At 41.4% G+C, this 72,089-nt stretch overlaps 2 protein-coding genes, 1 long non-coding RNA gene and 1 other non-coding gene across 4 annotated transcripts in view; 3 read left to right on the top strand and 1 right to left on the bottom strand.

Moving 5' to 3' along the window:
• Positions 1-6,858, top strand: part of LOC117126544 — a 391,277-nt gene extending 384,419 nt beyond the window's left edge. The window contains exon 2 of the mRNA XM_033274880.1: positions 4,709-6,858. Within this exon, the coding sequence (XP_033130771.1) occupies positions 5,382-6,095 (714 nt within the window). The 5' untranslated portion in view covers positions 4,709-5,381 and the 3' untranslated portion in view covers positions 6,096-6,858. The remainder of the gene's footprint in view (positions 1-4,708) is intronic.
• A 33,810-nt stretch (positions 6,859-40,668) lies between these two features.
• LOC117126571 lies at positions 40,669-45,229 on the bottom strand. Its single transcript, XR_004449187.1, has 2 exons — positions 41,330-45,229; positions 40,669-40,810 (listed from the first exon to the last, which is right to left on the bottom strand). It is a non-coding gene; the product is annotated as an uncharacterized LOC117126571 (long non-coding RNA).
• A 1,489-nt stretch (positions 45,230-46,718) lies between these two features.
• Positions 46,719-55,534, top strand: LOC103848717. The gene has a single exon (XM_033274886.1). The coding sequence runs from the start codon at positions 48,485-48,487 to the stop codon at positions 49,067-49,069; it is 585 nt and encodes a 194-aa protein (XP_033130777.1). The 5' UTR covers positions 46,719-48,484; the 3' UTR covers positions 49,070-55,534.
• A 7,135-nt stretch (positions 55,535-62,669) lies between these two features.
• LOC117126969 lies at positions 62,670-62,774 on the top strand. The gene has a single exon (XR_004449730.1). It is a non-coding gene; the product is annotated as a small nucleolar RNA R71 (small nucleolar RNA).
• Positions 62,775-72,089: the final 9,315 nt, after the last annotated feature.

The following is a 72,089-nucleotide window of genomic DNA, read 5'->3' as shown; positions in this document are numbered from 1 at the left end:
AAAACCGTGGTAGAGAGAGAAATCGCACTTCCTACATATTATGACTTTTCTGTTGCCAAAAATCTTCCTCATCTTTATATGCTTCTTGTAACTTCCTAGATACTTCCAATATGTCTTTTGCGTTATATTATTATCAGTTTGAACTTCTTCCATTGTTTTTTGAAGCTCACTAATTCGCTTCTTTCCATGTGGTGGATTATTATTTCGCCATGTAGCGATCTAATGGCGGCAATTAATGATTTTCGATACAAAATCCCCTGAGTTCTCTGCTGGCGAGTCACCCCAACCTCTCCCAATTGATTCCAACAAATCATCATGTCCAATCCATCTTTTGTCAAACCGAAATTTTTCCGTCTCCTTGGTACTTTATTCTCAAAATAAGTCACTACTGGCCGATGATCAAAACCCACCATCTCTAAATATTTTGTACAAGAACATGGAAAAAGCACATACTAGTCTTCGTTTGCTAGTGCTCGCTCCAGCTGACATCTAATCATTACCTTATTTCTTCTTCTTTGCCAATACATTTGATTTCCCCATGAAGTTCCAGTAATCCAGTATTCCTAATCATATTATTGAAAGATAGAAACAATCCTGCACTCCGTAAAGTACCACCATCTTTTTCATGGTTACCAGAAATCTCATTCGAGCTAAACAAAGGGGTATAAAGAAACAATATATCTCCAGTTAACCTAAGATGCTGCCGTAATAAACTGTGTAGTAATGTAGATGAGTGTATAAGTTTTTTATCCTCATTTAACTGTATTCCTCTATTGACCGAAATGGTGATGATTAATTGTGTACCTATTTCATGAGACACTACCAGAACAACCAATGAGATATACCAGAATAATTGTTGGAGTCAAAATCGGTCACGACGGAATCAATGTCTGAAAGTCCGTAAAAATCAACATGAACGTTTTTACGAAAGGTAATATTCGTAAAGAAATCTTTACGAAGAACCTTGCGGTAAAATTTTGTTCAAATCTCAATCGAACCACTAAATACCGACTGTCCGAAGGCAACGGACATGTATCCAAATAGGCCGCGGACAAGCTCGAGTAAAGCAATCAGACCGCGGACAAGCCAAGCTCAATCGATACGCGGCGACCAAGCATGCACACAGCTCGGTCGCTACGTAGCGACCGAGCTCGAGCCAAAGCTCGGTCGCTACGTAGCGACCGAGCACGCGTACTGCTCGGTCGCTACATAGCGACCGAGCTCGAGCCAAGCTGGGTCACTACATAGCGACTGAGCACGCGTCCCGCTTGGTCGCTACGTAGCGACCGAGCATCCGTCCCGCTCAGTCGCTACGTAGCGACCGAATGTGCTTTCCATTTGGTCGCTACGTAGCGACCGAGCTCTTCCGAAACGTCGATACGACACCAGTCCATGCATTTTCGTCTATCCTTTGATGCTATCTCCCGAAGACCGTAGCGAACTCAGTTCATGTTTTCCGCCATTCTAAGTCATCAATCAAACTTTGCGGTACGAACCGCGGAAAGTTTGTTCTTTATCGAAAGAAGTCGTAATAAACATTTTGAGTCGGAAGACGGCCCAGAGGGACCTAAGACACGACTCGAGGCCCATCTTACGATTTCTTAACCAAAAGCCCGTAAACTGTAGGACGGTTTACGCTTAGCGCGCAAGGAAGGATAAATGTCAAGTTTCCGCGGATAAATACAAATTTTTGAAGATAATTACAAAGATCGAAAAAAAAAGAATATCTCCATTTTAAGCTATGACGGTTAAGGGCAGAAGAGTAAAAGCGTAAACCGACCTTGGAGCGAGTATATAAGGAGTCCTAGGCGAGAGGCATGGGGAGATGCATATTTCAGAGAAAACTTAGCACTTAGAGCAATTAGGCAACTTTCCGTTTTTGTTATTTCGCGCTGCGACTCAATTAGGTTTAGCCTTCTTAGGGTTGCTAGAACTAGGAATCTCGCCGACAGCTCTCAAGCCCACGCTTATACCTTGGTGTAAACACGCTCATACGCAAATTGGGAATAAGACTTTTATTTGCTCTCTTTTTACGATTTTTACACTTTGTCGTTGTTATCTCGTGTTCTGATTGCTTAGTGTGTGATATTAGCAGATATCTGGGACCACTGGGAAACTAGGGTTCTCCTACTTTCCTAATTTAACGGAAATCGACAGTGCGAATTTCGGTTCCCACAGTTTGGCGCTAGAAGGAGGGGGGGGGGTACGGATTAATTTACCCAGTCGCTACTTAGCGACCGAGCACGCACACTGCCCGGTCGATAGCGTCCGAGCACACACACTGCTCGGTCGTTACGTAGCTACCGAGCACGCACATTGCTCGGTCGCTACGTTGCGACCGAGCACGCATATTGCTCGGTCTCTACGTAGCGACCGAGTATGCACACTGCTCTGTCGCTACGTAGTGACCGAGCACGCACACAGCTCGGTCGCTATGTAGCGACCGAGCACGCACACGGCTCGGTCGTTACGTAGCGACCGAGCTCAAGCCAACTCTCCAATCGCTACGTAGCGACCTGTAAGGCCTAATAAAGGTCCTCCGTTAGGTTCTCTTTTGAATTCTCATCGAAACGCTTTTCGTTTCGTCTCAATCGGAGTTTCCATTGAGATTTTACGACGAAAACAAGTAGGACTCTTCTTGGCTCGCTTCCACTCGCTACGTAGCGACCTGTCTGACCTTCACTCGCTACGTAGCGACCGGTAAGGCCTCAGAAAGGTCCTCCTTTGGGTTCTCTTTTGAATCCTCATCGAAACGCTTTTCGTTTCGTCTCAATCGGAGTTTCCATTGAGATTTTACGACGAAAACAAGTAGGACTCTTCTTGGCTCGCTTCCACTCGCTACGTAGCGACCTGTCTGACCTTCACTCGCTACGTAGCGACCGGTAAGGCCTCAGAAAGGTCCTCCTTTGGGTTCTCTTTTGAATCCTCATCGAAACGCTTTTCGTTTCGTCTCAATCAGAGTTTCCGTTGAGATTTTACGACGAAAAAAGTAGGACTCTTCTTGGCTCGCTTCCACTCGCTACGTAGCGACCTGTCAGACCTTCACTTGCTACGTAGCGACCGGTAGGGCCTCAGAAATGTCCTCCTTTGGGTTCTCTTTTGAATCCTTGATACCACTCAAATTACCCTAACGAGTGTGACTGATAGACCATATATTTTACCCATTTTAAGTCATGGTCATTAAAGTGTTTTAAAATGTTTTAAGATACAATTATTATGTTTTGGAGTTTATTTAGAGTATTTACAGGTTCAGGGACGTTTAGGAGAAATATGGTGATTTTGGAGTCTTTTGGAGCCTTTGGAGGTGCAGAGTTGCACAGACGCGTCAGATGTTTAGCCATGGATGGAGACTTTCCGACCGTTAGAGTCAGCTCATATTTAGATACAAGATAGAGCTTTGAGTTAGCTTTCCAATGCCACCGGTCTCAGGTCAATCAGCATTCTGTAGCAGAAGTTATGCCTGTTTTACTGAAGAGTGGTCAGTCTGCCTCGCGAGAGGAAGCTGCCGAGAAGAGGAAGCCGCGTCGATCGATGCAGCACTCTGCACGTCGATCGATGGAGATCCCAGATAATGGGCCTTGTATATTTTATGACTGCGTGAAGCCCTAGAAGCCACAAATTACCAAAATGCCCTTGGACGACCAGAAACCCTATTTATGTCATTTCTAAGCCATTGTTGACGGCTACCACTTCTTTACACTTTTTACACGCTTTCATTTCCATTTTTTCTCTTAGGAGAGACGGAAGGAACTCCTATCAGAGTCCTCCTGGAACTCCATAGGTTTTATTGATCTGTTTCATTTCAGTTTATATCTATTCATCTATGATTTATGTTTTCATTTCTGAGTAGATCCACCTGTTAGGTTTAGGGTTCAGATAGGTTTGTGGGATTAGCCCCAAACTATAGATCTGCCTTGTTGTGATATTCATGATAGATCTATACTTATTGCTTGTTCTAGAGTAATTAACTAGAATATTGATCATAGGATTGCATACACAAGCATCCTTGTTATCCCATCCTGACATCTATCTATCATAATAGGATTGCTAGAGAGAGTTAACTGCCAATTTAATATCTTAATAGGGCATTTCATACTCGAGCATAGGCCTAGCTAGAACCCGTCGATCGATGTCCTCAACTGATTATCGGTCGACGTAGGAAAAGGTGTATCGGTCGACGTCTTAATAGACCATCGATCGACACTCTCTCGTTGTCGGCATACTAACCGTTGGGACACGAGATCTACTTTGTTAACCAGTGAAACATGTGACAGCTGATCACTGAGTTAAGTGGTTGAGCTCTAACATATCATGCATGCAACAATTATGCATCTATAGATATTATAATCTCCAACACCTGAATAGAAACCCTAAATCTAGCAACCATCATTCCATCAAACAACCCTTGCGAAGCTGAACAATTATCTTGTTCATCTTGTTTACCGCTTTCTAGTTTACTATATTTATTTTACTGCTCTAAAACCTATTAGCCTAGCTTAATCATAAAATTATTAGATCTAATCGGTTCCCTAGCTCCTTGTGGATTCGATCCCTAAGTACTATAACTCGACCTCTTTTGATGAGAGTAACACTCTTTAGGGTAATTTGAGTGATATCAAATTTGGCGCCATTAGATCTTGTTTAGTTAGATTTAGTCTAGGTTTTGTTACTGTTCAAAAAACTCATAAAATTTTTTCTTCTATTTCAGGTACATAACTCTTAGTACCAGAAAACAATGAAGAGAGGATTTCTAGATCCTTCAAGGAAGGAGCCTGCTGGTTTATGCACGATCCGTAAGCTTAATAGGAAAGTATCGATCGACACCCTCCAAGCAGCATCGATCGATAGCGTGAGCCAAGCATCGAACAACACTATTCATCATGTGTCGGAAAACACTATTCACGCGGTACTATTCATCCGGGTACTGTTCACCGCAAAACTATTCACCGATGTACTATTCATCGAGGTACTGTTCATCCAGGCACTGTTCATCAAAATACTATTCATCATAGTACTGTTCATCGCGATACTATTCATCGCGACACTATTTATCTCCCGTCGATCAACACTGTTCATCCCGTGTCGGTCGACACTATTCATATCCCGTCGATCGACACTGTTCATCCCGTGTTGGTCGACACTATTCATGTCCCATCGATCGATACTGTTTATCCCGTGTCGGTCTACACTATTCATCTTTGTCGATCGACACTGTTCATATACCGTCGCTCGACCCTGTTCACCCGAACACTGTTCATCCGAATACTGTTCATCCGGACACTGTTCATCGTGACACTGTTCACCCGAATACTGTTCATCGCGATACTGTTCACCCGAACACTGTTCATCGAAATACTATTTATCGCGGCACTGTTCCTCCAATGACGAACACCACTTACGGAGAGACAGAGAAGGTCGAAGCGCTCATACTTAAGATCGACAAGAAAGGTATTTGGCGAGACGAAGAATGTCGTCCTTGCAGCCTCACAAGACAATTAATTAATGCAGAGGGTAGTTTAATCCCTGATGTAATTGCTGTGGCTGAGACGAATACCTTTAATCTGACAAGTCAATGGTATGATTGGGGAAGTGTGGATCCATTTTACGGTCTTCCTCATGAGGATCCCAAAGATCTTATCAAAAGACTTGAGGAGTTAGCCTCAGCAAACAAGCACGATGAAATATCTGCAGACCACATTTTCTTCAAGATCTTCCCCTATTGTTTATCTGGAGATGCATTTAGCTGGTTCAGTAAGCTGCAACCAAGATCTTTAACCTGCTGGGAAGACATCAAAGAGGCTTTCATAAGCAAATTTTTCAGCGAGGCTGTAGAAACTCGAAGTAAAAGGCTTGATTACATGATTAAAGAACGGGAGAAAGGAATAATGATTAGTATGAGTCAGATTTTTGACTTCGTCTACAGCGAGGAGAATGGAGATATTGGAACACCGACAACTCATGTCACGCAGCCAGACATTCAGGTTCACCATGCAGATGAGAGTAAGCAGAAGGACGAACTGAACAGAGAAAGCTTGTCAACCATGATACAGTTGAGGATGATGAATATCATGTATCAGGAGAGCAGAGCAAAGTAGAAGAAGCTGATACAAAAGATCCGACTTCAGCATCGATCGACAGTAGTAACTCAGAATCGATCGATATCCGCACTTCAAAAACGATCGATACAAATATTTGTCATCGATCGATACCTTCTACAATCCCTGATGCTACCAATGTGTATGTTAGGACTGGACGATCGAAGGCAATTAGAGACTATAACAGTCCTGAGGATGCATATGCTAAAAGGACTGCATTGCGTCGTTCAACACTTCAGAATACTGTCCCTGAGCTACACCCTGCATATATCTCTCTTGTGGGTCAGCATTCTTTCCATGGTTTCCCTCATGACGATCCCACTAGCCACCTGGAGACATTTGTAGATCTGGCATCGACCATTAAATGCAATGGAGTCTCTGAAGACTACTACTTTTGCAAACTATTTCCATAATCTCTTGCTAGGGATGCAGCTCATTGGTTGAAGAAGCTACCACCAGAATCTCTCACTACTTGGAATAATATCAGATACGCCTTCCTCAACAATTTCTCTATGATGCTGCAGCAAATCTAGAGATTGAGGTAAGGTCTACGCTGGAATATATGGTGGGGGATGATGAGCAACATGAGTCTGGAAAGCTGAGCACAGTAGAAGTAGCTGATATTAGTGCCACGAGCTTGTGGGAACCGAAATTCGCACTGTCGATTTCCGTTTAAATAAGGAAACTAGGAAAACCCTAATTTCCCAGAGGACCCGGATATCTGCTAATTACCACACGTCAAGCAATCAGAACACGAGAATAACAACGATAAAGTATAAGAAATCGAAAAAGACAGCAAAGAAGATCTTATTCCGAATTTGCGTATGAGCGTTTACAACAAGGTATAAGCCTGGGCTCGAGAGCTGTCAGCGAGATTCCTAGTTCTAGCAACCCTAAGACGGCTAAACCTAATTGAGTCGCAACTCGAAATAACAAAAACGGAAAGTTGCCTAAATTGCTCTAAGTGCTAAGTTTGCTCTCAAAAGTTCCCTCTCCTCATGCTCCTCGCCTAGGACTCCTTATATACTAGCTCCAAGGTCGGTTTACGCGTTTACTCTTCTGCCCTAAAGCCGTCATAGCATAAAAATGGAGATATTCCATTATTCCCGATCTTCACAATTATCTTCAAAATTTCCGTATTTATCCGCGGAAACTTGACATTTATCTTTCCTTGTGGACCAAGCGTAAACCGTGCTGTGGTTTACGGGCTTTTGGTTAAGAAATCGTAGGATGGACCTCGAGTCGTGTTTTAGGTCCCTTTGGGCCGTCTTCCGACTCGACACGTTTACTACGAATTCTTTCGATAAAGAACGAACTTTCCGCGGTTTTTAATTCGCAAAGTTTGATCGATGATTTAGAATAGCAGAAACATAGACTGAGCTTGCTACGGTCTTCGGGAGATAGCATTTGATGGTTTGACGAGAATGCATGGATTGATGTCTATCGATGTTCGGAAGGGTTCAATCACTACACAGCGACCGAGCTTGGCCGAGCCCGGTCGCTACGTAGTGACCGAGCTTTGGCTCGAGCTCGGTCGCTACGTAGCGACCGAGCTTTGGCTCGAGCTCGGTCGCTACGTAGCGACCGTGTGGGTCGGACGTTCGGTCGCTATGTAGCGGCCGAAATCGGCCCGGACTTAGTTGCTACGTAGCGACCGGACGGCGTGTATGCGCGGAAATACGATCTTGGTTTGTTTGGTTTGAATCTTCAAGGGTACTTCTTCGTAAAAACATAGTATTGGTTATATTTTACGAAAGTTGTATCCTTCTTTTTACTATCTCTTTCGGAAATACGATCTCCGAGGATTTTCGGGTGGTAATTCCGTCGTAACCGTTTTTTGTTGAAATGAGGTGATGCAACTAGGTGATATGAAGCTAGAGAAGGTTAGAGGCTTGAGGATGAAGTTAGGGATGTGAGTGTACGGACAGGCCGTACAAGGTGGCCGTACAAGGTAAAGAAGAAGTTACCATGACCGTTTAACCAAGAGTGGAGTAAACGGATCATTCTTACCTTCTACCATGCTCTACTTGGATCAGACCGTTGAGAGAGCTTGAGGAGCGCATCTGACAGGCTGTGCCAGGCTGTGACAGACTGTCAGCATCCTAGTCAAAGATCCAAGATGCTTCACACGCGGGAAGAAGCTCATTGGATGCTTTATGATATGCGCTCCTCTCCTGGTTGACTTCACATGCTTTAGCTTATCTTTAAACCTTGTAAACCCTAAGCTCTCATACTATATAAGTTGTAACCTCATCAGATTAATAATTAACGAGATTGAATCACTCTCTCTCTACTCTCTCTCTAGTTTAAATCTCAAAGTCTCTTAATCACTCTCAAACCATGATACTTGTTTAAATCTTTCTCTAAACTTCTCTTTAATCTTTCTTAATCTCTCAATACCTTCTTAAATCTCTAAAATCTCATGGTATCAGAGCCAGGTTGGCTTTGGTATTGAGAGATCTTAGTTCCTTTGTGTGATTCTTACTCATTCCTTCTTTGTGTTCTTGCGTTTGTTCTTGATACTTCCGGGAAGTCTTGTCAGTGTGTTGAAGTGTCTTACCCTTGGTTCTTTGGTCCCGTGTGTTCTTGAAGATCTGGTGTGGTAGAAGCTCAACTGAAGTACAAGATTGAAGACTAGAAGTAACTAGAGGCAAAGAGAAGATGGAAGGAAACTACAGTAAGCTTGTTACGGTTCCGGTTGCCTTAAAAGGTGTAGGAAACTACTTGTTGTGGTCTCGGCTGGTGAAGACTGCTATTGGGAGGCTAGGGTTGTGGAACCACATCACGGATGATGGTCCAGAGCCAGTGGCCAAAGGGAATGAGGAAGCTGAGGGTGGAAAAGTACTCACTGAAGCTGAGGTGAAGAAGAAATGGGTTCAAGAAGATCTGATGGTGCTGTCCGTGCTACACAGTTCTATTGAAGTCCCTTTGCTTGAAGCCTACATCTTCTGTGAGACACCTAAGCACCTATGGGAGACGCTCCAGAAGACATTTGGAGATGTCTCAAACCTTAACCGTGTGTTTGAGTTGAAGAAAGCCATCACCTCCTTGATGCAAGGTGGTGTGGAGCTTACTACACACATTGGGAAGTTCAGAGCTCTTTGGTCTGAGCTGGATAACCTGCGCCCAAGCACCAGTGATCAAGAGATCATCATGGAGAGGAGAGAGCAGGATCAAGTGTTTGGGTTGTTGATGACCTTAGACGTGTGCTACCAGGATGTCATAAAGCACATGCTGAGATCGCCAAGCCTACCAACAATGGAGGAGGTGTGCTCTCAACTGCAGAAGGAGGAAGGCTCTCTAGGCTTGTTTGGAGGAAAGGGGGAGCTACCTATGGCTCATCAGGCTGAGGATGTGCAAGCAAACAAGGCGGGTTACAAGAATGATGGAAGGAAGTATGGTGACCGCTTTGAAGGGAATTGTGATCATTGCAAGAAGCCAGGCCATAAGAAGAGCCAATGCTGGATACTTCACCCTCACCTCAAGCCAAGCAAATTCAACAAGGAGAGAGAAGCCAGAGCTCACATGTCCACCGAGACAAGCAGTGGCAGTGCATCCGGGCTGGTACATCCTCACAAGTGAATGAGAGTGAAGGGCGAGCTCTCTCTTCTCACCACTCAGGAGGAAAGAACCTAGAGCATGAGGTGATCAGGAAGTCAGACATAGATGCACTCATCAAAGCTCTTAAAGAGTCTGGTAACAAACTAAGACCCAATACTCTTGGTTATTCTTTTGCTGCTCATACTATGTCTAGTAGAACTGATAGGTTGCTAGACATACTAGAGAGTCCCTTGATTGGTAAAACTGAACATAGCATTGCTAATAAACTCTTAGGAGTACTTGAGAACTTAAAAATTAACAATGATCATCCTAGAAGTCATCTAGCTAAGGATATACATAAACCTTTGATCATTGATTCTGGTGCATCTCATCACATGATTAGTGATAACAGGTTGATTACGGATATAGAACCTACCCAAGGTCATGTCATGATTGCTAATGGAGATAGAATTCCTATTAGAGGCATTGGTAGGTTGAAACTGTTTAATAAAGAGTCTAATGCATTCTACATGCCTGAATTTACTTCAAACTTGTTATCTGTCAAGAGATGCACTACTGATCTTGATTGCAATGTTATTTTTAGTCCTAATGATGTGAAGTTTCAGGATATTAAGAGCAGTAAGTTGATCGGCCAAGGAGCAACTAAGGGAGACCTTTACATGCTTGAAGATCTCTCCCCTATCTCTAGTTCTTGTTTTTCGTTTAGCTCGGTTTCTTTAAGTAAGGATGCTTTGTGGCATGCTAGGCTAGGACATCCACATGTTAGGGCCTTAAGCATAATGTTACCAGGTGTCATGTTTAAAAATAATGATTGTGAAGCTTGTATTTTGGGAAAACATTGTAAGAGTGTGTTTCAAAGATCAGTTACAGTTTATGAGAAGTGTTTTGACTTAATCCACTCTGATGTTTGGACTGCACCTTGTTTATCTAGGGATAATTACAAGTATTATGTCACCTTCATTGATGAAAAATCTAAATACACCTGGTTAACACTCATTAAAACAAAGGATAGAGTTCTTGATGCATTTAAAAACTTTCAAAACAATGTTACTAACCACTATAATGCCAAGATTAAGATTTTCAGGTCAGATAATGGTGGGGAGTATACAAGTCATGCATTCAAAGAACATCTAGCTAGCCATGGAATACTTCATCAGACAAGCTGTCCTTATACACCATGGAGTGGCTGAAAGGAAGAATAGACACCTCATGGAGGTGGCGAGATCAATGATGTTCTATACAAGTGTGCCTAAGAGGCATTGGAGTGATGCAGTGATGACCGCAAGCTACCTAATCAACAGGACACCAACCAAGATTCTCAATGATCAGTCCCCCTTTGAGGTTCTTAACAAGAGTAAGCCAGTGCTGGAACACTTGAGGATCTTTGGGTGTGTGTGCTATGTGCTAGTACCCGGGGAAATGCGGAACAAGCTAGAAGAGAAGAGTACCAAGGCTATGATGATTGGATACTCTACGTCCCAAAAGGGATACAAATGCTTTGATCCAAATACCAGAAGAGTATTGGTATCAAGGGAGGTGAAGTTCTTTGAAGAAAAGGGATATTATGATGGGAAGAATTGGGAAGAACTTGAAGATCTATCCCAACCATCAGACAGGGCTGCAAGCTTGAGAAACATTTTGCAAGGACTTGGTATTGGAGTGTCATCAGATCAGCACAAACGCCAAGCAACACCACCTGTTAGAGTTGAAGAATCATCTCACTTAGAACATGAAGGGGGAAGTGAATCTGCTGATACTGAAGTTCAAGGAACAAGTGAAGCCGAAAATCAACAACAAAGCGCAGACTCTCATGTTCAAAGTGAAGATGACTCAAGGGGAAGTGATCAACATGGAGGTCAGGAAGCTAGTGAAGAAAGCCAGATACCAGAAGAAGCCGTGGAAGAGAATATAGTAGTTCCATTGAGGAGAAGCACGCGGTTAAAGAGAGATGCTTCCAACTGAGTAAACACAAGAGTGTACTACAATGCCCAAGCTGTGGAGCATCCCTCTCAAGCTGTGTGCTCCTTTGCGTGCTATCCAGAAGAGCAGTGCGCATTTATGATCAGCTTAGATGGAAGCTATGTGCCTAGATCATATGAAGATGCAATGCTACATGAAGACTGGAAGGAATCAGTAGGTGATGAAGCTAATGCTATGATAAAGAATGATACTTGGTTTGAAAGTGAACTGCCAACAGGAAAGAAGGCAGTAACTAGCAAGTGGATATTCACTATCAAGTACAAGCCTGATGGGACTATTGAGAGAAAGAAGACAAGACTGGTGGCTAAAGGATACACTCAATCATATGGGGAAGACTACATTGACACCTTTGCTCCTGTTGCTAAGCTCCATACAATAAGAATTGTATTATCTCTGGCTGTGAATCTTGAGTGGGAGCTTTGGCAGATGGATGTGAAGAATGCCTTTCTTCAAGGAGAACTAGAAGATGAAGTGTATATGCATCCACCACCAGGCCTAGGGCATCTTGTGAAACCTGGAAATGTGTTGAGACTCAAGAAGGCTATCTATGGGTTGAAACAATCTCCTAGAGCATGGTACAACAAGCTGAGCACTACTTTAAATGGGCGTGGATTCAAGAAATCAGAATTGGATCATACTCTCTTCACACTTACTTCACCCTCAGGTATCATTTGTCTACTTGTGTATGTTGATGATATCATTATAACAGGTAGTGATAAGGCTGGGATAAAAGCCACCAAGGAGTTTTTAAAATCTGTATTTGAAATTAAAGACTTAGGAGAAATGAAATACTTCCTTGGAATTGAGTTGTGTAGATCTAAGGAAGGATTGTTCATTTCCCAAAGGAAGTATACACTTGATCTTTTGAAAGATGCAGGTATACAAGGAGATAAGACAGCAAGGATGCCTCTTGAAGATGGATACAAGGTTCCACGTGAGGGGGAGATTGAAGATAGCAAGGTCTTTCATGATCCAAAGCTATACAGGAAGCTAGTAGGGAAGCTCATCTACCTTACCATCACACGTCCGGATATATGCTTTGCTGTGAATCAAGTGAGCCAGCATATGCAAGTCCCAAAGGAGCATCACTGGCGAATGGTGGAGAGACTCCTCTTGTATCTGAACGGTACATCAGGCCTTGGAGTTTGGATGGGATGCAACAAGAGTACTGAAGTGGTGGGCTATTGTGATGCTGATTGGGCAGGAGATAGAGCAGACAGAAGATCAACTACCGGCTATTGTACATTCATTGGAGGTAATCTTGTGACATGGAAGAGCAAGAAGCAGAAAGTAGTATCTTGTTCAAGTGCTGAAGCTGAGTATAGGGCAATGCTGAAGCTAACCAATGAGTTGGTGTGGATCAAAGGGATCTTGAAACACTTGGAGATAGAGCAAGCTACACCAATGACTATGCATTGCGACAACCAAGCAGCTATACACATTGCATCCAACTCAGTGTTCCATGAGAGAACCAAGCACATTGAAGTAGACTGCCACAAGGTGAGGCAGATGATCGTTTTGGGAGTAATCTTGCCATGCTATACAAGGAGTGAGGATCAGTTAGCGGATGTATTCACCAAGGCAGCAAGACAAAAGACAATGGAGTCCATACACATCAGGTTAGGACTCATTGATCTTACACCCATAGAATAGTCCCCGGATCATGAGGTCTTTACTCTTTTTCCCTTATCAAAGTTTTGTCCCAAATGGGTTTTCTTTGGTAAGGTTTTTAATGAGGAAGATCTCATGGTCCTTCCAAGCTTAACTTGTTCCACATGGTTAAGCTTGAGGGGGAGTGTTGAAATGAGGTGATGCAACTAGGTGATATGAAGCTAGAGAAGGTTAGAGGCTTGAGGATGAAGTTAGGGATGTGAGTGTACGGACAGGCCGTACAAGGTGGCCGTACAAGGTAAAGAAGAAGTTACCATGACCGTTTAACCAAGAGGGGAGTAAACGGATCATTCTTACCTTCTACCATGCTCTACTTGGATCAGACCGTTGAGAGAGCTTGAGGAGCGCATCTGACAGGCTGTGCCAGGCTGTGACAGACTGTCAGCATCCTAGTCAAAGATCCAAGATGCTTCACACGCGGGAAGAAGCTCATTCGATGCTTTATGATATGCGCTCATCTCCTGGTTGACTTCACATGCTTTAGCTTATCTTTAAACCTTGTAAACCCTAAGCTCTCATACTATATAAGTTGTAACCTCATCAGATTAATAATTAACGAGATTGAATCACTCTCTCTCTACTCTCTCTCTAGTTTAAATCTCAAAGTCTCTTAATCACTCTCAAACCATGATACTTGTTTAAATCTTTCTGTAAACTTCTCTTTAATCTTTCTTAATCTCTCAATACCTTCTTAAATCTCTAAAATCTCATTTTTGACCCCAACAGTTAGCCCCCCAGCCCGTTAGGATCATGCTTCGTAGGATCCTAGCGTGCGGTTAGGCATGTTTGGCAAGTTAGGCGTGATGGATGGAATTAATATCCGAAAGTCCGAGCTTGAATAGTAAATTCTCATGCCTATAAGAAGGGAGGTAACTTGTTTCACAATTTTTTCACTTTCTTGTCTTTCTCTAAGATCTTTCTTAAGAAAAACTTTCTTTGTTTCTCTCCACCCTTTTCCTCTATTTTCTCAAGAGAAGTGTAAAGATGTCGAGCAAGAAAAAAGTTGCGAAAACAGGGTCTTCGTCCGCGAGTGCTTATGAAGAGCTCATTGTTCCGAAGATGGAGTTTGTGCCTCACTCGGTACATCCCGCCGAGAACGAGGCATGGTGGGTTGCTCATTATGGTTCGATGACTCCTCCCAAAGAGAAGTCGTTCCCGGTTCTGATCCATCGTGGGGTCGAGAAAGAGGATCCGAGCAGGAGTACCGACGAGTTTCTCGCAATCATGCGATCGTTCTACCATATCCCGGATGCCGTAGAGTTCCGAGTTCCCTATCCCGGAGAGTGTGCTAACAGCCCCCCAGAGGGTTACTTCACTTGCTACGAGGCGTTCGTAGTGCGTTGTCGCTTATGGTTCCCAATCCCCAAAATTCTCGTCCGAGTATTGGACCGTTTCGAGGTTGCGATAATCCAGTTGACTACCCTCGCCATTCAGCATTTTATTGGGATCTTGATCCTGAGCTATGAGCATGGCCTTTCCCTTTCCGTCGATCATTTTGAAGCGCTTCTGAGGCTTCAACTCGTCAAAGTTACGGACAAGCATAGGCTGGTCCCTCGGAAGTTTATGTCTGTGGTTAAGAAGTTCATTTTGAACTTCAACTCGTGGAAGAAGTTTTTCTTCTTTGTTCGTTTAGACGCTGCGTCTGTCGAAGAGAGTTGCATTCCACTGTTCTGGAGGTTTCCGAATGATCGTCCTTTCATCAATCCTCTTGCTCCGTTTCCTGAGGACATTATTGAGGTGAGGGATCTTCTTAGGAATGGTCCCTTCTTTTGGACTTCCTTTACGCCGAAGAGGGTTCGGAGGGCTCTGAGGTTCGTGCACCCTGGTCCTGCCTCGGTTGCGGACACGGGTAGCGACTCTGAACCTGATGACCAGAGTCCCGCTGTATCCCCAACAGCCGTGCCGGAGTCGAGCTCTTGGAAGGGAAAAGATATCGACCTTGGCGACATAGAATTTTCGATGGATGAGTCTATGCTTCCAGGATGGGATCCGAACCTAGCTTATGGCGATGGGAGTGGCTCGAGCGAGGCCCCTATCCCGGACTTTGATGATTTCTTAGCCGGTCTGCCACCGGGTTTTGATCCTCCTCCGCCTGCGAAAGAGTCCGCGAGGCCGAAGGTCGTCGCGGAAGGGTCCCGAATCATCAACGGGGTATGGTTTTTTCGAAAATATTCGTGATTGCCTAGGTTTTTCCTTTTATGCTTACAATGCGTTAATTGATTTCGCAGGGCCTTAACTTGCTTGGCTCGGCCATTGAAGCGAGTCATAGGGAGGCTATGGTCTATCGCTTCAAAGCAGAGAAAGCGGAACGAGATCTCGCTCGCGTGCAAGGCGAGATTTTGGAGCGAGAAGCGCAACTTTCTCGTGATCATGCGCGGGCTGCCCATAAGGCAGAAAGGAAAGGCAAAAGAGAAATCGTTGAGGTGATGAAGACTCGTGCCTCTCAATTCCAGGTTGAGTATGGGAACCTCAAGAACGCCTTTACCTCGGTGGGTGATTTTCGTGAATGCCGCAGTTCGGTCGGAAGTCTTTGGAGGACGCGAGCCGATGACTACGTGTTCGAGGAGGAAATGAGCTTGATGAAGAGTGGGATGAATGAACGTGCCCACGCTGAGGCGCTCATCCCTTCGATCGACGAGCGGATTCAAAGGTTCTGGGATTCCATCCCGGTTTCCCCTGATACCGAGGAGGTTTCAACCGGGTTTCCTGACGGCGGCGAGGAAGTGGATCGTCCCGCGGATGCGTTCGGTGCTTCGTTGTCCGGGGACTTTGACTTTGGATTATGAGCGGTGGAGTAGTTATCGAAAGAAAGATGTTCGTCTTTCTGTTTTACGTTTATGGCCGAGTGTGGCCGGGAGATTTATATGGGCTTGTTTTGGCCGTTTTTATTGCTTATCGGGACTGGCCGTTGGTGGCTTTGAATCCCCTTACCGCTTTACGCGGTTATTTATGTGATAAATGTTTTGTTTTTTCGAATTTTCCTGAGTAGGTCCGAAGTAAATATGAGTTGTCGTCTCATATTTAATTTCGATAAGACGTCCAATCTGTTGGTTCGTTCGTGATTTTTGTAAGAATTACCTATCTATACGATTTTCGAGAACGTTGAGATACGAACGGAGAGACATGGTTTAGGATCTCGTATCTTTTAGATATCATGCCTTGAGATGTTTGAGACCAGAGCGTTGGGTTTAGTGCAAGACCTAGGTTTACTTTCGGTTAAGGTTTGTGATGTGACTAGCCGGCTATCGTTTTTCCTGTTGCGATTTCTTCCTGACTCGCACCGGTTTAAAGTCCGCGATAAGTTCTCGGCTTATATGACTTGTATGGTACGAATCGAGCATCTTCTCAGAGTCAACTAGAAGTGCTGAACCAAAATTTCGGATTTTTGTTGTAGCGCGCTTTTGTCCTTGTGCTGGACATTTTGAAGATCAAAAGAGTGATCGAATTGCGTTTGTTTAAGACGGCTGGCGTGTTCGTCGGGGCCAATCGACGAACGGGGTGTAAGGTTTTTGGTGGTCGCGTTCTGACAATTTGTTAGTATTATCCTCGAATTTTAACTTTTGCGACGTCTCGCAGTTATTTCGGGGATTATACGTGTATATTTGTGTGTTTGAAAGATGATAATTTTTACGATTTTGGGCCTGATGAGGCCGCAAACAAGAGTCTTAATGTTTTCCAAGCGTGTCCTGAAAGTTTCTTTTATGTTTTACTGAAGCGTAAGCGTTTTCGATAAAAGGGACAACATATATTGTAGTAAAAGTTTTTGAAGTTTCTAAAAACTTGATTACAATAATGAATATTTTTCTAAGTGGGAGTATACGAGTATACGCACCCACTCCCTCCCCCCCCCTTTTTAGAGAGGGGGATAGCTGAACTCGTCTTTTGACGAACTGCCTACGTACCCCTTTCGAAGATCAAGCCATCTCGTAGTTCTGTTTCATGCCGCGAGTGTTCTTACTCGGCGGTAGATGTCGCGATGTCCGCCTTGACCATGTTGATCGTGGCTAGGTCAACACTATTTTCCGGATGTTCCGGTTGAGTTGTAGTGTGGGCTTCGGACTTGTGTCGAGCTTCGACGTTCGATGCGTTTGCGTCGGTAGACGATTTTAACTCGTCTTTTCCCGGGGCGCTTTTGGCCGAAGATCGGTCTATCTTCGTACGCTTGCCGTTTACAGCTGCAGAAGTCGCGATTTGCCTTAACTTGTGCTCTGCGAGGAAGCATAGCCGCGACTGTTTTTGGCATCCCCAGATGGCCGCGACTCCGCTTGGGGTTGGGAATTTGAGACCCAGGTGGTAAGTTGACGGAACTGCCTGCATGGCGTTGAGCCATGCGGTTCCCATGATCACGTTGTAGATAGCAGGATGATCGACTACCGCGAACTCGACGATTTTCGTGATCTCCTTGGCCATGACTGGCAATTGGATCGATCCAAGAGTCATCGATACTTCGCCTGAAAAACCCGTGAGTGGTTTCGGCGTCGGAATTACTTCTCCGAGTTCAATGCTCATCCGCTTGAGAGTGTCGCGGAAGATTACGTTGACCGTGCTTCCCATGTCGACGAGTTCCCTTCCGACTTCTAAATCTCGTATGACGAGATCTATGACGAGCGGGTCGCAGTGAGGTTGGTCGATACCGCCAGCTTCTTCCTTTGTGAAGGTAATCGAGCAATTTTGGCCATCTCGAGTAGGAGACCATGTAGGCCTATTTGCACTCGACTCTGCCTTCCATTGGTAAGCCTTGATGGCCGACACAGTATCGCCGCAGTATTGTGATCCTCCGATGATCATATTGACTCTGCGAAGATTGTTATCGTATCCCTTGTCGTCTGGCCTCCTACCGCGTTTATCCCCAGGCTGGTTTCGTTGAGGTGATTTTTCGGCGGGCGGATTTCTGTCCGTATTTGGAGGGCGATCAGAATCGCGGACGAGATCCTTGACGCTAGTTACTTCCGAGAGCTCTCCAGCGAGTAGCTTCGCGGCCAGTCTTGTTCCCAAGACTTTGCAGTTGGTCGTGGAGTGTCCTCGGGATTGGTGGAACTCGCAGAAGGTGTTTTCGTCATACCCTTGATTGCGAGTCCATGTGTTGCCCGTGGTCCGGCCTTGATCCGAATTGATCGCGTAGTTATGCGCCCCTTGGAAATCTTCCCCCTCGTGATGGACGTACTTGTCGTTACGAGAATTCTTCTTTTTCCCTTTCGGATCCACGTCTTTCGAGGATGGCCTTGCCGCCTTATGTTTTTGCGATAAGACTTTAGTTTCTTCCTCGACTATGATGTAGTCCGTTGCTTTGTGGAGGGCGTCCTGGATCGTTCGCGGTTTGTCGAGTGTTATCCACTTTCTGAATTTCGACTTGTACCAGAGCGTCTTTCTCAGCGCGTCGATGGCCACTTTGTCGCTTATCCCGCTGACTCTGGACATTATTAGCTTGAACCGACTGATAAACTCGCGGAGGGGTTCGTCTTCCCTCTGGGAGAGACTCAAGAGATCAACATCGGAAGTTTCTCTGTCTATGAATACAGAGTATTGTTTGAGAAATTCCGATGCGAGCTGTCGGAAACTCCCGATGGTGTTGCGACGAAGGCGCGCGAACCATTCGAGCGCTGCTCCTTCAAGATTTTCGACGAACAGGCGGCAATAGCCGGCATCCTTTTCGCCGTCCTTCAGTCTTGCTCTTCCAATCGCGATGTGGAATGCCTGAAGGTGCGCTTTTGGATCGGCCGTACCATCGTACTTCAGTACTTTGATTTTTCCCGGATCGGACACCCTCATGTCCGAAATGCGACTGGTAAAGGGGGTCTTTCGAGCTCCTTCCAGCAGTCGATCGATCTCGGGGGCAGCACTAGTAGCATGATGGATTTGAGATTTTACGGCTCTCACTTCTGCCGCAGTCTTGGTGATGTAGTCGCGAAGATCGCGGATATCCGATGTCTCGTCAGTGGATTTCCGAGCTTGTCAGCGTTTACTGCGAGTGAGCTCGGTTGGCTTTTCAGCCACCTCCTCTTGTTCGTTCCAATAGGCGACTTCCTCTTCTTCCGTCATTGATTTTTCGAACGGGGAGCCTTCCCGAGCGGATCGGCTTCTGGTCCTTCTTGGATGTCTGTCGACGTCCTCGTCGGTGTCGTTGGAGACATCACTAGGATCCAGGTCAATGTGTTCGGCTTCGTTATCCTCCGAGTCCTTCTCAGGGGGCGGAAGACTTTCAGGTTTCCCCTTTTCGATGGGAGATTTCTCGCTAGGGTTTTGACCGGAAGGTCGTTCCCGCGCGACTCCTGATCTGTCGAGTGGGGTAGCGAAGTCGAGCCTCTTTCCGCGGATTTTGATGGTTCCGCGGGGACGGATTGTTTGGGTCCTTGCCGTTAAAGTTTCAACTTGTTTGGTCAAGGTATTCACGAGCTTATCCTGTTCTTCCGACCTTTTCTCATAGGTGGCGAACATCTTCTTAAACTCCTCGAGCGTCGCGGCGTTGGCTTGTGTGTTGGCCGCGGATACGTCCGCTACTGGAGTGTGGAGATCGGTGCCGCTGCCTCCGTTAAGAGGAGTTTGCCTGTTATCCGCGTCGTTAGTTGACATGTCTGATTGAGATTGATGTGGCTTTTGCGGGTTAGATTGATCTGTATCCCCCCTCCTTCTAGCGCCAAACTGTGGGAACCGAAATTCGTACTGTCGATTTCCGTTTAAATAAGGAAACTAGGAAAACCCTAATTTCTCAGAGGACCCGGATATCTGCTAATTACCACATGTCAAGCAATCAGAACACGAGAATAACAACGATAAAGTATAAGAAATCGAAAAAGAGAGCAAAGAAGATCTTATTCCGGATTTGCGTATGAGCGTTTACAACAAGGTATAAGCCTGGGCTCGAGAGCTGTCGGCGAAATTCCTAGTTCTAGCAACCCTAAGACGGCTAAACCTAATTGAGTCGCAGCTCGAAATAACAAAAACGGAAAGTTGGCTAAATTGCTCTAAGTGCTAAGTTTGCTCTCAAAAGTTTTCTCTCCTCATGCTCCTCGCCTAGGACTCCTTATATACTAGCTCCAAGGTCGGTCTATGCGTTTACTCTTCTGCCCTTAAGTCGTCATAGCATAAAATGGAGATATTCCATTTTTCCCGATCTTCATAATTATCTTCAAAATTCCGTATTTATCCGCAGAAACTTGACATTTATCCTTTCTTGTGGACCAAGCGTAAACTGTGCTGTGGTTTACGGGCTTTTGGTTAAGAAATCGTAGGATGGACCTCGAGTCGTGTTTTAGGTCTCTTTGGGCCGTCTTCCGACTCGACACGTTTACTACGAATTCTTTCGATAAAGAACGAACTTTCCGTGGTTTTTAATTCGCAAAGTTTGATCGGTGATTTAGAATAGCGGAAACATAGACTAAGCTTGCTACGGTCTTCGGGAGATAGCATTTGATGGTTTGACGAGAATGCATGGATTGATGTCTGTCGATGTTCGGAAGGGTTCAATCGCTACACAGCGACCGAACTTTGGCTCGAGCCCGGTTGCTACGTAGCGACCGAGCTCGCGACCGAGCTTGGCCGAGCTCAGTCACTACTTAGCGACCGAGCGGGACGAGCGCTTGGTCGCTACGTAGCGACCGAGCTTTGGCTCGAGCTCGGTCGCTACGTAGCGACCGATTGGGTCGGACGTTCGGTCGCTATGTAGCGGCCGATATCGGCCTGGACTTAGTTGCTACGTAGCGACCGGACGGCGTGTATGCGCGGTAATTACGCAACGACCGAGCTTGATTTGTTTGGTTTGAATCTTCAAGGATACTTCTTCGTAAAAACTTCGTATTGGTTATATTTTACGAAAGTTGTATCCTTCTTTTTACTATCTCTTTCGGAAATACGATCTCCGAGGATTTTCGGGTGGTAATTTCGTCGTAACCGTTTTTGACCCCAACAGAGCTCATCATCGATTGACACCCTTACCATAACATCATCGTCACCCCCACCTCATCGTCGATCGACCCCAGTACCTCAGAAATGATCGACACAGACTTTTGTCATCGATCGATTCCACTTGAAAACCCTGAAAGATCGAGTTGTCCTCAGGACATTGCAAACTCGACACAGGAGAGCATCGATGAATCAAGCTGTGATCTTACCTCAGATGTCGACAAAGTCACTCTGAAAGACTTTCTGGAGTTGGAAGAATGGCTTCGGCAGAAACTTGATGATCAGCTCGCTTCGGGAAAAGGTCTGGACAATTCCTTAAAGGCTGACGACATCGACCAACATAAACCTGATGAGATCGATCGATACACTCCCTGCATAATCGATCAACACCCACCCTACGCCATAGATCGACAGTCGCCACACATCATGAATCTACATACACCCGCCTGTATCGCTCGATACCCACCCGATTGCATCGATCGGCACCCATGTTTGGATGGACTATCTGGATACCCAATTGAACCAAGACCGATTGAGGAGATAATGCACATGTCTAAGACATCACACATTGATGTCCCCGAACATCTAAGACCACCTATATGCGCAGAAGAAGCTGTTGGGATTTGCAAAAGAGTGAAGACGATACATGATCCTGTGAAGATTATGGTTCCATGTGCAGTGTTTGAAGTTGAATCTCCTATCCCACCGGATAAAGGTGTGTATCTGAGTTCTTACATTGAGGTATTGAATGATCAACATCATGTAGAAGCTTCTCAAAGAGGGCTGCGATTTACAAATGAAGTAGATGAAGTCCCAGCAGAAGCACCATCGAGCGACATCAGCAAATCGAAATTGATCGACACTAACACTTCATCATCGATCGATACCGATCAGATACTATCGATCGACACCAGACGCGAATCAGAGCAGAATGAGTATGAATTGTGTGGAAATATTTTTTATGGAGATACCACCACGCATTCAGACAAGTCTGGGGGAAAGAAGTGGAGGAACTGGAAGAAGAAAAAAAGAATCGATGAAGGTTCTCAGTTATCATTGATTCCTCACTTCTCAGATGATGCCATGAAGTCCAAAGTGAGATTACACAAGTCTGTGGGAAAGAAGGGAAGAAATTGGAAGAAGCGGAAACGAACCAAAGGAGGCTCTCAATTACCATTGACTCCTTACTTCTCAGATAGTTTCAGAAAATCAAGAGTGCGCAGCAAATGCTTCTCACATCCATATGCAAAACTTATAGCACTCCTTATTGTTGAGATAATAGACAAAGGAGAAGGGTCTATGGAGGAGGCTTTCACACAAGAATGATAAAGCTTCAAAGAGTAGACATTGAGACTTGGTTTGGAGCAAGTTCTCATTCTCATCTGGACTGAATCAGATCTCCAGAAGTCAAGCTAATGACTAAAAATAAGCGCTGAGTGGGAGGTAACCCACTGTTAGGTAATTTTAAATATGATTTATCTTTCATTTATTACTGATTCTTTGTTTTCTAAAAATTTCAGGTAAAAAAAAAAAGAACAGTAACGACGTACTGTAGCAGAGACACTGTAGCAGCAACATCGAGCGACACTGTAGCAAAGCACTGTTCATCGGAAAAAATATATTATTATTATTATTTTTATTGATTATTGGTTTTATTATTTATTTATTAATTGTATTAAATGTTTTGTTTATGTTAGTAAAAGGATAAGATCCGAGAATGACGAGATTGCAGGAGAATCGATGATGACTACGTAGCATCGATCGACAGAGCATCAAGAGTATCGATCGCCACTTAACTATGTTGCTCGACACTCACATCCAAGCAGACGATTGCTCAGCACACCGACCGATGACACCAGCTCGATATCGATCGACAGCGCTTCATATCCAACAATCGATTGTCTCTTCATTGTGTCGAATGATTTCTCTAGCCATCGACCGATTAGACCATGTCACTATCAATCGACATCACTTCATCAACAACGATCGATTGTGACTTCATTGTATCGATCGATACTGAGCAGGTTATCGTTCTTACTTGTTAAATTCTGTACTTCTGCTTTATGATTTTCACCTTACCACCGACTGTGTTACACTAGGGACAGTGTAATTTAAGTCTGGGGGGGATTACTAACGTTTATCTACCTTTATGAGTCCTATTTAAAATATTTTCAAAATCTGTTTTTATTGAGTCAAGAAGGGGATAATGAACTTATTAGATTCATGCTTTTATCTAACCACTCTTTAGCACCATTCTCGACTTACTGATTGCATATAGTACTAAAGATACTAAAGTGGATCAACCTGTCAACTATGTTCACACTTGCTGAGATTGTTTGAAGGAACCGAAGCTGACCTCCAACCTAATTTGACTTAACTGCTTGTCTTGGGGCTTGGTATACACTGGATCGGATTCCTCCTTCAGGTCTGAAAGGTAAAAGTCTGAGTGATTTTGGTTTCCTTATCTCCTCCCTTTGGCATTCTAATAAAATAAAATAAAAGATTGAGATGATTTCTTGCAGTTTAGAGGGGTAGGTACATTACCGATGACCCCATTATTCTACTCTAATAGAATGATCACACATTGTTGGAAGCGAGGGGTAGGTACATTACCGATGACCCCACTATTCGCCTACACTTTGTCAAGAAAAGAAAAAGAAAAAAAAACAATAAAAAAATTAAAAAAATCGAAAAGAAGGTGAATAAGATGGACTACATCAGCACCTTTGTTCATTGGAATTTAGATAAAAAAGATTCAGAGAAGGGAGATATTGAGTAAAAGAAACCAGAACAAGACTACCTGTTTACTCAGATACCTGTTGGGTTAAGAGTCCATGTGTCTTGTGATCGATACTCCCAAGGTAAGGCATACACATTTATTTAAGTTAAGAAATGAGGTTGGTAGAGGGGAATGTCATACATGATTTGTTAAGATGCTGGCTGGGTGAATTTGGTTGCTAAGCTAGGATATTGTATAATGTGCTTCTGTGATTAGGAATTCTTAGATGTGGATTGCAATATTGTAGAGGTGATGATTCTAAGTTTTAAATCATGTGAGTCCCTGCTGTTTTCAAAACTTCTTTCAGAGAGACTGCCCGTCTGTTTTGCTTGAGGATAAGCAAAAGGGTAAGTCTGGGGTAGTTGATAGACCATATATTTTACCCATTTTTAATCATGGTCTATAAGTGTTTTAAAGTGTTTTAAGATACAATTATTATGTTTTGGAGTCTATTTAGAGTATTTACAGGTTCAAGGACGTTTAGGAGAAATATGGTTATTTTGGAGTCTTTTGGAGCCTTTGGAGGTGCAGAGTTGCACAGACACGTCAGATGTTTAGCTATAAATCGAGACCTTCCGACCGTTAGATTGAGCTCATATTTAGACACAAGATATAGATTTGAGTTAGCTTTCCAATGCCACCGGTCTCAGGTCAATCAGCATCCTGTAGCAGACGTTATGCCCGTTTTACTGAAGAGTGGTCAGTCTGCCTCGCGAAAGGAAGCTGCCGAGAAGAGGAAGCCGCGTCGATCGATGCAGAACTATGCACATCGATCGATGGAGATCCATGGGCCTTGTATATTTTATGACTGCGTGAAGCCCTAGAAGCCAAAAATTACTAAAATTCCCTTGGACGACCAGAAACCCTATTTATGTTATTTCTAAGCCATTGTTGACGGCTACCACTTCTTTACACTTTCTACACGCTTTCATTTCCATTGTTTCTCTTAGGACAGAAGGGAGGAACTCCTATCAGAGTCCTCCTGGAACTCCATTGGTTTTATTGATCTGTTTCATTTCAGTTTATATCTATTCATCTATGATTTCTGTTTTCATTTCTGAGTAGATCCACCTGTTAGGTTTAGGGTTCAGATAGGTTTGTGAGATTAGCCCCAAACTATAGATCTGCCTTGTTGTGATATTCATGATAGATCTATACTTATTGCTTGTTCTAGAGTAATTAACTAGAATATTGATCATAGGATTGCATACACAAGCATCCTTGTTATCCCATCCTAACATCTATCAATCTATCATATTAAGATTGCTAGAGAGGGCTAACCACCAATTTAGTATCTTAATAGGGCATTTCATACTCGCGCATAGGCCTAGCTAGAACCCGTCGATCGATGTCCTCAACTGATTATCGGTCGACGTAGGCAAAGGTGTATCGGTCGACGTCTTAATAGACCATCGATCGACACTCTCTCGTTGTCGGTATACTAACCGTTGGGACACGAGATCTAGCTTGTTAACCAGTGAAACATACGACAGCTGATCACTGAGTTAAGCGGTTGAGATCTAACATATCATGCATGCAACAATTAGGCATCTATAGATATTATAATCTCCAACACCTGAATAGAAACCCTAGATCTAGCAACCATCCTTCCATCAAACAACCCTTGCCAAGCTGAACAATTATCTTGTTCATCTTGTTTACCGCTTTCTAGTTTACTATATTTATTTTACTGCTTTAAAACCTATTAGCCTAGCTTAATCATAAAACTATTAGATCTAATCGGTTCCCTAGCTCCTTGTGGATTCGATCCCTAAGTACTATAACTCGACCTCTTTTGATGAGAGTAACACTCTTTAGGGTAATTTGAGTGATATCAGTTACTCTCATCAAAAGAGGTTCAGATGTAGTACTTATTGATCGAATCCACAAGGAGCTAGGGAATAATTAAATCTAGTGTTTATTAATTCTAAAGTTTGTAAATGTCTAAATGAAATAGCAATAGTAACAAGCGAGTAATAATAAATGTAACTTGGTTGGAAATGATATTAGATGCAGGGCCACTATTCAGGTGTTGGAGATTATAATACCTATAGATGCCTAACTGTTGCATGCATGATATATTAGAGCTCATTCGCTTAACTCAGTGATCAGCTGTCGCATGTACCACTGGTTAACAGACTAGATCTCGTGTCTCAACGGTTAGTATGCAGACAACGAGAGAGTGTCGATCGATAGTCTAGTAAGACGTCGAATGATACACCTTTGCCAACATCGATCGATTGTCAGTTGAGGACATCGATGGACGGGTTCTAGCCAAGCCTATGCGCGAGTATGAAATGCTCTACTAAGATTCTGAATTGGCGGTTAGCCCTCTCTAGCAATCCTAACATGATAGATAGATGTCAGGATGGGATAACAAGGGTGCTTGAATATGCAATCCTATGATCACGTTCTAGTTAGCAAGGCTAAAACAAGCAATGAATACAAATCTATCATGAATATCACAACAAAGCAGATCTATAGTTTGGGGCTAATCCAACAAACCTATCTGAACCCTGGATCTAACAGTTGAACTACTCAGACATAGCAAAGCAATTCATCACAATAAAAGAATAAAAACTCATAGTATAGATGAAAAGAAATAGAAACAAAGAGTTCCAATCACAACTGATCTTCTCTCCCAAATGAAACTTGTAACAAAACTAGGTCTAGAAAAAGCTCTGTTCTTCTGCCGTCAAAACACTTAGGCAGTATATATTCTACTAGGTTAAAAACTCGTCAGGGCATTTTGGTAATTTGGCTTGGCCTTGGTTTTTAAGTCTGCTGAATCCAAAATGTCGCGTCTGGTGTCTCAACGTCGATCGATGGTACTTGTGTACATCAATCGATATTAATCTTCATCTGTCGAGGCATTTCCTGATATCGATCGTCAGCACTGATCCGCATCGATCGATTGTTCTTCCTCTCGTCGACCTCTAAGTGGTCAGCTCGGGTGAAATGTCCTTTAAGCTCCAAAATGCTCCAAAGTCATAGCTTTACTCTGAAATGCACATGAACGTGAAAACATACCTAGAAGAGTAGAAAACATAGATATATATATATAGTAAAACACCTATATACCATGGATAAAAATGGGTCAAATCCAAGGTATATCAACTCCCCCAGACTTACCCTTTTGCTTGTCCTCAAGCAAAACATACAGGCAGTCTCTCTGAAAGAGGTTTGAAAATATTTGGGGATTTAATATTTTAAAACATAGAAATCTTTCCTCAACAATTTTGCAACCACATTTAAAAAGTCCTAATCACAAAAGCACACTATGCAATATCTTAGCTTAGCAACCATTTCTAACATAACACAACTCATCAATTCACGCCTGACATCCCCTCTACTGATTTCATTTCTTAGCATAAATATAAAGTGAATGCTTTACCTTGGGAGTATCGATCCCAGGATGCAAGGATTTCAGACAGGTATCTGGAGCTGCAGGTAAAAGTTAGTTCCTAGTTTCTCTCTCTCTAATTTTCTCTCTTGAGTCAAAGTCTACTTCCATTGCAGGATCAGTGACCAAGATTGGACAGGCTTCCATGAATCAAAACTTAATGGTGGTTGCCACCAAGCTCTGTTCACTTCTTTTTGACCTATATCCAAGAGTTCTTTGTGAAAGCGAGCCTTGAAGATTGCCGCCTCCAAGTCCCGTTTCGAACTCTTTTATTGGAGTCTTTATGAATCAAGCCTTAATGGTTTTAGCCACCAAGTCATGTTCAGACTCATCCTAAGTAAACAATAGATCTTATTATTTTTTTTTTTTTTAAATGACATGTAAATCACTAACTATTCTAGGGTCAAAATTTAGAGAGAGAAAATGTGATAAATAATCTACACAAGGCGTTACCTTCCAGACATGTCTGAAGAATCCGATCCCATGTATACCAAGCCCCAAGACAAGCGGTTATGTCAGGTTTAGTGTTTGAAATCAGCTTTGGTTACTTCATACGGTCAAGGCAAGTGTGTAGTTGATTGGTTGATCTGCTTTAGCATCTATAGTGCTATCTGCAATCAGTAAATCTAAAATGGTGCTAAAGATTGGTTGGATATTCAAGTTTAAACCAATATAAGATTATAGTCTCTATTTTCAATAGCTAAGTATAATTTATTAAAATTTCTTTTATATAAGAATAAAATAAATTATATAAGTAAATCTCCCCCCAGACTTAAATTACACTGTCACAATGTAACTCAGCCGGAGTTATGATGAAATAATTCATAGGTACGAAATGTAACAAGTGAGGAAGATACATCTGACTGGATTAGATATCGATCGATGGGAAAATGTTACATCGATTGTCATGTGGTTGTCTATGTCGAGCGATGTCGACGTCTCGTCGGCGGTCGATATTAATGACCTCCTACTTGGGTCTCCTAAATCTGAAAGAAATAAAACGAAAGTAAATAAATGCTAGCTAATAAAACCAAAATAAAATACCTAATAGTGGGTTGCCTCCCACTCAGCGCTTGGTTATAGTCATTTAGCTTGATTGTGGTAGTGATTGGCTATTTGGTGGAGAAACAGCTTCTTGTTGGAAAACAAGCATCCACTGTTGGAAAACAAGCATCTACGTCATCTCTGCACATTCTGGACCAAGATGCAATGAAACTTCTTGTGGCCTCATCATTTCGTGTCCATTTGTCATCCATCTTCTCAAGTACATTGGAGATGTTCTGTAGCCGATCTTGAACGTTGTCAATGCTGACCTGGTGCCAGCCTATGTTGTTATAGGCGTATGCTGAAAGTTATGTCAGTTCCTCGTGCATTGACTTTATCGTTTTGTGTATCAGCGTTGCTGGTGTAGACTCGGCGTCGATCGATGCGATTATGTGTTCGCCGGTCGATCTTGGCGATTTACCATCGAGCGATTTCGCTCGCTTCCTGTTGATCGATGCTGATATCTGGTGTTGGGCTGCGAGTTGCCTCTGAATGGCGTTGACTTCTTTCTGTAGCCATTCTGCGTGGCTATCTACTCCACTGATTCTGTTGTCGAATGGAAAGTAGATGTCATCGCAGCGTTTGTCAAGTCGTTCCTCAATGGTGTCTATAGCAGTGTAGATCTTGGATGTGATCTTGTCAACCTCTTGCCATCGATCCAAGGCCCTCGTAGCCTGTCGATCGAAGATGAGTTTGCCTGAAAAAAATTTTGATTAGTAATTTTATCAATATCCCTTTGGGCATGAAGTATTTGACTAGACAATTTGTTTAAATCTAGCATGACTAGTGATACGAAGTGGTCATGCATTTCCTCGTAAGTCTGCAGCCTATCATCCATGGCTGAGAACTTAGCGTCGAGCGATGTGATGGCACACACATCGGTCGATGTGGCTGGTTGTTGGTCCTTCTTGCGAATGGTGTCTAGATCTTGCTGTAGTAGCTCGATTTTAGTGCTCAGCCAGTCCACGTTTTTGTTGAGAGGGTAGTACACGTCGTTTATCCTCTTGTCGATGTATGAGACTTCCCATTCATCCTTGTGTTCTGCTGAACATTGCGGTTCTGCAGGGATCTGGGCTGTTGAAAGACTGACGTCGATCGATGGTGCATGTGGTGCGTCGATCGATGCTGAGGTCGTGGCTTCCTTCTCAATTTGCTGACGTAAACTCTCAATTTCTGTCCTCATTTCTACCATACTTCTGAAAAGCTCATTGTAGCCTCTATCCAAAGGTTGATGTGTATCTTCTACCAATGATTTGAGCTCCTCTCCTAGTTTTTCCTGAGCTCCACAAATACCAGTCACCATCTCGTTGATTTCATCTTTGGTGTAGAGTTCTGATATACCATGATTTTCACCCGTTTTTATACATGGAATATAAAGGTTTTAAGATGTATTAATCATGTTTTAGAGTCTTTTCAAGGCATTTACAGGTTTATTCACCTGATGGAAGGAAATGATACTTTTGGGACATTTTGGAATGATTTTACGCAAGGAAAATCGATCGACGCTTGAAGAGCAACATCGGTCGATCATAATTACTTACCATCGATCGACAAACATACATGTGCATCGATCGATGGCCAGTCACACGAATGAGATCACGAATTAAAAGATTTTATTTCCCAGAAGATCTATTATTTGCAACTTAAGTCCCTAGCCGCCTGTTAGGCTATATGTACTAGGGTTTTGTATCATTTTAGGAGACACTTGCAAAAAGACCTAGTTTGGAGAAGGGGCATTTTGGCTACCATTAGAAGAGCTTAGGATTGGAGAGATAGATCTGAGACTACAAAATAGAAAAGATCTTGAACTCCTTTATTTCTAATACTCTATCTATTTGTGTTCTATGTTTCATTTGAGTTTATTTCATGCCATCATGACTTTGTCTCTCATGAATATGTTTGAGTAAACCAATTGTTTGATTTAGGTTTCTCACCATGGTTGAAATTATGTAATGCTAATATGACTTTTAAAAAGGTGTTTTGATTGTTCTTTCATTGCTTGTGAACTTAATGCTAAAATTGAGATTGATCACCTTCATTTTAGATCTTAGGATTAATTAAGTCCAACTAACCGTTTCCCCTCAATACCTGAACCCACTTGCGTGATCTAACTAACTCAGGTGCAACGACAGTTGGTCTGAGAACATTAGAGAACAAGTTAAACCCGTTCGCAAAGCTCGCTAGAATAACCATCGATCGACGCAACTATCGTTCTGTCAGTCGATCGTTACAAAGGTGTATCGGTCGATGTACATCAAGTCACATCGATCGACACTCTCTCGAGATTAAAATACGACAGTTGAGATCCGAGATCTAGCGAAGATAACCTATCCGGTTAAATCATTGTTTAGTTCAAAAACCATCAAACCCTTTAGTCTAAATAAGTGCATGCATTTCATACCTGAGATTTACCTGAATCTAGCTGCTTTCCCATTCTTGAAATCACTTCAATTCAATCTATCGTTTCACTATTGTTTTCAATTTATCATTTACTGCTTTTAAAACTATTAAAACCTTTTAGTCTATCTTCATTTCTAATGAACCTCTTTTGATGAGAGTAACACTCTTTAGGGTACTTTGAGTGATATCAAATTTGGCGCCGTTACCGAGGACTCTTTCTTATTACCATTAGATTTAATTTAGAATTTAGTATAAACTTGTTACGAAAAACTTGCTAAAGTTTTCTTTCTTAATCTGTTACGCAGACACAAAGAATGGAGAACACAGAGCGCGACCAACCATCGATCAACGGAAGCACGTTTCCATCGAGCGACGTTGAGTAAGAAGAATCGACCGATACGGAGCTGCCAACATAGATCGATACCGCCCAGCCGGAAGCAGGTAAGTTTTCTCTTACCAAGCCCGCTAATGAGAAAGTAGTCCAAACTGAACTAAATGGTCAAACGAGCAATGAAGCTAGCCAAACTGAACAAGGGACTGAAATCCCTGTTAAGGAAAATTCCACCTTAACTAAAGGTGAAGATATAAAATTGTCCATACAAGACTACCTTGATCCTGGTAAGACCTGTTCCAATAGGTCCGCTATCAAAATACCAGGACACGATACTAAGAAATCTAAGTTTAACACAGATTACTACAGTATGGTTCGTCAAAACCCATTCTGTGGATCTCTCCCAGAGCACCCACAAGATCACATTGAAACTTTGGAAGAATTAATACCAGATGAATATGATCGTTGCAAACTATTCTCATTCTCCCTAGAAGGAGAAGCCCTCAGGTGGTTAAACTGTTTAGCAGCAGGATCCCTCACTTGTTGGGACGAGATTAGAAGTGCCTTCCTTAGAGAATTTTTCACTGATGAACGCTACTGGGAAGTAAGAAAGCAAATTTCTACATTTCGCCAAGGTCCACGCGAATCGTTTAAAAACGCCTGGGGAAGATTCAGAGGCTATGAACTTGAATGTCCCCAAGGTGTTAACTTGAGCTATAAAACCACACTCGATACAGCGAGTGATGGAAATTTCATCACTAGGAATCCCGAAGAAGCTAGACTTCTTATCAAGAATATGACAACGGGAAGATCCTATGAAAAGATGGATGAAGAGATAGAAAAAGCCACAAGTCCAAAAGACAATTCTGATTTGATAGAAATTAAGAATTCCCTTAAATCTCTTCATTCTTTTCTTCAAAACAAACACCGATCTGATATAGCCCAGATCGACGACAACTCTTTGTCTGACACCGATGATTATTTGGATGAAGGAACAAACTGTTCCAATCCATACTATGTGCTTCATGTCGATAACTTTACCCAAGCTTATGACACTGCTGTAAAATCACGTACCGGAAGAGAGAGGTTCAATATCAGACAAGCTCTTACTGGCAACCGTAAGACAAAATCGGAGTTTGACGGAAAAATAAATATGGTTTACGGAGAATTAATGGAGAAAGCAGATTCTTTGGGAGAACTAATCCGAAAATTAGAATGTCAAGTAGCTGAGATTGCAACTGCCATAAAAAGAGATGCTGGATGTCTTCCCGGAAGAACTGATTTAAACCCGTGACGTCAAGTCAGTGCTCTCATGCTGCGCAGCGGGAAAAACTTCGCAGCAGATACGAGGAATAACACAGATGTTGGAAAACCTGACGACACTGACAAGACTGGAAAAAGCAACTCTCATCCTATTCTTCTTAACGATCTTGACCCAAATCCATCTCAAGAGAACCGGAAAACCACCGCTGAAAAGGCTAAGGAAAAGGCAATAGACTTAGAACTAGAAGAAGATACGGAGATTAAGGACGAAATCGATCGACAGTACGGAACTGACGTCGATCGACCTGAAAGACCTACCATCGATCGACAACTTGAAAAACCCGTCGATCGACGGTCTACTCAACCCGAACCCATAATTGAAAGAGTCTATAGGACTTTACCCCATTTTCCTCATAAAACGCAAACTAAGAAATCATTATAGAATGCGATCTGCAAGAAAGCCTTAGACAAGATTTCTGTTGAGATGTCCCTTAGTGATGCTATAAAAATAGCATCTTCGATTAAGAAGTATATAATGGACATGACATCTCCAAACTACCCAATTGCATAACATAGTGTGATGATGATTTCAGAAGAAGAAAGTGCTATGATTAAAGGAGAAACTCCAACAAAGAGACCAGATTCTGGTAGTTTCGTCCTAGATTGTAAAATAGAAAACACGCGTTTTCCTAGATCATTATGTGACCTCGGCTCTAGCGTGAATCTTATGCCTTACTCTGTTGCAGTAACGTTAGGATATAAAGAGTTTATGCCAACTCCGATCACCCTGGTTTTAGCTGATAGATCTATTAGGGTACCCGAAAGAATTCTCGAAGATGTTCCCATAAAGATTAACGATTGCATCGTGCCTACGGATTTTGCTGTGTTGAAATACAGACAAGAACTCATTCTAGGTCGGCCATTCCTAGCTACAGCTGGATTAATCATTGACGTCAAAGAAGGACAAATTAATTTGAACATATGCGATATCTTGATGACTTTTGATATGGAAAAACTGATTAAGCGACCCCTAATAGATGACCAGGCCTTCTATGTTGAAAAATTTTCTGAGGATGAAAAAGACTCTTTCCTAAACATGTGTTCAGACAACCCCTTAGAAGACACCCTTAACCACGTGGGACATGAAATTTTCAGCATATCAGATAGGACAGAAGATTACATGTGACTAATGGACGCTAGCATTGAAGTTGCAAACGTAGAAGAAAATGACGACTCAGAAGTTGTCATCGATCGATACCTACAAGATACCGTCGATCGACAACCTCCCTCGCAATCAAATTGGTTTAAAGATAAAGCACCAAAGGTAGAATTAAAACCTCTACCCAGCGGTCTTAAGTACGCTTACCTTTATGACCAGTCTTACCCTGTTATCGTCAACGCCAATCTCACTAGTGGAGAACTTGCTTTATTGCTAAATAAATTGCGCAAGTACAGGAACACGATCGGATATTCTCTCGATGACATCCCTGGAATCTCTCCCGATCTTTGCATGCATCGAATCATCTTGGAAGATGACGCTAAAACGTCAATAGAGCAGCAAAGGAGATTAAATCCGAATCTAAAGGAAGTAGTAAAAAAGGAAATTATAAAACTCCTTGATGTTGGAGTTATTTACCCTATTTCGGATAGCAAATGGGTAAGCCCCGTACATGTTGTACCCAAAAAGGGAGGTATCACTGTAGTGAAGAATGAAAAAGACGAACTCATTCCGACTCGTACCGTTACTGGTCATCGGACGTGTATTGATTATAGGAAATTGAATGCCGCTACTAGGCAAGACCATTTTCCCCTTCCCTTTATTGATCAGATGCTGGAGAGATTAGCTAATCACCAGTATTACTGTTTTCTTGATGGATATTCCAGATTTTTTCAAATTCCTATACACACGGATGATCAAGAAAAGACAATGTTTACATGCCCCTATGGAACTTTCTCATATCGCAGAATGCCATTTGGTCTATGTAACGCCCCGCCACTTTCCAACGTTGCATGATGTCAATCTTTACGGATATGATCGAGGACTTCATGGAAGTATTCATGGATGACTTTTCAGTCTACGGATCAGATTTTAAGAGTTGCCTCGACAATTTATGCAAAGTATTGGAAAGATGCGAAGAAAAGAACCTTGTCCTAAACTGGGAAAATGCCATTTCATGGTTAATGATGGAATAGTGTTAGGACATAAGGTTTCCGCCGCTAGTATAGAGGTAGATAGAGCTAAGATTGAAGTAATGACCAGTTTACCTCCACCCAAAACTGTTAAAGACATGCAAAGTTTTCTCGGACACGCCGGATTTTACAGGAGATTTATACTGGACTTCAACAAAATCGCTAGACCTCTAAATAACCTGTTATGCAAGGATATTAAATTCGATTTTACCCCTGAACGCATGAAAGCTTTTGAAGATTTAAAGAAATCCCTTATCACTGCCCCCGTCGTACAAGCCCCCGACTGGAATCTTCCTTTCGAAATCATGTGCGATGCGAGCGATTTCGCAATTGGAGCAGTTTTAGGCCAAAGGAAAGACAAAAAGCTACACGCCATTTACTACGCCAGCCGCACGCTTGATGAAGCGCAACGGAATTACGCAACAACAGAAAAAGAACTATTAGCTGTATTTTACGCTTTTGAAAAATTATGTCAATACTTGATTGGCTCACGAGTGATAGTTCACACTGATCACGATGCCATCAAATATTTAATGCAAAAGAAAGATGCTAAACCTCGACTCATACGCTGGATTCTACTACTCCAAGAGTTTGACATTGAGATTAAGGATAAGAGAGGAGTAGATAATGGAGTCGCTGACCATCTTTCCTGGATAAGAATAGAGGATGATGTCCCTATAGACGATTTCTTCCCCACAGAGAATGTTGCACACATAGATACATCTTTCGTCGGTCAAATATCTCTCACATCTGAAGATCTATCGATCGATGAGAGAGATGGCATATCGGTCGATTCACGTAGTGATACATCAATCGATGACGAGACTGATGTAACTTCTCAACTCTCCAATAACCAAGATCACGAACCCCCATTTATTAAAATCAACTTCGATTTACATGTTAATGTTTCCGGTGATGAGATTAATCTTACACCTGAGGAATTATCACAACGGGAGGTAGACGCGATTGGTAGAAACTCGAATAACCGACCCTGGTATGCCGACATAGTTAACTATTTGGCAGCTGAGGCTGAGCCAGACGAACTCAAGGGATATATGAGAAAAAAAAATTTAGAGAAGTAAGACGCTATCATTGGGATGAACCTTACCTCTATAAGCATTGTTCTGATGGCATATACAGACGATGTGTATCCGAAGCTGAAATTCCGGATATTATTTACTAATGTCACGGAGCTGATAATGCAGGACATTTCGCTACCTTTAAAACGGTTTCGAAAATTCTCCAAGCAGGATTTTGGTGGCCGGCCACTTTTCGCGATGTCCACGCATTTATAACCCAATGTGACAGATGCCAAAGACGTGGAAAAATCAGCAAAAGACACGAAATGGAACAGAAGTTCATTCTTGAAGTTGAAGTCTTTGATTGCTGGGGTATCGATTTTATGGGACCCTTCCCATCTTCATATGAAAACAAATATATACTAGTCGCTGTAGACTACATATCCAAATGGATCGAAGCAGTAGCTTCTCCTAACAATGACGCATATGTGGTTATTAAACTCTTCAAGAGTATAATCTTTCCAAGATTTGGAGTTCCAAGAGTAGTCATTAGTGACGGTGGAACTCATTTCATTAACAAAATCTTTGATAGATTGCTTAAAAAGAATGGTGTTCATCATAGAGTAGCCACACCTTACCACCCACAAACCAGTGGACAAGTAGAAGTCTCTAACCGGCAAATTAAGGAAATCTTAGAGAAAACCGTAGGAACCTCCAGAAAAGATTGGTCTAGGAAACTAGATAATGCACTTTGGGCCTACAGGACCGCCTACAAAATGCCGTTAGGAACAACACCATTCCACCTCCTTTATGGCAAATCATGTCATTTACCAGTCGAACTGGAACACAAAGCAGCTTAGGCTACCAAACTTTTGAACTTTGATATCAAACCAGCTGCAGAAAGGAGACTCATCCAGCTTAACGAGCTTGATGAAATCAGACATTTAGCTTTCGAAAATTCGAAAATTTATAAAGAAAGGACTAAAGCTTATCACGATAAAAAGATCATATCCCGGCACTTCGAACCGGATGATCAAGTCCTCCTTTATAACTCTAGATTAACTTTATTTCCTGGAAAGCTAAAATCCCGTTGGTCTGGACCCTTCACAGTAATAAACGTTCAACCCTCCGGAGCTATCACCTTACAAAATGATAAAGGCCAGGAATTTACAGTGAACGGCCAACAACTTAATCATTATTGGGCAAAACCACCAGCAAAAGCGCCCATGGTGTTGTATGAACCTGATAATTAGTTTAATCAGGAAGTCGAGCTAAAGACATAATTAAGCGCTGAATGGGAGGCATCACTGCCATCGATCGATGCGGGCATATCGACGGTTAAAACATTTATTTCACTCGATATCAGTCTATTCCTCTTCCTCATTCGCAACCGAAACCGAAAACAAAAACACCCCTTTTCTCTCTCGTTTCTTGACGGATTTCGTCTGTTCTTCGCCTTAATCTACTCGATTTTTCACTCTGTAACTGTTAAATACACTCTCGAAACCAACATTCAAGGTATGCACTCGAAATTTTTAATTTTTCGAAAAATTAGGGTTTTCGTTTTGAGTTGGACTAGAATGCTTGATTTGGTGTGATTTAGAGATGTTTTTGTAGTTCATATTGCTTATCTAGAGTTCGGTTTGTGATTTCTTTGCCTTGTACCGCCTATAAACGCGATTTGGAGTTGAGTGATGTTGCAGGTTTCGCGATTCGACATCGGTCAATATAAACTCGTTCGCATCAACCGATGCGCTCTCTCGTCCGATTGTTCCGACACGACAATATCGATCGATGTTCAGTATAACCCATCGATCGAAACTATCTTTTATCGACAATGCTAACTTTCTTTTCTTCTTGGTTTCAGATGAGCAGTTCAGAAACAAACGCATGAAACAGAGAAATCAGGTCAAAAAAGAGGTTCGACGAGACTAGCAGCTCCACCAACCCACAGCGCCCTCCATGGCCTCACACCAAAAACACACCCTTCGATGTCTCGGGCTATGATGATCCTAAAGCAGCGATCAACAGCAACGAGTGCCGTCACCGTCCCCTGTCTGACAACTGGGATGACTACGACAGCCTCTTCTACAATGCTTGGCTGGGAGTCTCTATCGAGCCCACCAAATTCCTCGAACGACGCATCCTGAAGAAGCTCGGGATCGAGAGAGATATTCAGGACATGATCACACAGCTCGGACTCGGCACCATGCCCTCTCGCGCTTACGACCTCTACCCAGATCTCGTCCGCCAGTTCATGGCCACTGTCGAGGTCACCTACAGGACTTCATCAGCGAGGGTAACGGAAGATGTTACTTTGACCTTCTTCGCCAGAGGGACACGCTACAGGATCACTATCACCGAGCTCTGCCGCATCTACGGTTTCAATGAGAGCGTCGCCTCCTACACGGTCCCACCTTTCCCACACCTTGAGAGATTCTGGGACATCGTCGGCACAGGAGTTTGGGACACAAACAGGGCCGTGCTATCAGACATCCGCCATCCTGCACTTCGCTACTTCCTACGGCTCCTTGCAAACACACTGGTCTGCAAGATGGAGACCAACAAGGTCAGGATAAAGGAGCTCACACTACTTTTCTGTGCAGTGAATGGCGTGGTGGATTTGGTTGAGTTGGACGAGGACGGCGAAGTAAGCCGCCGAACCTCGGAGCTGTCTTTGCCGCGCACTTGGTGGAGTTGAAGAAGAAGCCTTTCAACAGCAAGGGTAAGAAGAAGGCGACAATTGGGAATCTTCTGACCCCGATTTTCCAGTACCTCGGCATCCGCCTCGACCCTCACTCTGCCGACCGCGACCACGCCTTCCTCGACGAACAGCACCTGGTGCACTCGCTATGGCTCGAGGAAGGGAAACTCTGGCGTTTCAGAAGCTCGAGCCAAGCTCAGTCGCTACGTAGCGACCGAGCGCGCGTCCCGCTCAGTCGCTACGTATCGACTAAGCAAGCATCCCACTCGGTCGCTACGTAGTGACCGAGCATCCGTCCCGCTCGGTCGCTACGTAGCGACCGAGCGTGTTTTCCGTTTGGTCGCTACGTAGCGACCAAGCTCTTCCGAAACGTTGATACGACACCAGTCCATGCACTCTCGTCTATCCTTCGATGCTATCTCCCGAAGACCGTAGCGAACTCAGTTTATGTTTTCCGCCATTCTATGTCATCAATCAAACTTTGCGGTAAAAACCGCGGAAAGTTTGTTCTTTATCTAAAGAAGTCGTAATAAACATTTCGAGTCGGAAGACGGCCCAAAGGGACCTAAGACACGACTCGAGGTCCATCTTACGATTTCTTAACCAAAAGCCCGTAAACCGTAGGACGGTTTACGCTTGGCGCGCAAGGAAGGATAAATGTCAAGTTTCCGCGGATAAATACAAAATTTTGAAGATAATTACAAAGATCGGAAAAAATGGAATATCTCCATTTTAAGCTACGACGGCTTAAGGGCAGAAGACTAAAAGCGTAAACCGTCCTTGGAGTGAGTATATAAGGAGTCCTAGGCGAGAGGCATGGGGAGAGGCACTTTTCAGAGCAAACTTAGCACTTAGAGCAATTAGGCAACTTTCCGTTTTTGTTATTTCGAGTTGCGACTCAATTAGGTTTAGCCGTCTTAGGGTTGCTAGAACTAGGAATCTCGCCGACAGCTCCCGAGCCCAGGCTTATACCTTGTTGTAAACACGCTCATACGCAAATTCGGAATAAGACTTTTCTTTGCTATCTTTTTACGATTTTTACACTTTGTCGTTGTTATCTCGTGTTCTGATTGCTTAGCGTGTGGTATTAGCAGATATCCGGGACCTCTGAGAAACTAGAGTTCTTCTACTTTCCTAATTTAACGGAAATCGACAGTGCGAATTTTGGTTCCCACAACAATGAGAACCAAAAATAAACCATCCCTGTCTTTTGTGATTGCCTTGCTCAAATGTAGCCAAGCCCATACACAATACATAACCTTTTAAGCTAATATACTGATTCAAGTTTCGGTCAAGATTGTTGTGATTTTTAGTAACAAAAAAACAGCATGTCCCACGCGATAGTCTTGTTTACCATTATCATGAACCAAATTATGTCCAACATATAACCATGTAGCTTCCTAGCTCCGAAAATGATGCAAAAAGATGACCAAAATGCAAGAAAAATAATAGATGAATCAATATTCATGAAGCCAAATGGGACCACAAGGCTTGTTTCTCTACACTGTTTTAAAGGAAGTTACTTCACTCTTCCTCCATTGTCTTCATACCCTAGACAAAGGGGCCATTGTGTGCTTGTCTGCATTTGGTTTAATGAGACCAAACACAGTACCTTTCCAAGAGCTGATACCAGGAACAAAATTAAATGACTTCCACCGAGTAAAGACCATGATACCATTGCAGAACTAATCACCTCAAACCGCCAAAAAAATAAAATCCAAACATCTGACCACTTTGATATGAAGTCGTGAAACTAAAAAATACCAACACCATAAACCCAAACCTCAAATTTTATTCCAATTCATGATCTTATAATAAGATCTTACCAAACACCAAAGCAAAAATAATAAAACTGTTCCAATAAACTTAAACAGAAAGATAAAAATAAATGTTCATAGAGCTTATTAAACCTCTGAAATAATTGCCATAAGCCTTAGCATGCTCGGACGTCTGCTTCAAACTGATATCCCCTGAGAATTTACAAAACGTCTCCTCAGCAAAGCCATCATACCCCAAAATTTTAACCTTAGTAAGCTCTACTCCGAACCTCCTTTAACATGTAACCCCACTGGTTCCACATTATGCTAAATAAAACACCATAATGATGGTGTTCATATCCCATAGCTTACATCGAGACGTTGGTTGGCTTGATGAGGCCAAACCAATAACCTGATCTACTGACATCGTTAGATCCAATTGAAGCCAAATCCAACAGTAAATGTAACTCAACCGATTTTCTCCACCAGTCCAAAAAATGTATCATTCAAGTCATGACTGATTAAGTCCTTCCAAATATATTAAATTCTTATGACAACTAATAATGATCTGATCCAGAACCCAAAAAGAGCCAATTTTATTCCATAGCTTATAAGAAGATTGAAAAAAAATCAAAAGCTTGCTAATAAGCCAAGAAAAATCCGAAATAATGTAATTTCTTCAATAAACCCCAAACAGAGAAGAATTATTTGATTCTCAACTGTTGGGTATGGGCCTAGCCCTTCCAAAAGGTCCACAAGACAATTATCCAGGCACATGATCACAACAAAGAAAGTCGGCTCGTCGACTTGCGAGCCGGCGATCGGCTCGGCTTTAGACTACTTTTGGTCGCCGAGACGATTAACTGAACGGCATCGGCTCGACGACTTGACTTAGCGGCCCGACACCTCGGCCCAACTACTCGAAGAGGCCCATCGAGACAGAGTGCATTAGGTCAACGAGCATTTGTCTATAAAAGGAAGAGGAAAGGCAACAAGGAGGAGATCCGCAAATCACTACACTTACTTTCGACTAGACTTAGGGTTTTATATCTTACATCTCGCCGACTTGTATGGTCCGATGAACTAGCCTTCGCCGGACTATTTCCTCTACTTTCTTCCCCTTTTGTAACATTATTTCGACTCATTGATCTAATAAAACACGTCTTTGTCTTGCCCCACCGACGAGAACTCGTACTTTCTCTTTACTAGTTTATCGACAGTTTCGGTTCAAACATCAACCCTCCCCATAACATAACTAAATCAATATTGCAATCCATGTGTATCATACATGACAAAACATTATCCAGCACAATATAAATTGTAAAAATAGGACCATGATCAGCTTGCCTTACATGTGGATTCTAGAAATTGTCATTCATTTGTCTAATCTTTACCGCAGAGAATCATTGGTCTCTCATTCACAATGCAAGTCCTACCCTGTAACAAAACTTTTTTGCCACAATAGATCTTCCAATCTTTGAATGGGCCACGAATCCTGTCCTCTCCTCTCAAAATACTCCTTTCCTCTAATCCTTTCCACAGTTTTACCTTAAGAAAATATATGGACTCCTCTATCGAAATCGCTATCCGCAAAACACCGCTTATCCCTCGTATCCAAATCACAAAGTTCTTCGAGTTATTGCGATCCCATAAAACCTCAGCAGTTTCTTCCGCTTTCATTCTCAACCTCTCTACCAACCCAGATTCCGTATATCCCGTAGATTGTTTCCATAGGAGTAGGACCCTCCAAGCACTGGAAGATCTTACGTTACTGCAAATCCTTCACTATTTCCTAAAACAGAGCCTCAAAATCTCGAGCCAAACCATCCGAAAACCACAAATACTGGATCCCCTCTTCTCATATTTCTCAAGTCGAACCCAACTCACTCTGATCTCAGCCGTAACCGGAGATCTCATGTCGATCTTCATCGATAGTTTCGCCCTTTTCTTCGCCAGAGACATTTTTGTTCCATAACATGATATATTTTGTGACACACATCTCATTTACAACAAAATCAATATATAAATATAAAATTGAATCAATATATAATAATTTATGAAATTATTCTTTTTATTTTATTAAAATATTTCATTTCGTTGCCACGTGTAAAATATTTTTTTTCGTAGCCACGTGTCATTACGAAAATAATTTTTAAAATTGTTAGAAAAATAAGTTGGTCCTTATAAACATATATTGTGCGGACGTTAACATTAATATTAAATTGATAATTATATAATTACAATTATATAATACTTATGTTATATGTATGTGGTTAATATGAAAGATTCAATGTTACATATTGATATTTATACTATGTTCATATGAACAAAGAATACATTAGAACGTTTAGATTAAAAAATTTAGTGTCTCGTATAAACAATATGAATTTTGAAAAATACAAAGTACCTTAAATCCATTAAGTAGAGAAACCAGACTTTAAGATCAATGCTTCGAGTTCTGTCTAGATTAAGGTAAAACCAACACATCATATCCCTTATATACTAAAGCACAAGTCACTCAAGCAATAAAATTTTGACATGTGTAATTGTTTTACAAAATTCAAATAAATCAAAATCATGCCACGTTCTATTGACTTCAAATATTAGGTTAACTGCAAAAATTCATATTTTTCTCTCACACGTACAAAAATGAATTTAGTAACTCTTTCAATATGTAACTGCTTCATCTCTCCATTTTTTTTTAAAACTATATTTGCATTCTCTTTTTTTGGTGTAAAAAGAATACTGAGAAGAAATGATAATCTTTCTTTCTCTTGCCTTCCTCGGCAGTCATCTTTTTATGGTTTTATTTTAGTTTTGAATGTGGCAAAAATTAATTATTTAAATCGTTTATTCTCTTTTATTGAACACATTTATATTACCCCTATATTTTTCTTCATGATTCAAAGTTGAAGATTTTATTCTTCTATTTTCTAGCTTAAACTTTCACAAATGATGAAAAATCGGAAAGCTTTCTTATGGACAAAGATAAACACATCTACATTTTTAGTTATGATATCTAAAAATATGTTTAAATAAACAAAACTTAGATATCTTTAAGTATGTTTAATAGTTTTCTTCAATATAATATATTTTTCAAAACTAACATCATAGAAGTTGGTTCAGTATTTCTAAATTTATGTATTAATATGTTATATAGGTTAAGAAAATAGATAAATAAAACAATAATTTATTTTGATAATCATTACAATTTTATGATCAGATAGTTTAGAAAACATTAAAATTGTAGGTGCGTAGCACCGGGGATAATACTAGTAAGATAATATTTTCCATGTCTTGAGCGCCAGATCATCATGAAGAATACTCTCGATTTTCTTAGTACCAACATCTTTCCAGTCTATTGAAAGCACTGTCCCAATAGATTTCACCTGTTGATTGTGCAAAACTGCAAAAAAGTCAATCAAAATGTCAAAAACGTTGTAATCTCCATGAAAAAAGAAAGACTAAATAGGAATAACTTACAAATGATTTGCTCTAGCACTCCTCATATCCTCATCAGAATTTAAATATATCTCACGGAAGAACTTGTTCAAAGCAGCGTCTTCTTCAGACTTATCATCCTTTTATTCTTCTTCACTTCAGCTTCAAGCTTATCATAGTCTTTTACTTTCTTGGAAGAACGATAAGCCGATCTCATTGAAACCTCTGCACCATTACACAAACAAATAATATAAATTTTAAAATGTCAAGTCTGTAATTCAAACTTCTTATCAGGTGAAACTAAAAAAAAAAAAGTAAAAAACTTGTTTAAAAAAGTCAATACAATGTATACAACTCATAACATGGCATTGTTTGAGTTTAAAAGGACTGCTTGGTACAATCTAATAAAACGTATCATTTATATCTGAAAAAGCGTATCCTTTAGACACATAACTCTTTGAAATGCTTATAGGTTAAGCATGATTATTCTGTTAGTTCAAAAAGTTAGAGTTCAAAAAGTTTAAAAAGACTGTTTGGTACTATCTAAAAAAATGTATCCTTTAGATGTCAATTATCCAATTACATCTATAAACCAATTATCTTTCCCAACAATCTCGGTTTGAGATGATACGCTTTCTCTCTTGGAACATCAGTCACAATTCTCAGATGCAAAATCACTAACATAATTGACACAATTTACATAGAAGTGTTTATCATGGAGGTGTGTTCTCAGAATGCATTATGCTTCAAACGATCACATTTAACACTAATCTTAAAACATCAGAAAAATATAATTGAGAAAAAACAAATATTTCACGCATAACCCCAATAAAAAAATCAGCCATGAAATATAAAAGAGAGATTTGAATTACCTGAAATTTATTATCATTGGTTTCATTGTAACAGTAGAGATGATTTACGGTTTCCTTCTCTAAGCCTTGAGTCAGAAAAGAGGTAATTCTAACAAAAATATTTAAAGATGTAAACAATCCCCAAAAGATAAAAAAATTATATAATTGATAGGACAACGTCAATGAGTTTCAAAGTTTTTAAAAAGCTTTGAGATTACCTACGTCAGACGTACCTGAAGAGGATCACGCACAATAAATAAATTGTACTTGATTAGCATACACATCTTATATTATATTCTTGCTAAGTGATTGAACTTTATAAAAAAAAGAATTACCTTTTTCGAAAGGGATGATCAGTTCTTGGATAAACAGAGTCGTCTCTTTTTTTGTTAGTTGAATCACTACTGATTCAAAAATATAGATAGAGATACAACATGGAGAGGAAGAGAACAAAAATAAACGAAGAAGAAGAATCCCCAATAAAATTACCAGTAATGGTGTTCCCGTCTATGAGTTACATATTGATTATCATACACCTGCACAAGATCACAAAAGTAGAATTTAAATTAGAACGATCAAAAACATATGAAAACTTAAAAGATAGACGCGTGAAACTAATGGGGGTGGCGTGATATTATATAATAAATTAGTTTAATTTTCTAAATGACCTAGATTTCAAGAGAAGCTATGAGATAGAATATCTTCTAATAAATTTTTAAGATATTCTCGTTATAATATATACATACTTTTGGTAACTCAAATCTTGCTATATATATATTTAAATATTAAATGCATGATATTATGAAAGAAGATATCTCGTCAGTTGATTGCAACTGGTTTTTGATAAAACAAATCCCACTATAAGGATTTAAATAATAGATAATAAGGAAAGAATAAGAAATTTTAACGTTAAAACCCCTCAACTAAGTTTATTTTGGGTAAAAACCCTCAAACTAAGTATTTAACGAAAAACCCCCTACACTAACTTTGTTTAATGAATTAAACTCTAACATGTCATAATTACTATTACTACCAGTAAATCCTTAGTTTAGGGGTTTCTACACTAAGTAAACATAGTTGAGGAATTTTACCATTAAAAATAAAAAATTAAAAATATTGTAAGAGGAGGATAAATTTTCAAAATACATTTTATAAATTAATATATAAGCTTCTATAAATGACTTAGAACCTCTTATAATAATTTAAAACATCTGATAAGCCAATATAAATAATTTTATAAATGTATTTATAATTTTATAAATGTATTTATAATTTTATAAATAATTTATAAAGCAGGCATTGAATTATTAGACATTAATAGGTATTATGATACATTATATACAAATATAATTCTTTCTATACGAATATAAAATCACTATATAATTTTTCTTTATTATTTTATGTAATTTATAAATATATAAAAAAATTGATCGCAACAATTAGTTACCATAAATAATTATTTTTAATATTATGTAGATTATTTGGAAAGTGGTAATTGAATTATCCTTTCTTTTTAGATATAATTATAATAAATAAAATTAAAAATCATCGGCCAATCAAATCATAACAATTTGAAGAGTTCATTTATGATCAACACGTAATAAAAAATCACTTATGTGACTTCTCAATCAATATATAGTAGGATTTATATTTTTTATAAATAATTTATAACATTATATAAATAATTTTAAAATTCTTATAAATTTATTCTGCAAACAACGATAATTAATTTAAAAATCATATTAATAGACATGTTTGGATTTTGTAATATTTAAAATAGTTATTATATAATTATATTCGAATACGATTCATCAAGTAGAGTATAACACTATTATAACTATCTTATATAAAAATTCGTTCATTATATTTTATAGTTTATAAATATTAAAAGTAATAAATAAAACATTATTAATCTTTCTATAATTTCGAGAATTAGTTGCCATAAATTGTTATTTGTAATATTCTTTAGATTATATGGCAAATGATATTAAATGCTTTTAGACTTACCTTAAATTTTTAGATCTAATTTAAATAAATCAAAATTAAAAACAATCGACCAATCAAATTATAACAATTTTTTGAAACTTCACCTATGAGGAACACGTCACCGAAAATCACTAAAGTGACTTCTCTTTTAATATATAGGGGGATTATGTTTTTTATTAAACTAACTATCAAATTAATTAGTAGTGTACAAAAGAATATTTGTTCTTTCCTTAAATAAAAGCTACGGAACTACCTAATATGGTTAACATATATATGACAATTAATGATTATAAATAATACATATTTGATAACAATTTTTCTAACATCTCTCTTTTTTATTTAATTTTATATTATTAAAAGAAATCAAACAATCACATTAAGCATATAATAAAAAATTTAGATTTTTTTTATATGTTGTATTTTGAATTTTTAAAAACGACTATAAAATACTAAAATGTAAAAGTCTCACATTGAAAATTTTGTGATTAATGGTTTAACTTTTTTTTTTGTTCAAGCAAGATACAAATGATCATATATCGTAAAGGTGGGCGTTCGGATACACGTTCGGGTTCATATCAGATTTTTCAGTAGAAAAGTGTAGAACACGTTCGGGTATTTCTACATTTCGAGTTGGGTTAGGAATATTTTTGGTCGGGTTTGGATATTTAAATTTTGAAGAAAAAATAAATAAATTATTCATTTTTTAATTTTTTGTATATAAAATATATTTAACTTAACCGGTTTTTTAATTTTTAAAAGATTAAACTATTAAAAGATTTGGAGGTAAAACTTTAAAAACAGAAACACACTAATTTAGTTGTTGTTTTGAAATTTTAAATGCAACTTTTATTAATGCAAAAAATAATAGCTTGATATGTATTTTAAGTGAGTAGCAAATGATTTTATCCATAATTATATGTATATTATCTAATTTTGAGCAATAAGCATCCTTAATATAAATATTTGGAGTAAAATGAGGGAAGTAAACTAAAAATATAGGGTTAAGTATACTTATGTTAACCATCTTCGAATATCCATTCGGATTCGGATATTACCCGTTCGGATTCAGATATTATCCGAACTGGTGAAATAAGTAATTTGTTTTGTTCTTCTAAAATTAGATGATTTTTAGACCGAGCTGGTGAATATATACTAGACAGACGTTTATATTTCGAGTATGCACGTATATTCTATAACAATTTGATATATTAGATTTAAACACAATTTGCCAATGATTTTTTTTTTTCAAAATTTTGATTCTTAGATTCATATCTGGAATGAAACTAATTTTTACATGTGTCCAATTTTAAAACTGACACTTATTTAATTCACCAAATTCATAGAATAAATTAAAAAAAAAAAGAAACTTAACGTATATCAATGAAACAAAGACCATAACGAAAGTCCAATTTTATAGAGGTATAAAATGAAATCACTTATGGAGAGTCAATAGTAAGCAAATTGGGAGAAGAAAACCTAATCCTCTTTCGTCATTATACAATCGATGTTGCCTATTTTGTTTCGGTGATTTCTGTCAGCCACAAAACTTAATTTCTTTTTGTGCGTATGAAGTCTTAAAATAATTAAAATGAGATGTAATATGTTCACTCTTCAACAACGATGATATATTTAAGAGACCAACATTTGTATTGGTCATTTTATAATCAATAAAGATTATAGTGTTACAAAATGTTAAAACCATTTAATAAATAAATATTATTAAAAAAAATCATACCGCGCATGCGCTATGTTAAAAGAGAATTTTTAGGTAAACTAATAACATTCTAAATTAATAATATGTCTTAGTCATACTATTATTGGTTTATAGTTTTCAATCTACATGTACATGTAATCTTATTATTCTTTTTTTTTTCCACAAAATATTTTTTTTTAATTGGTGTACGCAGTTTTTATCCTAGATCATTCAATCCAATGCCACAAATAGCATTTCTTTCTTAAATGTGTGAAAATGGACAGTGGAATATTCACGGCTAATTGTTAACGGAAACATAGGAAACTCTGGTTACATCAAAAGTCAATATATTTAGATTCTCTAAGCTAGTATTCTTATTAAACCTTTAACAACACAGAAAAGCATTGTTAACATACGATGGTTTGTTTTTACTCCTCTTATGCATACATAACGATCAATATTGTAGCCTTTCTTCTCCTGTCGCGATGGTCATCTGCAACCGCAAAATCCATGATTTCTAGCCAGATACTAATGAAAGGAACGACATGCCCATTTCCGTCCTTGTTGATATCGAAGGCTTGCAAAGGTACTGCATCTATCTCGTCCCAAGAACAAGAATGTATAGAATCCCTAACCTTTAATCGGCACACAGCCTCCGCATCAACTGTCTTTGAGTTGGCTAAGGTGTCTCTGTCTTTGGCAATGGAGAAGGCAGAGCGCACAATGATTCTAATCGGTTCTCCAAAGAAACCATGTTTCAAGAGTTGTGCGGAAAACTATAAAGATTCTGTCGCCGAAGGGCTAAAGAAGGCAGAGTGGTCGATGGAGAAAGGAGATCTGGATGAGACCGATGATGAGCTTAGCCTCGCACGTGACGCAGCTGATTATTGTCATATGGTTTTGTCTGTTGATCCAGACGATGCAAGATCTCCGATTTTCTCCGCCAACAGAGATGTGTATAATCATATTACATATGCTATGAGTGTGGCAGACTTGTTGTAGAGTCCAAATCTCCAACTTTGATTCAAATATATAATTTTGTGTAAAAGATAGTTTCTTTTGTTGTTGTTAAAAATGTATATATCAATAAATTTGAAAGACATTGCACTGCGGTTAATAAACGTTTTTTTAAACAGAGGGTCTAAATGATAAAAGGCAGAACAACTGCAAAACAATTACGGCAAAACAATTATGGTGCGGGTATAAATACATAAATATATGTAGATATTTTTATTACTATTTTGGCAGTGCGGAGCGGCGTGGTCTGTCACCATTCGAAGCCAGAATGCAGTTAAATCTCCATTGTAGTACAATCTTTATCATTCTTGTCCATATATTCTTTGCAAACTCATCTAACATATGATTTCAATTAATAAAACAAGGTTTTGGCTTTAAAAAAACATTTTAAAAGTCTCTGTTCTAATATATATGTTCTCGTAAATGTTCCAAATTGCTCATAAAAATCGTTCTATTCATCAAGAAGGTCGGCCATAACAGTCCACTATAGTCCCTGTTGTTAAAATTTGCGGATCATAGTGAAGAAGAATGGAGAACATAGGTGAAGGAAGAAACCTGTCAAGAGAGAAGAGAGAGTAGACATGTGAGAGACTAAGAGAAATATTAGAAGAGAGGATAATATTTCCTTAATTCAAATAGATTTCTGGTTACATGCTATTTAAAGGACAAATGGGTTTGAGTGGCATGTCCTAATTGTCTTCCCTAGAATTTAAATCATTAGGGAGATATGTGACTCTTGTTGTCTTAGTCACGAACAGCTCTTTCTTCTTTTCAACAGCTAGGAGTCCTTTTAGAAGACTAGGACACTTATAGTCAACACATAGAAACTGGCGAAACATTTTTGTGGACCAAAACATACTCGTGTATGGACATGAACGGTTAATCTTCGTTTCTTCAAGGTTTTTTTTTGTTTTGTTAATAGGTCTAAACCTCCCGCTCAAACTTAACCATAGAGACATAAAGGTTAAACATGGATCCATGAAGATTCAGCTCATTAAAAACTGACGTACAGAAAATCTCATAGGACAAAACTATACTAAAGGAAAAAGAGTATATGCTCTATGGCTTAAAAGATACGGGATGAGATAGATCTATTTCTCACATACCTTTGAACTTGTTTCCTCGGTAAAGATGTCAGCTAGCTGATATGAACTTCTTGTATAACAAAATCCACTTTTTGTTGAACCATATCTGCCTCTTATAATTTTTCACTTCAATGTGTTTTTCTTCTCATAGAACACCAAATTAGATGCATTGTGGATGGTTGCTTATTATAACAATCCAATGTGATTAGGTTTGCTGACTCAATGCCTAAGTTCTTGAGAAGATCCTTGAGCCAAGTGAACTAATTTGTGAGCTTCCTCACGGTCTTATATTCAGCTTTAACACTTGAACATGAGACCCCCTTGATAAACCATGGATTTTACCATTTTTTAGCCATGGTATATAGATGTTTTAGGAGTTATTTATTATGTTTTGGAGTTTTTTTAGAGTATTTACAGGTCCAAAATGTTTTGGAGATATGTGGTAATTTTCCGGCATTTTGGGATAAAGTTAGAAGAAACTTGTAGCTGTCCATCGAACTAGTCTAAAATCGACATTCAGAGTCAAATATCGATCGACGAAGCATGCAAGGCCCGACTTGGTTTCCAGCCGACTTATGGTCCAAGTTCCACATCAATTACAGAAACACCATTGGCTGACTTTACCTAATATTTATGTGCTCTGCCATTGTTCTTGGCAACACACGCTTTCATACTTAATTTTTTTTCACATCTCAACATATTTAGGGTTTTTAGTAGTTTCGAGAGAAGATCCAAGACTCCCTCAGAGCTTTGTATTGGAACTTCAGTTTTTCTTCCTTATTGTATTTATGCATTCTATTCAAAATTTTGCTATGTTCTGCTTTGCTGTGTATGAGTAGTTACCTTTGTTAGATTTAGGGTTTAGAGTAAGGTTATGAGGGATTAGTCCAAAATATAGATACACTAAGGTGATAAAGATTTCTTTCAAGGAATTGCTTGTAATGCTTGTGTTTGAGAGTAACTAACTAGAACCGTGAACTTAGGATAATAAGGCGCACTCGACGGCATGGTCTTTTACGTGAATTAATTTTCCTTGAGCTAGGATTTCTAGAAACAAGCGACGACTGATTTAGTTAATACTAGTGAACCTATCGAACAGCTCGCTAAAGCTTGCCTAGGTAAACATCGATTGACCCTAATCTCATAGAATCAATCGACGTTGGAACCATATCAACAAGCGACAACTAAGATACTGGACTTAGTCAATAGGATTTATTCGCAAGAGGAAGCTGGAATACTTTGCAAATAGAATTCGAGTTCTAGGATTGAAAACCTTAGTATCTATATCACTATAATCATGATTTCCTGAAACCCTAAATTTAGATATTTCTCATAACTGTTTACAACCTCAACCAATCAATGAATCAACTGTACAACTACCTTGTTCACCTTTGCTCTTTATTAATTACTCTGTTTGCCTAACTTAATCATAAACAGATGAGGATCTATTGTTTGGCTTAGCTCCTTGTGGATTCGGTCCCTAAGTGCTACGATTGAACCTCTTATTTGAGAGAGTACAGGTCACTCTTTGGGGTAATTCGAGTAATGTCAAATTTGGTGTCGTTGCCGGGGAGCTTCGATCGCCATTAGATCTTATTAGTTAGATTTAGTCTAGGTTTTATTGTTACTGGTTTTTCTCATAATTGTTTTTCTTGATTTCTTTCAGGTGCATGCCCAACAGTACCAGAAGCAACAAGGAAAAATCGCTGCTATTCTCAGATCCCGCACACTTAGAACGCACGATCCGAAAAGAGAGACGCACCATATCGATCAACAACAACTCAGATCTGTCGACCGACACTTGTGAGCCACCGACGATCGACATCTGTCCGCGAGACAAGGTTGCGACTTTTGTTCTGATGCAAGACGAGAATGGAGACATGACCAGGAGGGTCATCTGCGTAATGCAGCATGTCAGAGGTTAGATGATCATGGGGCTGTAATCCATGATCTTGATGTTGATACCATTACAGTCGATGCTCAGGTTGTGGGTGATGATAATGTGCAAGTTGCTCGACCCAAAATGTTGGGTGGCTACAACCCTCCAGATCAATACTACGCCAACATGAACATCCTATGGACCATATACAGCGGTTTGAGGATTTGGTTTCTATCATTAAAGGCAATAGAGTCCCTGAGGACTATCTTCTTTTCAAGCTCTTCAAGTACTCACAAGTTGGCTCAAGCAGTTACCACAAGGATATCTTTACATGCTGGATTGAAGTAAAGAACACATTCTGATACAACTCAAATTACCCTAAGGAGTGATTTATACTCTTTCAAATAAGAGGCCGAGTTGTAGTACTTAGGGATCGAATTCACAAGAAGCTAGGGAACCTAAGAAATCTAATATGATTTGTTAAGCATGATGTTTAATGGTGTAAATGTAAATTGCAGTTTTTATCAAGCAAGTGTTTGCGCAATTGATTGGTTAAGGTTTTGGTGCTTAAAAGGAAATAGCTAGACTTAGGGTTTTTATTCAGGAAATTTGGGATTATAATCCTATCAGATGCCTAATGAGTTGCATCCATGATAATATAAAGCTCAACTACTTAGTCAACAAGTCTATCAGCTTTCGCATGTTTGGACTTGTCTATTAACTAGATCTAATGATCTCAACTATCGTATGTCGATCAATTAGAAAGTGTCGATCGATGATCCTATAGGGATATCGATCGATCCTTTCACTCCGTCGATCGATTATTCAATAATGATATCGATCGACGCGCTTCTTGTTAAGCTTTATGCGCGGGTTGAATAATAGCTTACTAAGCTCACTAGATCAGCTGTCGCCTTACTCATAGCAAGAAACTTAGCTCAGTTAGAATGTTTTCAGGATGAGAATGAAGCTCTCGCTTTTATCTATCAATCCTAGGGCAAGTTATAGGTAGCTAATCTAGAGACATGCATTAATGAACAATCCTAATGACAATTACCACAACTCAACAATCTATAGTTGGGGCTAATCACTCCTAACCTAGTTAAACCCTAAAATCTAACAATTGAACTACTCAGACATCGCTAAGCAATTCATAAAATCAGTTAGGTAAGAAAACTTCATTAGAATAGTAAATAGATATTAATGGAGTTCCAATCACAAATTATAAATTTGGATATTCTCTCCAATCTATCAAGATCCTAAAAACCTTGCTGGGAAAATAATAAAACAAGAAAGCACAATTTGCCTCTAACTTGGTGGCAAAGCTTATATAATTAAGTTTAAACTCGTCAGGGGTAATCTTGTAAACTGGTGAAGACTTGGGCTTCAAGTCGGCTGTGACCAAACGAGCTTTATGCGCGCTTCGCTGTCGGTCGATGTCAAGATATGAACATCGATCGATTATTCATCTTCAATATCAACCGATGGTCGAGCTCGATGGTCATCTCAGGTGCTTGCTCCAAATATCTCCAAAATGCTCCAAAAGCATCACTTATCTCCAAATTACTCCTGATCTTATAAATATAATAAATTGACTCTATAATATAATAATTATTAGTAAAAACACCTATAAACTATGGAGGAAAATGGGTCAAATCCATAGTCTATCAACTCCCCCAGACTTACCCTTTTGCTTGTCCTCAAGCAAAAGAAATAGGCAGTCCCTCTAAAAGAGATTTAAAACAGCAGAGACTCACATGATTTAAAACTTAGAATCATCACGTCTACAATATTGCAATCCACATCTAAGAAGTCCTAATCACAAAAGCACATTATACCATATCCTACCTTAGCAACCAAATTCATCTAGCCAACAACTTAGCAAATCTTGTCTGACATTCCCATCTACCAACCTCATTTCTTAGCATAAATAAAAGTGTAGGTTTTACTTTGGGGGTATCGATCACACAATGCAAAGACTTTCAAACAAGTATCTGGACCTTCAGGTAAACACTAGTTCCTATCCTGTCTCTCTACTAATTTTCTCTCTTAGTCAAAATCTGCTTATATTAGCAAGATCATTGACTAAGATTGGACAGGCTTCCATGAATCAAGTCTTAATGTTGGTTTCCACCAAGTTCTGTTCACTTCTTTTTGACCTATATCCTAGGATTATTTGTGAAGCAAACCTTAATGGTTGTAGCCACCAAGTCCTGTTCTAATCCTTTACTTATAGAATTCTTATGAAGCAAGCCTTAATGGTTGTAGTCACCAAGTCATGTTCGAATTCTTTCCTAATAAATCTCTAATAGATATATATAATAATAATATTTTTAATCTATATTTCAAAAATAGAGAGAGAAAGGGTGATTAATCTATCTACACAAGGCTTTACCTTCCAGACTTGTTTGAAGAATCCGATCCCATGCATACCAAGCTCCAAGACAAGCAGTTGTTCAAGTTTAGTGTTGGAGGTCAGCTTTGGTTCCTTCAAACAATCTCAGCAAGTGTGAATAGTTGACAGGTTGATCTACTTTAGTATCTTTAGTACTATCTGCAATCAGTAAGTCTAGAATGGTGCTAAAGAGTGGTAAGATAACAAGCAAAAATCTATTATTTCATTATCCCCTTCTTGACTCAATAAAAGTGTTTGAAAAATGTTTTAGTAAGACTCATAAATAAATTACTATCAGTAAACTTCCCCCCATACTTAAATTACACTATCCCAATGTAAATTCAGTCGAAGTTATTGTGATTACTAAATCATAAGGACTCAATGTAAAAAGTTAGAACGATGTACCAGACCGGAATGGATGTCGACCAATGTAAGGATGTTGATATTGGCCGCGGCAGGTTAGGCAATGTCGATCGATGTCGACAGCTTCTCGTCGGTCGATACTCACGGCAAATCGTCTAGTTGGATCTCTTTTTTTTTTTGTTTTTTATGACCTACAGTAATTAAAAACCATCATAAATAGTATATCAATAAAAACTAAATAAATATTACCTAATTGTGGGTTGCCACCCACTCAGCGCTTTGTTATAGTCATTTAGCTTCACTTTAGAGGTGATTGGGCTAGTAATTTTGAGCACTGGGACTTGTTGGAAAACAAGTATCCATCTCTTCTTTGCGCTTGTTGAACCATGTACCAGTGAAGTCTCTCATTGCTTCATCCCCTCTACGCCATTTTTCTTTCATTGTTGCAGTTGTGTTTTCCATTCTCTGCAATCTTTCACCAAGACTCTCAAGGTTGAACTGATGTCTTCTAAGTGTGTCGTAAGCGTCGAGCGATGTGGAATGTTGACCTCTACGGATGGTGCGTTCCAAATGAGCAGGATCGTCTGAGAACAGAAAGTCTTTCTCCTTGTTGCTTCTGGTACCGCTGGGCATGCACCTGAAAAGACAAGAAAAAGATTATTAGAAAGGAGGTAAAGAAAAGAAAAAGAATTAATAAAACTAAATCTAATGGCGATCAAAGCTCCTCGGCAACGGCGCCAAATTTGATACCACTCAAATTACCCTAAGGAGTGTTACTCTCATTAAAAGAGGTTCAGATGTAGTACTTAGGGATCGAATCCACAAGGAGCTAGGGAACAATTAAATCTAGTGTTTATTAATTTTAAAAGTTGTAAATGTTTAAATGGAATAGCAATAGTAACAAGCGAGTAAATATAAATGTAACTTGGTTGAAAATGATATTAGATGCAGGGCCACTATTCAGGTGTTGGAGATTATAATAGCTATAGATGCCTAACTGTTGCATGCATGATATATTAGAGCTCATTCGCTTAACTCAGTGATCAGCTGTCGCATGTACCACTGGTTAACAGACTAGATATCGTGTCTCACCGTTTAGTATGCAGACACAAGAGAGTGTCGATCGATAGTCTATTAAGACGTCGACCGATACACCTTTGCCAACATCGATCGATTGTCAGTTGAGGACATCGATCGACGGGTTCTAGCCAGGCCTATGCGCGAGTATGAAATGCCCTACTAAGATTCTAAATTGGCGGTTAGCCCTCTCTAGCAATCCTAATATAATAGATAGATGTCAGGATGCGATAACAAGGGTTCTTGAATATGCAATCCTATGATCAAGTTCTAGTTAGCAAGGCTAAAACAAGCAATGAATACAAATCTATCATGAATATCACAACAAGGCAGATCTATAGTTTGGGGCTAATCCCACAAACCTATCTGAACCCTGGATCTAACGGTTGAACTACTCAGACATAGCAAAGCAAATCATATCAATAGATAAATAGAAACTCATAGAATAGATGAAAAGAAATAGAAACAAGGAGTTCCAATCACAAGTGATCTTCTCTCCCAAATGAAACTTGTAACAAAACTAGGTCTAGAAAAAGCTTTGTTTTCCTGCCGTAAAAAACACTAGGGAGTATATATTCTACTAGGTTAAAAACTCGTCAGGGCATTTTGGTAATTTGGCTTGGCCTTGGTTTTTAAGTCTGCTGAATCCAAAATGTCGCGTCTGGTGTCTCAACATCGATCGATGGTACTTGTGTACATCGATCGATATTAATCTTCATCTGTAGAGGTATTTCCTGATATCGATCGTCAGCACTGATGCGCATCGATCGATTATTCTTCCTCTCGTCGACCTCTAAGTGGTCAGCTCGGGTGAAATGTCTTTTAAGCTCCAAAATGCTCCAAAGTCATAGCTTTACTCCGAAATGCACCTGAACCTGAAAACATACCTAGAAGAGTAGAAAACATAGATATATATATATATATATATATATATATAGTAAAATACTTATATACCATGGATAAAAATGGGTCAAATCCAAGGTATATCAACTCCCCAGACTTACCCTTTTGCTTGTCCTCAAGCAAAATATACAGGCAGTCTCTCTGAAAGAGGTTTGAAAATATTTGGGGATTTAAATTTTAAAACATAGAAATCTTTCCTCAACAATTTTGCAACCACATTTAAAAAGTCCTAATCACAAAAGCACACTATTGAATATCCTAGCTTAGCAACCATTTCTAGCATAACACAACTCATCAATTCACGTCTGACATACCCTCTACTGGTTTCATTTCTTAGCATAAATATAAAGTGAATGCTTTACCTTGGGAGTATCGATCACAGGATGCAAGGATTTCAGACAGGTGTCTGGAGGTGCAGGTAAAAGTTAGTTCCTAGTTTCTCTCTCTCTAAATTTCTCTCTTGAGTCAAAGTCTGCTTCCATTGCAGGATCAGTGACCAAGATTGGACAGGCTTCCATGAATCAAAACTTAATGGTGGTTGCCACCAAGTTATGTTCACTTCTTTTTGACCTATATCCAAGAGTTCTTTGCGAAAGCGAGCCTTGAAGATTGCCGCCTCCAAGTCCCGTTTCGAACTCTTTTATTTGAGTCTTTATGAATCAAGCCTTAATGGTTTTAGCCACCAAGTCCTGTTCATACTCATCCTAATTAAACAAAAGATCTTATATATATATATATATATATATATATATATTTATATACTCACTAACTAATCTAGGGTCGAAATTTAGAGAGAGAAAATGTGATAAATAATCTAAACCAGACGTTACCTTCCAGACCTGTCTGAAGAATCCGATCCCATGTATACCAAGCCCCAAGACAAGCGGTTATGTCAGGTTTAGTGTTGGAAATCAGGTTTGGTTACTTCATACGGTTCAAGGTAAGTGTGTAGTTGATAGGTTGATCCGCTTTAGCATCTTTAGTGCTATCTGCAATCAGTAAATCTAAAATGGTGCTAAAGATTGGTTAGATATTCATGTTTAAATAAATATAGGATTATAGTCCTTATTTTCAATAGCTAAGCATAATTTATTTAAAATTCCTTTTTACATAAGAATAAAATAAATTATATCAGTAAATCTCCCCCCAGACTTAAATTACACTGTCCCAGTGTAACTCAGCCGGAGTTATGATGAATAGTTTATGATGTACGAAATGTAACAAGTAGGGAATATACATCTGACCGGATTAGATATCGATCGATGTGTAAGTATTACATCGATCGTCGTGTGGTTGCCTGTGTCAAACGATGTCGACGTCTCGTCGTCGGTCGATATTCAGGTCCTCCCACTTGGGTCTCCTAAATCTGAAAGAAATAAAACGAAAGAAATTAAATGCTAGCTAATAAAACCAAAGTAAAATACCTAATAGTGGGTTGCCTCCCACTCAGCGCTTGGTTATAGTCATTTAGCTTGACTGTGGTAGTGATTGGCTATTGGGTGGAGAAGCAGCTGCTTGTTGGAAACCAAGCATCCACGTCATCTCTGCGCATTCTGGACCAAGATGCAATGAAATTCTTGTGGCCTCATCATTTCTTATCCATTTGTCATCCATCTTCTCAAGTACTTTGGAGATGTTCTGTAGCCTTTCTTGAATGTTGTCAATGCTGACCTGGTGCCAGCCTATGTTGTCATAGGCGTATGCTGAAAGATCTATCAGTTCCTTTTGCATTGACTCTACCGTCGATCGATGCGATTATGTGTTCGTTGGTCGATCTCAGCGAGTTGCCATCGATCGATTTCGCTAGCGTCCTGTCGATCGATGCTGATATCTGATGTTGAGCTGCGAGTTGCCTCTGAATGGCTTTGACTTCTTTCTGTAGCCATTCTGCGTGGTTGTTGAGAGGCTGAGACTTTGATTAGTAATGTTCGCAATATCCTTTTGGGCATGAAGTAATTGACTAGACAATTTGTTTAAATCTATCATGACTGGTGATATAAAGCGGTCATGCATATCCTCGTAAGTCCTCAGCCTCTCATTCATGGCTGAGACTTTGGCGTCGAGCGATGTGAAGGTACACATGTCGATCGATGTGGCTGGTTGTTGGTCCTTCTTGCGAATGGTGTCCAGATCTTCCTGTAGTAGCTCGATTTTAGTGCTTAGCCAGTCCACGTTGTTGTTGAGAGGGCAGTAAACGTCGTTTATCCTTGTGTTGATGTATGAGACTTCCCATTCATCCCTGTGTTGTGTTGAACATTGCGGTTCTGCAGGGATCTGAGCTGTAGGAAGACTGACGTCGATCAATGTTGCACGGGGTGCGTCGATCGATGCTGAAGTCATAGCTTCCTTCTCAAGTTGCTGACGTAAACTCTCAATTTCTGTCCTCATTTCTGCCATACATCTGAAAAGCTCATTGTAGCCTCTATCCAAAGGCTAATGTGTGTCTTCTACCAATGTTTTGAGCTCCTCTCCCAGTTTCTCCTGAGCTCCACAAATACCAAACACCATCTCATCGATTTCTTCTTTGGTGTAGAGTTCTGGTGCCAGTCTTGTGAGTGTGAAGGAAGTGGCATGTTCTGGAAGACAGATGTGGCTCTCCTCAAAAATAGATGCACTTTCTAGTATTTTCCTGATGTTTTCCTTTGTGACAGGTATCATCTCACCAGCTACACCTCGTGCGTGTCCATGCTCATCTCTGTAGACTCCATACTCGTCCCTTTGTTCCCAAGTGAACTTTCTGGCTCCGTACATGTCGAAAGCGCGGTTCCCACATTCATACCGTCTGTCGATCGACGTCGGTTCATCCCTATCGATCGACGTTGGTGTTACCCTGTCGATCGATGTGTCCGTTGTACTGTCGATCGATGCTTGCCCTTTTGGTTAGCGTGATAGATCTGGGTTGATCTCTGTTGTGGCAACTCCTGCATGGTTGTTAGGATCTGTTTGAATGACGTCTGGAGTGCCACGTTGCTGTGGGAATAGGTTGTCAGGTCCATTGGCTACTTGAAGGATGTCTGCTATGTCCTCTCTGGACACTTGTAAAATCCTTCCATCCATTGCACGTGCGTTGCCATCTGGGTCCCTGAAAATACCAAATTCATCAGGTGTTAGAAAACCGTAATCAATGTTTGCATAATCATTCAATTTAGAAATAGAAAGATTAGGGTTTAGAGTAGTATCGATCGATGTAGATACAGTTACATCGATCGATGGCAGTGTAATTTCTGCAGAACTTGTGTTCTTGAGATGATTGCTCTTCATGGATTTTTCTGTTGATGTAGAAGGAAGAGTGTTCATCTTTTTTGCTTGTGTGTTTGCTTTGATGTGTGTAGGTGGTTTCGGAGGTGCAAAACGATTTATATAGGTATCTATAAACCTAGTTGGGGAGGAAATATTCTCCTGCTCCAGAATTTTCGCTGCGGCGCGAATATCGATCGATGTACCTTTACGGGTGTCGATCGATGTGAGCGGTTGTTTTGCTGGACGAGGGTGGATATCGACCGATGTGGAGTTCACAGCGTCGAACGATGTTGGAAACGTGTTGGTGAACTTATGTGTTTCAAGTCTTTCATCCTGCAAAGACATTTCTATTGCACGTTCTTTCCAGTAATCCTCATCGTATTCCTCGGTATGTTCCTCATTAGGTGAAGTAATTACAGTGTCAACTGCAAAACTTTCATGGAAGCCACTGTCTGCCCAACTGCCTATGGAATAATCATCATGTCCTCTCTTGCTTGGAGGTTGGAAGGCAAAATGTTGGTAATAATGATTTGGTGAAGCGAAATGATCAACTGGGTGCATTACGTCGAGTGACGTGTTGTTGTGGTCATCGGTCACCATTGACACATTATAATCGATCGATGGAAAGGTTTGGGTGTCGATCGATTCCGAGTACTCTGTTTCGTACTCCGATTCATACTCTGCTCCACAATGGCATGCGCCAATGAAGCCGAGTTCTTTCCCATAATCCACAGAATTAATGACCTTTCTCTTAGGTCGGATGGGGTCGTAGTGGATGTTTGGGTCTATGAGCGTTACACAATTTTTTCTTGTTCATGTCACATATGGCTCCAACTGTAGCTAGGAATGATCTTCCAAGCTGAAGTGAAGAGTTCCAGATAAGCTCGATGTCTAGGACCTACAGGGACAAGGGCATTACCAATCTGTACCTCCAGATCTCTTATGATACCTCCTGATCGTTTCTCTGAAAAATCCACGAAGGTGAAGGATTACGTTGAGGGTTCGATGGTCAAACCAAGCTGGTCTGCCATGATCCTAGGGAGGATACTAACTGATGCTTCTGTGACACACATTGAATCAGGAAATTCAACACCCTTGACTACGCATGGTATTGCAAACTTCCCAGGATCACTCTTCTTCGTCAATGTGATCCTGTGTTTCATCTTCTCTCTGACTTGATGAAACATTCTCCTAATGTCCTCCTCGGTTACCTTTGTTTCTCTGAAGAACATCCACAACCGGTGTGTGAAGTAAGCTTCATCAAAAGGTTTTTCGATTGAGATTCTGAGGACTCGTTTAGTGAAACCATCCATCTCCTTATCGTTAGCTTCCCTCTTAAGGTTTTTAGGAATCTTCTCCTTTCTCTTCCTTAACCTTCTCCCTTCAGATTCTTGTTCTTCTTGAACAGATTCTGGTGAACTATTTAAAGGGTTGGGTTTTGGTTCGGGTGGGTTTGCTAATGGTTTAGGTGGTGGTCTGAGTGCGTTGATGTAATCATTATCGATTGAGGGTAACCGCACTCGGTATGTCAGAGGTGCCTGTCGATCGATGGGAGGTGTGTTGTGACGATCGACGTCGGACTCATTCTGTCGATCGATGGTTGGCTCAACCGATCGATCGATGGTTGGCTCAACCGATCGATCGATTTTATCATAGAAAGGAGAGGGTGGGTGAGGAAGCTTAGCTGCGAATTCTTCATGAGTTTGAATTCGAACCGCATTGCATTCAGTCGATTTGGCAGACGACGTCGATTGATGACTGGAGTAATCCGTCCATCGATCTTCATCATGGTCTGTCGATCGATGCGAGTTCATCGACATCGGTTGACACCATTGGGATCTGCCGAGACTCATGGAGCTTTCGATTTCAAAATCTCCTTCCTCGAGCTTTTCATTTCTCACCACTTGCCAGAAATCATCATCTATGATGGCATTTACGTGGTGTTTTCCTTTGTCGGCTCCTGCCTCTCTAGCGAAAGCTTCTTGCCTCTTTTTAGTCTCGCCCGTCTGAATTACTTGGGTTTCAAGTTTTCTCACCTGAGTCCCTAAGGTCTCGATTTTGTTGTTCAGATTGTTGTAGGCAGAGTCTATCTTACTGTTGAAATCCACGGTGATTTGTTGTTGTCCCAACAGTACTCGATCAAGCATCTCTTCGATCTTGCTTTCCTGAGTCTAGGGTGGTGGATTTTGGTAGTAAGAGTTCGAGTAGCTCTTGCTGTTGTTGAAGGGTTTTTGGAATTGTGAATTTTGGTTATTTCTTTGGCCATTTCCATAGAAGTTTCTGTTTCCGCCCTGGTTTCCAAATCTCTGGAATCCGGTACCTCCGATGTAATTCACGTTTTCTTCTCCTTCCGTATCTGCTACTTCTCCTTCAGCTGAACAGACTTGCTTCCTAAGAAGCTCGTGCACCACATCTAACTTAGCTCTTACTTCGTCCATCTGTTCATTCCCGATAGAGGCTACAGACTTCTTCCGTTCAGAGTCAATGTTTTTGGTGCTGCTGCTGTTAGCAAGGTTTTCGATAAGTCTCACAGCTTCCAACGGATTCCGAGTAGTGAAGTTTCCTTCGCTCGCCGTATCAAGGGCCATTTGATACTGTAAGGCGAGACCTCGGAAGAAAGTGCTTAGCAGCTGCACTTCGTTAAATTCGTGGTGTGTACAGTCTCGCTGGAAAAACCTAAATCTATCCACGCATCTTTGAAGGACTCTCCAGCCTTCTGCGAGAATGTGGAAATTTTGTTCCGAAGTTCTTCAGCGCGCGCCTCTTCGAAGAAGTTTCGTAAGAAAGCATTCTTGATGTCGCTCCAGGATGTTAAAGATCCAGTGGGTTGCTGCCTAAGCCAGTGCATCGCTTCTCCATTCAGCGTGTATCTGAAGAGCTTGCACAGCAGGTAATCTTCGGGGACTCCTTCCATCCGAATAGCAGCGATTAGATCCTCGAACCGTTCCAAATGGTCCATACGATGCTCGTGCGGTAACCCAGAGTAGGGTATCTTCGACACGAGAGTGTAGTATTGAGGCTTCAGCTTGAAATTCTGCTTCTGGATCTCCAGAAGTCGAATAGCTGATCCGTTGGAATAGTACTCATCTGGGCGATTGTAGTCGGCCAGTGGTTCGATCGAGCGTCCTCATCTACAGGTTGAGCAGCTCCTGTAGAATCAGCATCAGGGATTACAGTTTCCTGAGCATCTATTTTCTGACATGTTGCATTACGCAGATGATCGGCCTGGTCATACAGGTTTCCATTCTCGTCCTGAGTTAGAATAATAATGTTTACCATTTTTGACGATACGGTATCGATCGACGAACGCGGTGTAGTATCGATCGTTGTCGAATGATTGGGATCGATCGACGATGATGGCCTGGTGTCGGTCCACGGTTGGTTGTGCGTATCGATCGACGACGAAGTGGGTGCGTCGAGCGATGTGGAAAGTTGACCTCTACGGATGGTGCGTTCCAAATGAGCAGGATCGTCTGAGAACAGCAAGTCTTTCTCCTTGTTGCTTCTGGTACCGCTGGGCATGCACCTGAAAAGACAAGAAAAAGATTATTAGAAAGGGGGTAAAGAAACGAAAAAGAATTAATAAAACTAAATCTAATGGCGATCAAAGCTCCCCGGCAACGGCGCCAAATTTGATACCACTCAAATTACCCTAAGGAGTGTTACTCTCATCAAAAGAGGTTCAGATGTAGTATTTAGGGATCGAATCCACAAGGAGCTAGGGAACAATTAAATCTAGTGTTTATTAATTCTAAAGGTTGTAATGTTTTAAATAAAATAGCAATAATAACTAGCGAGTAAATATAAATGTAACTTGGTTGGAAATGATATTAGATGCAGGGCCACTATTCAGGTTTTGGAGATTATAAAATCTATAAATGCCTAACTGTTGCATGCATGATATATTAGAGCTCATTCGCTTAACTCAGTGATCAGCTGTCGCATGTACCACTGGTTAACAGACTAGATCTCGTATCTCACCGGTTAGTATGCAGACACAAGAGAGTGTCGATTGATAGTCTATTAAGACGTCGACTGATACACCTTTGCCAACATCGATCGATTGTCAGTTGAGGACATCGATCGACGGGTTCTAGCCAGGCCTATGCGCGAGTATGAAATGCCCTACTAAGATTCTAAATTGGCGGTTAGCCCTCTCTAGCAATCCTAATATGATAGATAGATGTCAGGATGGGATAACAAGAGTGCTTGAATATGCAATCCTATGATCAAGTTCTAGTTAGCAAGGCTAAAACAAGCAATGAATACAAATCTATCATGAATATCACAACAAGGCAGATCTATTGTTTGGGGCTAATCCCACAAACCTATCTGAACCCTGGATCTAACGGTTGAACTACTCAGACATAGCAAAGTGTTGGGGCCAAAAACGGTTACGACGGAATTATCACCCGAAAATCCTCGGAGATCGTATTTCCGAAAGAGATAGTAAAAAGAAGGATACAACTTTCGTAAAATATAACAAATATGAAGTTTTTACGAAAAAGTATCTTTGAAGATTCAAACCAAACAAACCAGGCTCGGTCGTTGTGTAATTACTGCGCATACACGCCGTCCGGTCGCTACGTAGCAACCAAGTTTGGGCCGATATCAGCCACTGCATAGCGATCGAACGTTCGACCCACTCGGTCGCTATGTAGCGACCAAGCTCGAGCCAAGCTCGGTCGCTACGTAAGGACCGAGCGATAGTCACGCTCGGTCGCTACGTAGCGACCGAGCTAGAGCCAAAGCTCGGTCGCTACGTAGCGACCGAGCGTTCGTCCCGCTCAGTCGCTACGTAGCTACCGAGCCCTCGTCCCGCTCGGTCGCTACGTAGCGACCGAGCTCGAGCCAAAGCTCGGTTGCTTCATAGCGACCGAGCGCTTGTCCCGCTCGGTCGCTACATAGCGACCGGGCTCGAGCTGAAGTTCGGTCGCTGTGTATCGATTGAACTCTTCCGAACATCGACATACATCAATCCGTGCATTCTCGTTAAACCTTCGAAAGCTATCTCCCGAAGACCGTAGCAAGCTCAGTCCATGTTTTCCGCTATCGAAATTTATCGATCAAACTTCGCGGATTAGAAACCGCGGAAAGTTTGTTTCTTTATCAAAAAGATATCGTAGTAAATGTGTCGAGTCGGAAGACGGCCCAAAGGGACCTAAAACACGACTCGAGGCCCATCCTACGATTTCTTAAACCAAAAGCCCGTAAGCCGCAGCACGGTTTACGCTTGGCCCACAAGGAAGGATTAATGTCAAGTTTCCGCGGATAAATACGGAAGTTTTGAAGATAATTGTCAAGATCGGGAAAAATGAAATATCTCCATTTTTATGCTATGACGGCTTAAGGCAGAAGAGTAAAAGCGTAAACCGACCTTGGAGCTAGTATATAAGGAGTACAAGGCGAGGAGCATGGGGAGAACTTTTTCAGAGCAAACTTAGCACTTAGAGCAATTTAGGCAATTTTCCGTTTTTATTATTTCGAGCTGCGACTCAATTAGGTTTAGCCGTCTTAGGGTTACTAGAACTAGGAATCTCGCCGACAGCTCTCGAGCCCAGGCTTATACCTTGTTGTAAACGCTCATACGCAAATTCGGATTGATGTATGTTGTTATTCTCGTGTTCTGATTGCTTGACGTGTGGTAATTAGCAGATATCCGGGTCCTCTGGGAAATTAGGGTTTTCCTAGTTTCCTTATTTAAACGGAAATCGACAGTGCGAATTTCGGTTCCCACAGTTTGGCGCTAGAAGGAGGGGGCATACGGATCAATATAACCCGCAAAAGCCACTCAACGATCAGGAACGGTATGCAAGATTCGACGTGTGCAAACGTCATCTCTTTCAAGGGGGGAGCAACGGTCGATCGAGCCAAACCTCGAAACGATCTCCTTGTTATCGAGTTGACGATTCGAGATATCGACGTCGCTAGAGTGCTAATCGATACCGGAAGCTCGGCCGATATCATCTTCAAAAACACTCTTGAAAAGATGGGGATCAATCAATCCGAAGTCACGAAATGCCCAAGCCCACTGCTAGGACTTTCGGGGGAAACAACCATGGCCTATGGATCGATTAGTCTCACTGTCAAAGCCGGAACCGTGACGAACGTCACAGAGTTTCTAGTCGTTGACCGTCCCGCATCTTACAACGTTATCATGGGAACGCCATGGCTGAACACCATGCGCGCAATCCCATCAACCTACCATCTTTGCCTCAAGTTTCCGACCCCTAACGGAGTCGAGGTAATTTGGGGACATCTGAGAGTTTCACAGGTTTGTTTCGCCGTGGAACTAAAACGAAAGAGACCGATCCTTGAAATCACTCCTAGAAAAGTGGAGAAAAAGACCACCAGCAAAGATACGCGAAGTCAGGATTCAGCGGAACTCTTCTGGTATTCTCGCAGCATCGCAGCTCTAGATGGAAAATGCGAGCCAACATGCAAACCCGTGGTAACGATCTGTCTCGACGAAGCCTTCCCAGAACGCTGCATCGAGATTGGAGCCAATCTCCGCGAGCCTTTAAGAACAGAACTCGTAACCTGTCTTAAAAAGAACCTCAATACTTTCGCATGGGCTGCGGAAGATATGCCGGGAATCGACATTATCATAACATGTCACGAGCTGAATATCGATCCAATATTCAAACCCGTCAAACAGAAAAGACAGAAGCTAGGACCCGAACGTGCTGCCGCAGTAAACGATGAGGTCAAAAAATTGCTTAAAGTTGGATCGATAACAAAAGTAAGATACCCGGACTGGCTCGCCAACCCGGTAGTAGTCAAAAAGAAGAACGGGAAGTGGCGAGTTTGCGTGGATTTTACCTACCTAAACAAGGCATGTCCAAAGGATAGCTTCCCTCTACCACATATCGATCGATTGGTAGAAGCAACAGCGGGCAACGAACTCTTATCCTTCATGGATGCCTTCTCAGGTTATAATCAAATTAGGAAGAACCCCGACGATCGCGAGAAGACTGTGTTCATTACCGATCGCTGAACTTATTGCTATAAGGTAATGCCCTTCGGTCTCAAGAACGCTGGTGCAACTTACCAACGACTCGTGAACCGAATGTTCTCCAAACAACTCGGAAAAACGATGGAGGTTTATATCGACGACATGCTCGTCAAATCCCTCAAAGCAAGAGATCACGTGTCACATCTCGAAGAATGCTTTGCACAATTAAATTCCCATAACATGAAGCTCAACCCGACAAAATGTAGATTCACCGTGGCATCAGGGGAATTCCTCGGCTACTTGGTCACATACCGCGGCATCGAAGAAAATCCAAAACAGATCAACGCACTAATCGAGATGGCTTCACCAAAGAATAAGCGCAAAGTCCAAAGACTGACCGGCAGAATCGCAGCGCTCAACCGATTTATTTCACGATCAACAGATAAGTGCCTGCCGTTCTACGACGTCCTGCGAGGAAATAAAAAATTCGAATGGTCGGAAGAGTACGAAAACGCCTTCCAACAGCTGAAGCGCTATTTAGCTACTCCTCCAGTCCTCGCAAAACCCGTGGAAGGGGAGCCTTTATTCTTGTACATCGCTGTGTCGGCAACGGCCGTAAGCGTAGTCCTGATCAGGGAAGAACGCGGGGAGCAGATACCTATTTTCTACATAAGCAAAACCTTGCTGGATGCCGAATCTAGGTATCCATTGATGGAAAAATTGGCATGCGCGGTCGTAACATCGGCCCGAAAACTAAGACCATATTTCCAATCCCACACAATTGTCATCCTCACGACTTTTCCCTTACGGACAATTTTTGCATAGCCCAAGTCAATCAGGCCGATTGGCTAAGTGGGCGGTCGAGTTGAGCGAGTATGACATCGAATACCGACCGAGGACGAGCGCAAAATCACAAGTGCTCGCAGACTTCTTGGTCGAACTTCCAACGGGAACGATAACCAATGAGGAACCAAATTCCACCTGGCTCCTCCACGTCGACGGATCCTCATCCAAGCAAGGATCGGGTATCGGAATCCGTCTCACATCTCCGACGAGCGAGATCTTGGAACAATCGTTCAGGCTGGAATTTCATGCCTCGAACAACGAGGCCGAATACGAAGGATTAATCGCAGGGCTACGTTTGGCTCACGGCTTAAAAATACGTAATCTCCACGCTTACTGCGACTCACAGTTAGTGGCCAGTCAATTCAGCGGAGAGTATGAAGCCAGAGACGAAAGGATGGACGCGTACCTCAAACTGGTCCAAGGTCTAGCTCAAGACTTCGACTGTTTTGCCCTTACGCGGATCCCCTGTTCCGAGAATGTCCAGGCGGACGCCCTCGCGGCCTAGCATCAAGTTCCGATCCAGGATTCAAAAGGGTAATTCCGGTCGAGTTCATCGAACATCCGAGCATCGGACCACCAATCGTCGTCAATCTCATAGAGGGTCAAGACGACGAAGAAGACGAAATTACGATACCACCACCATCGGAGCAATCTGATTACGGCTGTGATACCCCATGGCTTCAGACGATTCGAGACTACATTGTCGACGGGCAACTACCCGCCGAAAAATGGGCAGCTCGCAAGGTCCGAACACAGGCCACACGCTACGTAACAGTGGATGGCGAAATCTACAAATGGAGATTCTCCGGACCACTCATGACGTGCCTGGAAGGAGAAAAGGCGAGAAAAGTTATGGAGGAAATACATTCCGGCTCCTGCGGTAACCATTCCGGCGGAAGATCACTAGCCGTGAAAATCAAACGCTATGGATACTATTGGCCAACAATGATCGGAGATTGTGAGAAATTCGCACGAAAATGCGAAAAATGCCAAAGGCATGCACCAACCATCAGACAACCGGCCGAAGTTCTTTCCTCCATCACATAGCCCTACCCCTTTATGCGTTGGGCCATGGATATTGTCGGACCTCTGCATAATTCAAAGCAAAAGCGTTTCCTTCTAGTCCTTACCGATTTTTTCTCAAAATGGGTAGAGGCGGACTCGTATGCAAGTATAAAAGACATCCAAGTCGAGAATTCCGTATGGAAAAACATCATCTGTAGGCATGGAGTTCCTTACGAGATCGTAACCGATAACGGATCTCAGTTCATCTCCACCCGATTTGAGGCATTCTGAAAAAAATGGAAGATACGACTCAACAAGTCAACTCCCAGATATCCGCAGTGCAACGGACAGGCTGAAACAATCAACAAGACCATTCTCGACAGACTGAAGAAACGCTTAGAGGCCAAAAAAGGCAGATGGGCCGACGAACTCGAGGGAGTCCTCTGGTCTCACCGTACCACCCCAAGGCGAGCAACGGGAGAAACTCCCTTCGCTCTGGTATACGGCACGGAATGCATGATTCCCGCAGAAGTAGAGTTCCCCGGTGTTCGAAGAAGGTTATTACCCGAACGAGAGGAACTCAACGATGCTATGCTCTTGGATGATCTGGACCTCATTAACGAGCGCCAAGATCGGGCGCTCATCAGAATTCAAAACTACCAGCACGCCGCTGCAAAATACTATAATTCCAACGTACGAAATCGTAGGTTCAATCAGGGAGATCTGGTCCTTCGCAAAGTCTTCCAAAACACCGCTGAACGAAACGCGGGAAAACTCGGAGCAAACTGGGAAGGTCCCTATAAAATCAAAAAAAGTCGTCCGACCAGCTTCTTACGAAATAGCCAACATGCAAGGCATAAAAATTCATAGAACCAGGAATGCAATGCATCTCAAAAAATACTATCACTAAACAAACCAACTCGCAATCACTGAACTACGAGACGGCTTGATTTCCGCAAGGAGTACGTAGGCAGTTTGTCGAAAGGCATATTCAGCTGTCCCCCCTCATTAAAAAGGGGGGGAGTGGGTACGTATACTCGTATACTCCCAAAAATCGAAAAAACTTCTTACCACGCTCTTGGTGTTTTCGACTTATCAAAATATCCTCACCCGTAAAACCAGAACGAGGTCTTCGAAAATTAGTCGACCGCTTAGGAGAAGCAACCTTTAGCATCGCGAGATGTCGCAAAAAATGCCTCAAAGGTTATTTCTTCCGAACAAACGAAACCTCCGTCACAAAAAGGACACATATATGCACACATTAACACTTATTTTGCGCAAAATATTCAAAACAACGGCACGCGCCACCAAGTCCGATGCTGATCACATCAAACTCACAAACGGCCTAAACAGACATAGCCATCTCACGGAGATGACTCTCTTACATCCGACACAAGGATAATAGCGCTATAAAAGAAATCCGAAATTTTGGTCTAGCACTTCCGGTCTCCGGAGAGATGCTCGATTCGTATCAAACAAGTTGTATAAGCCGAGAACCTATCGCGGACTTTACATCGATACGAGTCAGGAAGAAATCGCGACAGGAAAAACGATAGCCGGTTAGTCACCGCACAATCCTTAAACCGAAAGTAAACCTAGGTCTTGCCCTAAACCCAGCGCACTGGTCTCTAACATCTCAAACGCATGATATCGATAGATAAGAGATTCTTAAACCATGCCTCTATGTTTATGTTCGACACCTTCAGCACCCCCGCAGAGTTCACATCTCGCGGAAGAACTCTTGAAACAGATCTCGAATGAAACATTTCACAATCGAAGAAGGATATGAGACGACAAATCATCACCTTCCTCCCCACTATTCACGAACTCATAAAAAGCGCCATCCGATTATCGTACCATAAAAAGAAAGCCGCGGAGCGGCAGGGATTCAAAGCCACACACGGCCAGTCCCAAAATACAAACAAGGCCATTCAAGGCCGAAACATAAAAACGTAAAAAAAATCTCTCGCAAGAGATCTAACCCAAGTCATCCTCAGAACTCACGCCCCCTCCTCACCCGCTGCCTCGTCCGAGCCTGGAGCCGCGTCACCTCTGTTTTCTCCGACCATCGGGTCTTTCCCCTCTGGGTCTTCTGAACACGTCGGAAGGAAGCACGCGGATTTCACGTCAGCCAGGATGAGACCGAAATCTCCATCCTCGGGCGCCATATCTCCCTTGCAGCCGGACAGTCGGGCCTCTTCGGCCTCCAAGGTCGGGGGAGTCTCACTTTGGAACAACTGAACCACGGCCATCCCGCCCTCAATCGTCGCCAAAGCTAGATCCCTGCTCCGGATACACTCGAGGGAACCCAGGGAAGCAGAAATCTTCGCCAAACGAGCTTGAAACTCCGCGCGAAGGGCATCCGTAGCCTCTTGGATCCCGCGGCTCGCTAGTCCCGCGTCACCCTCGATCTGAAGCTGGAGTCGACGCACCTCCGAGGATTTGGCCTTCCTGGCCTTCTTTTCCTCAAGCAAGGAACTCGCCGTCTTCCCAAGGTCCCTCTCGAGCTCTCCTATCGCGACCTCGAGCTTCGACACTTTCACAGAGTGTGAGTCCTTGACAGCCGTCAGCATGGTCTCAGTTTCAGACCATCTGCCCTGAAGCTCAACCAACTCCCCGGAAAGGCGACTGGTCTCGGAACCACACTCGCTGATCATCCCATCGATCAACGATATGAAATGCGAACGGTGAAAATTCATAAGACTAAGTCCGAGAAAGAATGCACAAAAGATGATCGAGAATTCAAACAAGAGACAAACCTTTCCGCGAAGTCCTGATGCTAGGCTCGATCCACCTTGCTGCGAAGTCTCCCCGTCACCACTCTTGGCAAGTTTCCTCTTCCGACTCTTAGGCTGAGTGGCCAGGACAGCGCTAGGAGCACGCAATTCCAGAACGATTTTTTTCCTGGCTGGAGGAGGAGGCATAGAGTCAGCGGCCTTCTCCTTGTCCTCGACGAGGATTGGAGTCGTGGAGGATCCCGCAGGTAGGGCTTGCGGAAGAGGAGCCATGACCTCGGTCCCATGACACGGGGCAACGACCTGCGCGGAAGAACACGGAAACTCGGAGCCAGCTTGAGCTAGTTCTTTCTCGGCTTGGCGACGAACTAGTTTCTCTCGGAAAGAAAGATGACCGGCAACACAAGCCGGCGCTTCAGCCGGAGAAGTTAGAACCGGAGCCGGAGAAGTGGCCTCGCCCATCTCGACGTCGGAATCTCTCTTATCACCTTGGGAGGAAGACATGTTGAAAGGAAAGTTATG

Source organism: Brassica rapa, chromosome A07 (genome assembly GCF_000309985.2).
Source record: "Brassica rapa cultivar Chiifu-401-42 chromosome A07, CAAS_Brap_v3.01, whole genome shotgun sequence".
Classification (NCBI taxonomy): domain Eukaryota; kingdom Viridiplantae; phylum Streptophyta; class Magnoliopsida; order Brassicales; family Brassicaceae; genus Brassica; species Brassica rapa.
Note: the sequence above shows the minus strand (reverse complement) of the source record. Positions and strands in the feature narration are given on the sequence as shown.

Coding starts and splice junctions, on each gene's coding strand:
- LOC103848717 (XM_033274886.1), top strand. CDS start 48,485: ATGGTTTGTTTTTACTCCTCTTATGCATACATAACGATCAATATTGTA.